Here is a 63317-nt window from a genome sequence, read left to right as displayed (position 1 = left end):
TTTTTTTTCAATTTTTTTTCTAAATGTCAGGAACATAATTCTTAGGCCTCTCTGTTTTTTTTTTTCTTTATGTCTTGATCAAATTTTTTTGTGGTGTGTAGAAAATGAGGGAAGACACTGCCCGTGCTTTTCACGGTCTGGTTTGCGTTTGTATAAATGTTCGGTTTAGCTATGATTTGCGGAATTCAGAAATGAATGGAGACTTTACGTCTCACATTTCTGCAGCTGCCTTCAATTTTGTTTGAGATGGAATTGTCGCGGGGATCTTTAACGTGCACAGCCTGCAGCACACTGGGCAAAGGTTTTATTGTTCCATTCGCAAGACTGCGCGCCTGTTGAATTTACAGCTTGACTAGATTTGCCTGGTAAGGAAATCTAGAGTGTTGGTCAGTTGGAAAACAGGTCTATCAGCTCTTCAATTATAGAATGAGACTCGCAGAAAATGAAAAAAATAGTTTCATTTTGCTGATAAATATGTTTTTGTCATTCGCAATCTTCTTTCTCTCTACCTTTAGAACTTTCCATGCCTATTTTTGAGTAATTTTTGTTCTAGATTTGGAATTTTGAAATTGCATTATCTTTAAGATTTGGCTAGAGTCTCCAGCCAGGACTCACTCCACCAATTCATTTGCCATCTCTTCCTATGTTAAAACACGAAATTCAACCTTCTATAACTTTTTCCAGAAATCTCGTTGAAAGTTTTCCAATATGTCGAATGAAATCCTGACCAATTCTCAATGTCTCCTAAGAAATTCAATATATGATGGCAAATTTTGAGCTACTAAAATTGAAAGTAGACTACTACCGGTTATACTCATCCGCTTGAGTTTGGCAGTTCTCAAAACGACTATTTTTAGAATTAGCCTTCCGCCTTTAGGTCTCTCATCATCTCATAAAATCTGAAAGATAATGCAATTTCAGACATCAAATTCCGAATCTAGACCAAAAATAGGCATGCAAAAACCCCAAAAGTACGAGAGAAAGAAGATTTCTAAAAATAGCCTGGACTACATTAAAAAAGATTTTGACATCATTCAATGGAGTTGTTTCCCTTAGACCGTAAATTACAGGGGGTTCTAGACTTGATTGTCCAATAGACAATAAAATTGTTCTTGTACCATAGACTCGAATATCAAACAAAACAAATGGTATAATGAAAACAACATGATGAAAACTTTCGGTTGTAAATCGGTTTAGAAAGGATAAGATTAAATTAAACCACTGTCTTGGCAATTTGGGGATTTGATTACATTCGTGTAAGATTCTACTAGGTCTACACGCAGTTTTTAAAGGTTGTTGTCCTTTTTTCAGCCTTAACTCCGAGCTCAAAGTTGAGAGGCGATGGAAGTGCCAAAACCTAAACAAACATGGCGGTTTTATTGTTTACATTCATTAACATGTGAAAATAAGTGAATTAAAGTTCATTCTTTACCAATTTTTTGTGTTGATTTTCAAGAGAATATGTTAAAGTGTGTCTTCTTTGCTTCAGTGAAAGATTTCAGTGCATTGGGAGGGTGAAATAAAAATAAACATGAAGTTCTACACAAGTCTACAGTCCAACTGATAGTGATACTGATAGACCTGGCAAGTCAAGTATCAAGGAAATGTGTTGAAATAGTAGTAGAAGTAGTAGGGAAGTAGTAGAAATGAATCCATGTCTAGGTCATGATGAACTCATTATTTTGATACCATCATTTCAGGGTAGAAATGAAATAACTCATCTGGAGGCTGTAAGAAAAGTTATAGAAGTAAGAAGTGTGTGACCATTCCGAGTCCACAATAACACTATTAAACACCTTAAGCTGATCAAACGATACTACTAATTTCTGTGGAAGATTCATAACAGCCATGCTTTATTCATATCATTCCTCTATCACAGCTTCTCTTGCTACCTGTCACATAACACCCATGCTTTATTCATATCATTCCTCTATCACACATTTCCCTTCTACCTGTCACATAACACCCATGCTTTATTCATATCATTCCTCTATCACAGCTTCTCTTGCTACCTGTCACATAACAGCCAGGGCAAGCAGCTCTTTCTGATTAGAACGGGGGTAACTCTTGTGAAGAAGTGTTTAAATCAGACCACAATATGATAATAAGATGTTCCTTAAGCAACATTACACAATATTGCTCATCTAGATGTGAATAATTGTATCGTTGCTTAAGGAATATGGGTGGTACTGAACAATGAGTGCGCATGTAGATACACTCCGGAGATAAGGACATATTGTGTCTTCTATTTATTTGCAAAAATTAATGAACTTGTTTTGTTATTTTTTCAACTGATAAAGACAGGCAATTGAAAGTGCAGTGTGCAATGAGGGAAATGTTGCCAAAATTCGACTTTAATGACCTCCCAGGCAGTCCCAAAGTAAGGGTGGGGTCTGTGAAGGCTGAACCCTAGCAAGTGAGAATTCTGCCCCAGTAAAACCTTCAGTTCAGCAGAGATTGATTCATTCACAGTGTCTTTCTACAAACTCAAAAAGATGTAGTTTTTGGCATCTTAAAATTGTCAGAAATGAGTTCTCTGGGCCTTTAATTCATCAAATTTTCAAAATCTGAGCCCCAGCATCAATTTATTCCTGGGGACGGGGCCGACTTAGGGTTAAACTGAGATTTTGTCAAATTAAATCAAGTTATTTTAATGTTTATTAATTGTTTTGTAAATATTAGACATTATTAAATTATATTTGTTTATCTGATATATACATGAATAAATACTATTTTTTATATACAATACTATATATAGCAGTGGTAGCTCCAGTAAGGTTAGGGGAGTGGGGCATTATGAAGAGTTGACAATCAACTGGAATTAATCAAGGATATCCTTTCTCTCTTCACTGAGCAACACATCAAATAAGATGAAACTGAATTCTACATCATCCTATGATTCTACTCCTGATTGAGCTAATTGACAAATAACGCCCTGCAGTATACAATAGAGTTATTTTCTAAGACATTGGAATAAGCCCATTCTGTTTCTCTTTCATCCTGTTAAGGAATCTTTAACACAGACGCACATAATGTGATTAACTCTAGTTTCTCCTGCTTTTTCTGTTCCATAAAAGCACCAAAATATTCCAGAACTGTTCTACCCTTACACTGAGCAGAAAGCCCTTACTAATTTAGCAGACAAGCAGGCTTTGTTATTCATTTCCATCCTTGAATGATCCAAGATGTCTACTTAGTTCACTTGACTCTATTGATTTTGTCTTCTTGGGAATCTTAACTTTCTCCAAACTTGTGATAAATTGTGATATAGATACGTATCTCCTCGTGATTACAATTATCCACTATATATATATCCTGATAATAATGAATTCTGATGTGGATAGGTTCATGTCTGCTTTCTGCTTAGTGAATTTTGGCTTGCTATATATCAGTATAGAACTATCCTCTGTGTGATAACAATTGTCCACTATATATATCCTGATATATCACTTAACTCAATATTCTTAATATAACAATAATAATAATAACTAATGAAGATAAAAGACTAACAATCAATCTGATGTTATCTACGTGTTTTATCTATATCTTCTATAATATTAGTGAGTTTCTGACGAGCTTTACGATTTAAATGATCCACTGTATTAATTAGAGCTAACAACTGTTTTGATGAATATTCCTGAAATGGAAAAAAGAGTATGTTAGGTTTAAATCAAAAATTTGTACAAGCAAGACAATTCTGTTAACTAATATCTCGTCTAAAGCAAGACAATTCTGTTAACTAATATCTCGTCTAAAGCAAGACAATTCTGTTAACTAATATCTCGTCTAAAGCAAGACAATATCTCGTCTAAAGCAAGCTCGTCTAAAGCAAGACAATTCTGTTAACTAATATCTCGTCTAAAGCATGACAATTCTCTAAAGCAAGACAATTCTGTTAACTAATATCTCGTCTAAAGCAAGACAATTCTGTTAACTAAAATCTCGTCTAAAGCAAGACAATTCTGTTAACTAAAATCTCGTCTAAAGCAAGACAATTCTGTTAACTGATATCATAAGTGATGAGACATACCTTATGATCTTGTATCCAGGATTCTAATTGACTCTCAGGTAAATAATAAGCTTTAATATACGTTTCTACGAATTCTCTTTCTGGTACAGGTCTGTAATAGATATATTATATATTATAGGTTGATGAAGATATAATATAAAGTCATTAAAAGTACATGCATTAAAGAACTAACCTTGTAAATCAAAAGTTGTTCTGACTGATACCTTCACAATGTCATTGACTGTATTGACTGGCCTACAATCCAATTCACAGCATCAAAATGTCCACAGTCAACAGTAAGATATTGTATGGTCACTCAAGTGAGTAATAGACGCTGAATTTTTTTCCCTATTTTGTTGATTTTGTATAAATGGGAAACTCCATTGAATTAGACAGACTTACTTGATTTCGACTATTTGATCAATTTTAATGAGAAATTGTTGAAAATCTAACTGCATCAAAGCTCTACCTTCATTACTACATTTCTTAGCATTGGAATAACTGAAAATAAATATTAAATACAGTGATATGATCAGTCAATCCTGATTTATATTTCAGTTTAATATATTTATTGGATGTTGTGTCTAGTGGTTTGAATGAGAAAATAAATACAGAGCCAGTGTGTTTCAAACAGTATATATATAAGATATTTGTAATAATGAATATTTGGTACAGAAAACACACACTAATACCATTGTTCTTGAAAAAGCATGATATATTTCAATAGCAATAGTTTTATCCCAAAAAGGCTCGGGAAAGTAGTGTATCATAGCTTCTTTTATTTTGCATCTCTTCAGGGTCAAAACAATGTCAAAAAACCTAAACCTACCCCTTTACAAAAACTCTGTTAGCTAGTCTAATACAATGTTAAAAACCTAAACCTACCCTTCTACAAAAACTCTGTTAGCTAGTCTAATACAATGTTAAAAACCTAAACCTACCCTTCTACAAAAACTCTGTTAGCTAGTCTAATACAATGTTAAAAACCTAAACCTACCCTTCTACAAAAACTCTGTTAGCTAGTCTAATACAATGTTAAAAACCTAAACCTACCCTTCTACAAAAACTCTGTTAGCTAGTCTAATACAATGTTAAAAACCTAAACCTACCCTTCTACAAAAACTCTGTTAGCTAGTCTAATACAATGTTAAAAACCTAAACCTACCCTTCTACAAAAACTCTGTTAGCTAGTCTAATACAATGTTAAAAACCTAAACCTACCCTTCTACAAAAACTCTGTTAGCTAGTCTAATACAATGTTAAAAACCTAAACCTACCCCTTTACAAAAACTCTGTTAGCTAGTCTAATACAATGTTAAAAACCTAAACCTACCCTTCTACAAAAACTCTGTTAGCTAGTCTAATACAATGTTAAAAACCTAAACCTACCCTTCTACAAAAACTCTGTTAGCTAGTCTAATACAATGTTAAAAACCTAAACCTACCCTTCTACAAAAACTCTGTTAGCTAGTCTAATACAATGTTAAAAACCTAAACCTACCCTTCTACAAAAACTCTGTTAGCTAGTCTAATACAATGTTCCCAGATCACATCTTTTACAACTTTTGGAATTGGTATTCTCATTTCAACTTCCATCATCTTATTGTTCAGGTTGATAAATTTCTGAAAATAAGACTGGTAAATAAAAAACAATTTCATCTGATGACAACACGTGTAAATTGTGTTGAAATGTTATATACTTTGTTATTAAAGAAATGTGTTATATAATATATTCCCTTATGTTTATATTATTTCTTATATTGTTTCTCCAAGGAAAGGCAACATACGCCCACTTTCAGCTGTCAGAAATGATAAGTAAGTCTTTAGTCCAACTCCACGGGCCCTGCATCCCTCAGGGGGCCTGCAGGAGAGGAGGGGGGAGGGGCCACTGCCCTCTGGTGTTCTGTTCAACTGACCTTTAATAAAGCATCTATATATGTATTATGTTGTGACATAATTTCTTTAATATCCCATTTCACCGTCCCCATCTGTTGTAATATAGAATCATAATCTATAGCTCGTATTGAAACATGTTTATATACCGGTCTCCTTAACTCTACTCCCATTTTTACTGTCTGAAATATTAAAACAGAAATTAAATCATGTTGTTACTCAGAGTTTCATGCTATGTGATCTTCAGACTTCATAGCACAGTCGGTTAAAGTGTTGGTTCTCTTCTTGACGTCATTTGCTTGGGTTTGGTGATAGATCAGTTGGTAGAAAAGATCCTTAAATGATCCTTGTAAAATATAGCTGTTTCTTTCTCTTCAACTGATCTATATTTGCCTGTGTCCCTATTGAAGTTGGGAAGTAGAGATCTTCAGACGACTAAGGTTTATATATGCAAGACACTTCAAGTCAATAATTCAATCTCCTTTCCTTTTATCATATAGTGAAGAAACTGACAAAAAAACTGAACCGACCTGAGCATAGAATTGTTGAAGAAAAGCTTTTTTATTGGCGGGAATCATACTTTCTAGATATGGTTGAAGAAATTCCAACTGATCTGCTAAAAATACTCTGAAAAATAGACAAAATATACAGAAAAAATAGTCAAACATTTGAAAGAAACAATCAATTTTGTAACTTATGTTGTTGAGGATTCTGTTTATTAGCTGTCTACCTCTAGACAAAGATTTTACACAGATATTAACCTACTTTCACAAGATCCTGTCTACAAGCTGGTACTTGACCAAATCTCTTGACATATATTTTCCCAGATTAAAACCCACAACCACTGTTCTTGATACCAAGCAAATGATGTCATGTATAGAATCCAACACTCTTACCATGTGGGCTATATCACACCCTCAAAATTATAATACCCGGATAACAATAATTGAAATTCATAACCATGATTCCAAAATACTTAACCCAGACAAAATAAACTTTTAAATCAATTTTAGTGATTGACCAATCAGATAACTAAAACATTTAATTCATCATAATTTAAGTTTTCAAGAAACAGTCTTTATAATTTATAGAAATTCTTACAGAGATTCAACAGCTACTGTTCTCTCAGCCAAACCAAATAAACCATTAGGATCATCTAAATTAACACAGGGTGAGATGGTGGCTGGGGGAATCTTCTCCTAGAATATATAGATATTAACAGAAGCTATTAAAGAGCGTTACTGTACTTAAAAAACACTATTTTGGTCAGTATTTACATGTATTATATTTGGAGAGAGTTGTGTTAAGTTTTTGTAACTGGTACTCAATGCTATTAACTCTGTCAAGTAACTGTATAATATATGTTTTGGTTATAAGAAATTTTAGGTCCAACTGGGAAATCAGAAAATATTCAAGGCAGATTCAAATATATACATCAGAAAACATTTAGAGAAATTATTAGTATATAAATATATTGAATACATACCCGATTATCTTCTGTTTCTGGTGTTTGGTTGCCAGGTTGTGTTGGTGTTGATATCATGTTGTCATGGATACGATATAACGTGATTCGCAGCCGATTGTTGATAGATTTATCCATACCCTGAAGAACAGAGATTATGACTATGTATAAGGCCAGGCTCTATATCTTTCAGGTTTTTATTCCAAAAACGCGAACTCATCTTTAGCATTCAATATAGGTATTTTCTATTTTGCAAGTAATCTTTATGCTATTGAAACATTAATGGAAGGAAAAGATATAAGGAGTTAATATAGAACTTTTTTTTCTCCACAAAATCTAATCTTGTCAGCTTCATGAAATTTATAAAACATTTAGGGAACATGCCAAAATCTAACAATAAAAAGTTTTACTTACATCTCCACCGAAGAAGGTAAAGATGGTATAAAGATAAAAATCAAAGAGTTGAGCTAGACACGTGATGACGTCAAATGATATCGGTCGTAAAACTGTCATCATCTTTAAATATTTACCTACAAATAAAATAAAATATATAACAATCGGGAATTAGACTCCGACTCAAAAATAATCTCAAAAATTAATTTATAATCACTGTTACTGATTGATAAAAAACCTCAGTTCAAGCACCACTGAGAGGAGTCCCCAATATCTCTTTCCAGTTTCTCAAAAGATCTTACCATGAGATTTTTATCTGATAACTGCATGTTTGTCATAAAATAGGAGTCTGGGTTGTGATTTTTAAACTAATTTATCAACCTACCCATAACCCTGAGTACATTTAGAGTTGTATTGGTGATAATTGGTGCCTGTTTGTGACCTGCACTTCGATTCTTAGAAATACCTCTTTTGATTTGACGGCTGTAATTATTAAAAAAACAACGAATATCAAGAGATAATCTTAAAATATGTCAAATTTCAATTTAAAAAGAGAAACAAATGGTGATTATTAAGATAGGTGAAATTGAGTTTTATATTTAGTAGCCTGAGACAAATCAGGGCCTACCCAGTTCCTCTGACGTGATATTCAGATGGGATATTAAAACTGGGTTTAGGGCCAGACATATCCTGTCCATTTTCATGGGACTGGTCAGAGCACCTCTCACCTTTGTTGATTGTTGGGCTATATGTAGGTAAAACAAACATCACTGATCCTTTTGTGAATAGACTTGAAATATTACCCACCAAATATCCAGATGTCAAAATTCCTTCGAATGTGAACAAAATAAAAGACGAACCTATTTTTGAGAGCCTCTCCTGTTAATTCGTCGATATAATCTTGTTTTAATTCATCTGGTACGTCATTATCACTATCACTATCTCCATAACCTTCTTCTTTCTCCTATAGGAAACAATGGAATGACTTAGAAAACAATGGAATGACTTAGAAAACAATGGAATGATGACTTAGAAAACAATGGAATGACTTAGAAAACAATGGAATGACTTAGAAAACAATGGAATGATGACTTAGAAAACAATGGAATGACTTAGAAAACAATGGAATGATGACTTAGAAAACAATGGAATGACTTAGAAAACAATGGAATGATGACTTAGAAAACAATGGAATGATGACTTAGAAAACAATGGAAACAATTGAAAAATATAGAAAAAACGCACCAGATACCTTACTACAGATCTTAGCTCTAAACTAACTTCAACAATCAATGAAATTTTAACCAGGCTTTCAACAACAAGGGAGACCACTCTTCACATCTTGATATATTCAGACCACAATATATCAATGTTACAAAAGCCTCCTTTTATTATTCAAAGACTCACCCCTGTTCCAACATAAACATCTTCATTTTCCTCTTCATCAGGTTGAACATCAAAGGGATTTCCCTGGTTCAGATAATCTTTAAAATATCCTAACTCTAGTGTATTATTTCTTACTGGTGTCGTATCGTCCACTGTCTTGACGTCTGATTGTCTTCCTGCCTGCCAGTCTCGCATAAATCTATACTCCTGTGAAAAATTCATTAATTCCATTAAATACAGATCTGGATATTTCTAAAATAACATTGGAACAATCTGCGTAAAATCGAGTTCTGTCAATATTTGAGTGTAAATGAAATATAATGTCATATACCCTGAACTCCAAGTAATATAAGTAAAAGTGTATGATGTTAACGTTATGTGATGTCACTTAGTAACGGCCGGTATACTGGCTGCTTGGGTAAATATTGTTGTAGTGTGTAGCCGGTATACTGGCTGCTCGGGTAAATATTGCGTTTGTGTGTGGCCGGTAAACCGCCCACTAGAATTGAAAGGATTAACAACAATGGTTCGTTCAAGTTGACATATTGAATTGTACATCTTTCATCTTTGATGTTTTTGCCTACATCCAAATAAAAAAAAAATATATCTAACCATTAGTTGTAATATATTAAAACTTGATTTAACAGGACAGAGTTCCCAACCTTCATTTTCTAAAAATACTCTTAATTCATCTAATCTAGCACTAAAATATAAACACAAACATATAAATAAATATTGTGAACTCTGATCTAAGTGAGTTTATTGATTTTATTCTAAGTGTCATCATACCTGAAATTATCTATCTTTTAAAAAAAAATATCTGAAAATAAGACTCAATATTTCTTTCACAGTTTTTGATGATATTTATGGGTCCAGGCGTTTTTAATTGTGTCACAACTGAACCTCTGATATCATAGTCTACATGTTTTAACCATATACTGTTTCATTCAAATGTTTTTTCTGTGTCAGCCCCTTTGACCTGCATCACTGACAAGAAAAGACCAGGTTGACCTGAAGTTATTATTATTCAAAACAGGATCCATCCCTGAACTGCTGGGCCAATGTAACAACTCTGACAAAACAAAAGAGACTAATAAAAACATTAAAACAGTCTTACCTGTGATGATTTTTAAAATAATTTAAACTTTGTTGTTTCAAAGAATCTTGTAGACCTTCTGATTTGCTGCCACAAAACTGTTCACCGATTTCTATTAATCTGAAAGGTCAAGGGTCAATTATGAATTCAAACTAACATATAGTATATCAAGTGTATATAAGAATATATAGGGAACTGTCATCACAAGCCTTAATCTGGTAATAATTATTTAAAAAGTGATTGTAAAGAGGTTTTCTAAACTTTATTTGTGTATTGGGGTGCTGAAGCATCAATTTACACCATTCCAATTATCAGTCAGATGTCTGTGGTTCCTGCAATTCTACTATATAAAACTAAATTTTGATGTATCACAGAAGGCCCTTTGCATAGGTGACGTCATAAAAAGCCTAGCTGTAGTGGAATTGCAGGAACCAAAAACGTTATCAATGTCCCCGAAACACATAAAATATTTACAATCCCTTTAACAAAATAAGATTATCAAATATGTGATTGTGAAAGCATTATTAAACTAGGTTGAACCCTGAGAAGATATAAACCGTACATGAACATACCTTCCAACAATATCCAGAACTCTGATAAATTCATCTAATTTAAAACCTGAAAGATCAGACCCTAGAATATATGTTTTAACTTTCTGTTGTACGTCTTGCCAGACTCGACCACGCCCATATTCCAGTTTCTGTGTTATATATCTTCGATTAAAAGTTTCTTCTACATTTTCACTGCTTGACTCTTCTAGAATAGAAAAATAAAATTGAATAAAGTTTCATAAGATGCAATTTGAAAATGTTATCCTTTCTTTTCTGGGAAAGATATTTGACAGTATATCAAAGCGGTAAGAAGCAGTCTTTTGTCTAAATCATCCCTCTCCTTACGTCTTATGTAGCATCATATTACTTGTACAATAAATAAATCAAGTATTAACATTACGAACTGAAAAACAAAACCCAAAATTCAAAACATATTGACAAAACATTATTAGTAGCAGTTAATGAACTTTTCACAGAATGAAGTATATCAATCATAAGTGAGTAAGTTTTTCATAATGAAAAGCGGTATCAGGTGTCTAGAACAGTAAGCATACCCTGCAGTCTTACCTGTAGTGTGTTTATTAAAGTCTTACCTCGTAGTGTGTTTATTAAAGTCTTACCTGTAGTGTGTTTATTAAAGTCTTACCTGTAGTGTGTTTATTAAAGTCTTACCTGTAGTGTGTTTATTAAAGTCTTACCTGTAGTGTGTTTATTAAAGTCTTACCTGTAGTGTGTTTATTAAAGTCTTACCTGTAGTGTGTTTATTAAAGTCTTACCTGTAGTGTGTTTATTAAAGTCTTACCTGTAGTGTGTTTATTAAAGTCTTACCTGTAGTGTGTTTATTAAAGTCTTACCTGTAGTGTGTTTATTAAAGTCTTACCTGTAGTGTGTTTATTAAAGATATCATTCTGTTCATGCCACTGTATAGTTTTATAATAACTTCTCATAACTTCCCATAATGCTTTACACAGATCTATTAAACACGGTATAAAACTATCTGTTGTTAAATTCTAAAAATAAACAAAATAAACAGTATTAGTTAAAGATTAGCCTAATTCTCATAGATTTATAAAACAAAGATTTCAGTTGTTAAATTTTAAAATATCAGAATAGAATAAGCATCTTTCAAAGATATAGAAATATTAAAACAGAACCTGAATCATGTTGTTACTCAGAGTTTCACGCTATGTCATCTCCAGACAACTATAGAACGATATAGAAATATTAAAACAGAACCTGAATCATGTTGTTACTCCGGGTTTCACGCTATGTGATCTCCAGACAACTATAGAATGATATACAAATATTAAAACAGAACCTGAAACATGTTGTTACTCAGAGTTTCACGCTATGTGATCTCCAGACAACTGTAGAATGATATAGAAATATTAAAACAGAACTTGAATCATGTTGTTACTCAGAGTTTCACGCTATGTGATCTCCAGACAACTATAGAACGATATAGAAATATTAAAACAGAACCTGAATCATGTTGTTACTCAGAGTTTCACGCTATGTGATCTCCAGACAACTATAGAATGATATAGAAATATTAAAACAGAACTTGAATCATGTTGTTACTCAGAGTTTCACGCTATGTGATCTCCAGACAACTGTAGAACGATATAGAAATATTAAAACAGAACTTGAATCATGTTGTTACTCAGAGTTTCACGCTATGTGATCTCCAGACAACTATAGAATGATATAGAAATATTAAAACAGAACCTGAAACATGTTGTTACTCAGAGTTTCACGCTATGTGATCTCCAGACAACTGTAGAATGATATAGAAATATTAAAACAGAACTTGAATCATGTTGTTACTCAGAGTTTCACACTAAAATGTTCAGCTCAAAATAGATTGTACTGGACATTTTCTGAAATTGTACAGGGCAATGTCCCTGTTGGGACTTTTAATTTCAAACCTTGAACAATACTTACCCTACATAAGTCTGGATATTGTCGTTTTTGAAAGTTGGTTTGAGATCCACCGGAACACAGTTCAACATAACCTAACACTATAATAAATGCTGTGTTATGTATAGCGCTCGCAAAATGCATATGTAACTGATCCATGGCAGTCTGAAAAGACAAAACGTAACTTTTACACAATTATCAATTATTACAGAACTTTTTGTGATAAGTTGTAAAAATAGTCTACCTAAAAATGGTCTCTTCTTGGAAAAACCTAATCATACGAGATTAAGGGAATAAAGTTGTCTAAGCTTATACACAATTCCTAGCATTTTTTAAAATTAAAGTCCAAAGTTACATTCCCTTGTAATTCAAAGTCAAACTGTTATTACTTCTAAGTCATAAAACCCTACACTGCAGTTATTGTTGATATTATGTGATAATCCAAATCTTAAACATTTATCTAAACAGAAAACCTTTCAGATTGGAAATTACAGTCTTGATTAGCTCCAAATTTTTACATTTTATTGTCAGGTGCTACAGTGAATCCTTGTGAAAAATTGCATTCATTTACCGATGAACTAAATTTCCTTGGTGATCTGCGATGATGTAATGACTTAATAATGACGTCATCTCCTGTGACAACTTGGGATGCAGTGTATGGATACACAACAACTTTCAACTAAAAATATATGTACCTGTGTTTTGCCCAATAAATTATAGGCTTTCTGTACTTTATCATAATGTTTGACATCAAAACCATTGCAAGTTTTAGACAAGGCTATATCTAACTGTTCTTCTATCATCTCTAATGTATCTTGTAACTTGGAGCTCAATTCACTGAAAATAACGTATTAAACGATTGAAATTAAAGTTAGTATTGAATCTAACTGTAACTTGTGGGACCAATGAAATAATGAGTAAGTATTTTCAAGACCTTGCCTCTGAAAGTTTTCCTCAGATGAAAAATATCATAGCAAAAAAGTCAACAATCATGACTGAATCTGAAGCTGTTATTACAGAAAACAAGTTAGAGGTCTCTCAGGTAACCCTCGTGGAAAAATATCAACTATAACAAATTAAACCTGGAGACTCATTCAAGTATTTGTCAATTTTCAAGGCTATTTTCTCTCTCTCTCTTTGTATCAGTAAGGTGTAGTTGATGTATATGATGTTATGTCACTATGAGTTAAATGTTTGACTATAGAACTTCTACAGTATGGACTGAGTTATAAAAAAGCAAAATATTGTGATTATGAAAGAATTAATTCCTATGTTACCTGATACATTTAAAATGGCGGAATGTACTGGCTGCTTTTTGACATTCTAAACATAATTGTATGGCACCACAATAATCTTCTTCCTAGATATAGATAAACACAACAAAATTTACAATATGAGATAGAAGTAGCAATCAAACCTAGCAATAGTTTTCAAGATCCATTTTCTTTCTTCACTTTGTTTGCAAACTGGAGAAGGAGGCTTTAAAGACGTCAAAATGGTGATTTTACTTCAGTGACACCACATTACCATGATTGTTTGCATTATGAGCCTCGTTCTGGATTCAATATGGACGACGCTTGAATAAGGTCTATTAAAGTTTAAAATTTAATCAGTTTAAACTACAGTTAAGAAAGTTTTGAGTTTTCTATAAAAAAGAAGAATACAAGCCTACCTCCATCATTTCTCTCAATCTTAAATCTGTTCTTTGCTGAAATAAACATTACATCAGTTAGATTTATCATTAATATCAAAATTTATTTCAATATACATCTTTCTTTAAATAATTCTTGAAAATTAATGGGAGAGGAAGAAAACTCTAGCCTCTCATTTCGGACAAACATCATAAAAAAATGATTCCTTTCCTTTCATGTATAAAATAAGCTCCTGTGCTTTTTAAATGTTGAATGATCTAGGAAGACTATCTTCTTGATGTTATCAACTTGTCAAGTATTATATATAGACACAGCTTTATAGAACAACAATCACTGGTTAAACTTTTATGCAACGTTTCGAAAAAAAATAAAACTTTAACCAGTGATTGTTGTTCCATAAAGCAGTGTCTATATATAATACTCACAATTACTATATGTCATTTAAAGACTTGACTTGTGATTTAAAGATTTCTATTTGGACAGGAACATGGTTGTATTCCTATTCTGATCATGGTGTTTAAAATCATCTTTTCATACCAGTAATAAAGTAATAAAACTAGCTCAGAGTGAAATCTGAATTAATTCTTACCAGTGTTTTAATGGTATGTAAAGATTTGAGTAAACCCAGTAACTGTTGTCGTTTTTTATAATTAGCTAATAAACCCAGGCTGGCAGAGGTGAAGATAGTTTTACCATGTAGCACCTCTCTACAGTAGAAAATTGGATAATATATAACCATAATGTTGTGTCAGTTGAGATAAAAGCTCATAATTTATTAAATCTACCAAATACTTGCTTGGGGTAAAAATTTATACAATCTTGTAATGATTTGTTACTCGTTAGTTAGGAAGAATCTGCAGTAAGAAATAAGATAAGTATTCTTAAAAAGATCTTAAAGAAATGTTCCAATGTCTTTTGACTTACTTTCTGCCTTTAGCACACACAACTCCAGCTGCCTGTAAGCATCGATCAAGTTCCATAACTCTCTGTAACTCGGCAGCATACGCTGGGTGATTTTGTAAGATGAGTTCTGACACTTTCCGCGATACCTGAAAATAATATTCAATAAAACAATGAATCATTACTTCTATTGCAACACAAAAAAAAAATTCTTTGGCACCAAAAACCGCAAAAACAACCTGTGAAATTGAAAGTTCAGTACTTACAGCTTGTAACTGTTTTCTAAGTTTGGTTCTATCATCATCAATCTCTGATAAACTCAACTTCTCAGGTAATTTCTTAAAAAAAAAAATATTATACACACATCATTAAAAAATAAATATTATACTTGAATCAGAAATAATAATAATCATCCATGGAGACAGAGATTCTATCAGATTTACTGCAGGTTCAGAATAATCATCCATGGAGACAGAGATTCTATCACATTTACTGCAGGTTCAGAATAATCATCCATGGAGACAGAGATTCTATCAGATTTACTGCAGGTTCAGAATAATCATCCATGGAGACAGAGATTCTATCAGATTTACTGCAGGTTCAGAATAATCATCCATGGAGACAGAGATTCTATCAGATTTACTGCAGGTTCAGAATAATCATCCATGGAGACAGAGATTCTATCAGATTTACTGCAGGTTCAGAATAATCATCCATGGAGACAGAGATTCTATCAGATTTACTGCAGGTTAAGAATAATCTTCCATGGAGACAGAGATTCTATCAGATTTACTGGAGGTTCAGAATAATCTTCCATGGAGACAGAGATTCTATCACATTTACTGCAGGTTCAGAATAATCATCCATGGAGACAGAGATTCTATCAGATTTACTGCAGGTTCAGAATAATCATCCATGGAGACAGAGATTCTCTCAGATTTACTGCAGGTTCAGAATAGGTGTGTATCATATTCACAATTACACAGTAAGCACATTCTTGGATGGGGAAGCTGTGTTAACAAACTCAGTCGAAAGTGCCAGCCTACAACAGACTGACTTTGATTATATCAGGCATATTTACCATTCTGCCTAGCTTTGAATAGAATACTTTTATAACCACAATCTAGCTTGATGAAGACAAAAGCTTCTTCAATGACAATGGTTGGGGTTAAGTGTATTCAATATCTGCAGCTTGGGTCCTTAGTGATGCCCCCCCCCCCCCCCCCCCCCCCCCTCCCCAGTTTAAAATATGTTATCATTGAGGTTTTATATGCCTAGTGCTGTTTGCCCCCCTTGATGTCCCCTTCCCAGCCTCTTTACCTACTGATTCATAGAAACAACACTTTTTCTCGAATATGTGGCCAAGATAACGTACCTCCAATTCATAATTACTAGCATCCCAAGATTCATCATTATAATAATCTTTCTCTACTGTTTCTATAATCTCTTCTTGTTCATGTGGATTACTTGGTACTTCAGGCTGGAAATATAAGAAGTTATTAATGAATTAGATAAGTTTTCATTTGCATTAAAGATATAACTTCTTTATATTTATTTGGATTTCTTGAAAAAATTAGTAAAGGGCCCAGTTTTCCACCCACATATTATTTTATTTGTTTTACATTGTGTTGTTTGTTGCAGGGGTAAATTGTTAAAATGCCCAGCCTAAATTATGTCCCATTAAAGATATTATTATTTCTCTTCTTAGTTTTTTCCTTGTGTCTGATAGCCATTAGCAAGTCTAAGTTATTTCCAAAACCATTTTAAATATCTATTTGATACAAAAGAATATTCCAGTAAGAGAATTCACAAACCTTAAATTTGGCTACAGCTGGCTCACTAACCAACAATTCTTGACTGATATTTTCTTCTATAGGTGATGTCAAACTATCCTGAAAAATAAACAAGTTGGTTAAATATAAGGATATAAGCTGACACTTGGATATTACTAGAATTAATTCAAATTCATTTTTAGACATCCAAGATGGAGCAGTGATTGAAATAATATTGAAATTTTATATAAATAAATTTATATCTAAATTAAGCCTTTAAGGCAACAAAAAATTGATAACAATGCTTTCTAATCTTTTTGGGCTTGAGCGAGTTAGCCCAGTTTTGACAACGGCTGTAGGATTATTTCAATTGTTAATCCATGATGAAAACAATGAAATAAATGGAGTTTTCCATCCTACTTTTATGCACCTTATAGGCTAATGAAATGAAGGCTGGCAATGGCATGCAGTGTACAATGAGGGAAGTGTTTTGAGTCTTATTGGATATTGAAAGCAATGACAACCTTTTAGGATAGCCAGAGGACTATTATGCTATAAGAAGGCCTTTAAGATAAGGGAACAGTTGATCTTTTGGGTGTACAATAACTGCAAATTGGACTATGTTTGACAAATTGGAATGGAATGGTATTGGTGATAAAAGAAAGCCGAAAAGGGGGGGGGGGGGGGGGGGCATAATCTCTATGAGGGACTCCTACACAGCGACATACAGTCAAAATAAGAATCCAACATAAGTTTCAATCTTAAATCAAAATGGAAGTTATTGTACCTGCTTGCTTATCAAGTTGCGCAGTTTCTGTTTGAAATCCATTTCAGTGCAATAATCTCATTTTTAGTGCGAATTAAAATTTTTAATCTAAATAGACGGCCATCTTGAAATGAACGCCCTCACACAAACAAAGGAAAGATAATCGAGATGAACAAGATTCTAAGAATGGACTTGTTCAATGAATAAGTTGTTGATGTTGCGAAATTTCTCAATGACAGTGGATCTCTAAATCAGAAATCCGCAGATCACAGCAGAACTCACAACATGGACACAGAGGAAAATGCAATTTCATTAAAAACACTGAAAAAACATGGATGGGGAGGTGAGCGGTTTAAAAGTTAAAATAGTAGGGGAGAAGCGGGGCAATTAGTCCACCATTTCTTATAGTGGTTTACTTAAAAACATGATTTTGTTCTCTCTCTAAATGTGAGATGACCACAACAATGATACTTTTCCAAATCGTTGTGCTAACTGATATACTTTAATTCATTTGAAGCAACTTTATTAAATAGGGCGAACCGGGACAACATGTCCACTTTTTAATTTTGACAGAGATGTACCCTTTGCTTAAAATAGCATTAAAGGTAATTTAATGGGAACCTTATACATATTTTGTTTTGTTCTATATCCAATAGTATTTTGATTTTTCAGATTTAGAATTACGGGGATATCAATTAGATGGAGTAAATTGGTTAATTGGTTGCTATAACAACAACCATGGTTGTATTTTGGGAGATGAAATGGGACTAGGGAAGACATGTCAGGTGAGCGTTTGATAATCTAGTTTAATTGTCTCCCATTCTTAAAGAATCTCAGTTATGAATTTTTGTTTCTGGTTCAACCAGTGGCCCAGCAAGGCAATTTTTTTTGCATGGGGGTTCATAGGAACCGAAGCTGTAAGTACACAAGGGTGGAGGGGGGCTGTGTGGGCCACTAGGCTCAACTAATTAATCTTGCAAAGGGAGGTGACTTATAACAGTTTTTGAACTCAAAAACTTTACTTCAGGTAACTCCCTTGTCAAGTCCTTTCTTGGAAAATAAAATCATCACTCAGATTTTCTTGCAGCTTTTGAATAGAGTGGTATAAGTTGAGTATATTTGAAATGATAACTTGTTATTTCAGACTATAGCTGTGCTGACTTATCTTAATAAAAAGCCAGTTACCTCCCCTAACCTAGTTGTATGTCCAAGAGCTGTACTGGAGAACTGGCAAGTGGAATTTAAAAGGTGAGAGCTTACGAGAGCTTGCAAGTATTTTTCGTCGGCGATGACGCAACAACAAACGAAGAAGTAAAATTTCATCATATTCTGAATCATTCGAAGGGTTGTCGACGTCCAACATTTTGTTTAAGTCACGTGAGAATGTCACGTGATCTAGTTATTTTTAGATTATGACTATGACTATGACTCGACACAGCCGTTTACGAAAGCTCTAAGCTTAGCGTGTGCGGGGGAAACCGACGAAAGCTGGAGCTCTCATGTGCGCTAGCCTTAACTTAAGTTCGCCTTCGACTCTTTCAAATTCAAAATAGTCAAAGATAATCACTAAAAAGGTTTCCTTTTGACTCTTTTAAAGTTGGTATTTAAAGATAATCACATTTAATAAATTTGGAATGATTTCAGATTTGCACCTAAGTTAAAGGTGGTTCCTCTGATAGGAGCTAAAGATGACAGGAAAACATTCTGTGATGATATTAAGAAGAAAAGTAAAAGTGGGGAATACCCCTTTGATGTTCTCATTACTACTTATGAGGTAAAATTTGTTTCATGTCGTTTTCTGAAGTTTTTGCCATGTTTTACTGTGTTATTGTTAATATAATGCACACCCCTTCAGTGACGTATTTAGGGGTATACCAGACCTATGATAGGTTTTATTTTAAAGTAAGAATTAAGTCGTCTAAATGCTCAAAATTCATCTAAGACCATCTAAAATCTGGAGAGACACCTCTCATTTTTTCCTGAAGGATAGAAAAGATGTGTCTATTTGTTGTGATGGTACAAATATTCCCCTTATTTCATGTTGTTTCTGTATTTTTTAGATTTGTTTAAAAGACCACAGTTTTTTACAGTCAGTACCATGGAATATATTGGTAGTTGATGAGGCTCATAGGCTGAAAAACCATGAATCTTTACTCTATAGAACACTAGAACAGGTTGGATTCCATTTTAGTTCATTTAGAATTTTAACAGGGGTGTTCTAAGAATCTTTTATGAGGGAGCTGAGTAAGGGACCATGGGCAATATTCCCCTATAGACATATGAGGGGGTGCCGGTCTGAATTCTGGCCCTGCCACCATAGAAATGCCACCGCTGGTTTCCCCCTGACAGTGATGGAGGTCAAGGCATATAAAATGGCAAAAATGTCAATTCAGATAGGAGAATGAATCAAGCCTTCTTTGTCACAGTCTATAAGTTAAAGGTCCCTAAACTGTTTGAAATCAATAAATATAAGGCAAATGTTGCTTGTGGCACGGTACCGCTGTAAACTGTTAATTTAATGGTGATTTCTTGATTTAAATACATGTAATCACCTCCAATCAACTAAAACTGTACTTACTAGTAAATATCATGAGTAATGTTTCTGACTCTCTATAGAACACTAGAACAGGTTGGATTCCATTTTAGTTCATTTAGAATTTTAACAGGGGTGTTCTAAGAATCTTTTATGAGGGAGCTGAGTAAGGGACCATGGGCAATATTCCCCTATAGACATATGAGGGGGTGCCGGTCTGAACTCTCGTTAACCATATTACAGTGATAGTGGCTCCTATCAGTGATGCTGTTTGGAGGGTCTGGATAAAATAGGCCAATAAATCAAAGATTGTGCATGTTAAAGATCCTTCCACAGTTTGAAATAAATAAACAGTTGACTAATACTGCTGTCCTGGCAAAATTTCTCTCATTTCATCTCAAAGTGTTCGATGTAGAAATAAGGGTGTTAACTCAATTTCATTTCAACGTACAACACCATACTACTTGTATATCTCCCTATTAAATCTGTTTATATTACAGTGGGATATAGGACAGAGTTTTCTACTAACTGGAACACCAGTACAGAACAACTTGATGGAGCTGTACGCTTTACTCAGTTTTGTTGATGATAAAAAATTCTCTCCATCTCAACTGGATCATTTTGTTGCTAAATTTTCTTCTGAAGACAATAAAAGTAAGTTGACGTGGAGAGTTTTCTTTCCATTTTGGATTCTTAGCTGTTTTAAAAATCTAAATCTCAACTATAAGCAGCTGCTACTAAGCCACAATAAATCTAAGTCCTCAGATGTGATGAAGGGATGTAATTTCATCAGGATTAAGGGTGAGACCAGTCAGCAAGCACTGGCACAAGCATCAGAATTTTTCTTACCTTGAGGATGGGCATACATCTCTTTTTATGTTGGTTGAGAGTGACTCTTAGATGGAAAATTTTTTTTTAAAACTATAGATTAAAAAATGGGTTTGGTTTAACTCCCATAAAAAGTGACACCAGATGTTTTGCTTTACCTGTGAAGATATAAACCCAGAGGAACTGGGTAGAGCCAGTATATTTGTTTAACGATTGCCTCACCATTATAGTTGATTTTATATCAGAATATTTTTATTTTTAGAATTAGAAGAATTACATGATCTGTTAAAGCCGTATTTATTACGAAGAACTAAAGCTGGAGTTTTAAAAGATCTGCCCAATAAATCAGAAGTCGTTTTATATCATGGGTTATCTCCCTTACAGAAGAAGTTATATAAAGCTTTATTAACGAAAGATTTAGGTAAATTTCATTGTTCTGTTTTTGTAAAGAAATATATAGAACAAAACAGAAGTTTTAAATAACAATCACTGCATTCATTTAGCATGTTTTTTGACAAAATTTATATTTTTTTTTGTCAACACTTTCGCAAAAATTTGTCAGAGTTATTGTTATCTATAAATTTTGTTATGATCTAGTCTTTACAATCAATTACTGCCTAAAACAATACAGGAAAATATAAAGCTAATCAAATCAAATAAACAATATAATTTACCTTCAGTCTGACTTGTAGAGGTTTAATCTTTTTATTAACGAATTGTTATTTTCTGAACTATAGTTACATAAATCTGTAGAATTTGTGACTTTTGTGTTGTTGTATTAAATGGACGTAGCAGATAAATCTGTAAATTTGAAGTGTTATTTTTTATCTGTTTTACCATGACAGCTTACATGAGAAATAACATGATAAGGTTTTTTTTTTTATAGAGGTATTTGAGAATTCCAATCCTAACGCGAAATCTACAAGTTTAATGAATATTTTGATGCAGTTAAGGAAATGTGTCAATCATCCCTATCTGTTTGATGGTGAGTATAGGGTAAAACATTACAGGGTACAGGGTGTGGGGATATGACTTAATGTGCTCAGGCGCTCAGTAGGAAAGGTTGCTGGAGATTTGTGATTCAAAGTCTACAAAGGCTGCAATAGGTCAGTTGTCTGCAGGTCGCACAAAGTAAAACATTGAGTAAAAACATGATTCACAAAGATCTTTTCTACCAGCTGATTATTGGACAAACCTCTTCACTTTGATTTTACAAGGATAACAAATTAGGTTCTCAAGGATCCTGTCTACCACCAGTTTCTAATCTAAACCTCTTGGCATTTATTTTTCAAGGATAATGTGTTGTTTTTTAGGTGTGGAACCAGAGCCATTTGAACTGGGAGACCATTTGATTGAGTCTAGTGGAAAGCTAGTCTTGATCGACAAATTGTTAGGTCACATGAAGAGGAATGGTCATAGAGTGTTGATGTTTTCTCAGATGACCCATATGTTAGATATTCTACAGGATTTTCTTAGTTATAAAGGTGTGTTGACTCTTTATTTTTAAACCTGACTCTTAAGGAATATCGTTGACCTCTGTATGTTGTGAATGCAAAATAAACGACCTTTCTAATCAGATTTTGTTGAAATTCTTTTTTTGTTTTCATTATAATATGTGCTTAAAACCATTCAACTGTGTTGCCATGGTAATGACGGAGGTCAAGTGATAAAATGTCATGTAAAGACTACTAAAACATTTAGTCTATTATTGGGTAACACTGACGTTATTCAAGGTATTATTCACATTATTGATAATGAATCAACCAGGTTTATTTACAATCAGTGATCTATTGTCAATTCAACTCTCTTCAAGTTCTGCCTGTTTCTGAATCACTACTGCCTTCTATGGAATAATTGATGGAATGCTGCTCTACCCAAAACATTTTTTGAATTGCTGAGAAGACTTTTACAATATAAGTAATGATATTTTATGTATGTGTATTTCAGGCTATACGTATGAAAGATTAGATGGGTCTGTACGAGGGGAAGAGAGATTTTTATCAATACAGAAATTTAACCAGAGTGATGAAACATTCGTTTTTCTTCTTAGTACCAAAGCAGGTAGGAACAGATTTTATTATTTGGGTGAAAATCCAAGGAAGGGTAAAATGTTGATGTGTTTTTATTGAAATGTTGATGCTTTCCAAATTTTATTAAAGCTTGTTTTTGAGTCATTGGATTTTTTTTTTCAATTTCTATATATTGTTTAGTTACCCAGCTATAAATGGGTCTGGATAATCCAGGAAAGATGTAGATGAAATGTAGTTGTTTTGTTTCATAGAATTCAGATATATTGAACTATATTTTGTAGGTGGACAAGGTATTAACCTAACGTCAGCTGATACTGTAATATTTGTAGACAGTGATTTCAATCCACAGAATGATTTACAGGCTGCTGCTAGAGCTCATAGAATCGGTCAAATGAAGTAGGTTTTTGCTTTAAATCTTTTGAAAATCAAAGATGTAAAATGTAAGAAGGAATAGAGACTCAAGGATAAAATGATATCAGTTTTGAATTTAACATGATTGATATTTAAGATCTCAAACTGGACAGTTGTCCACCCACCCTAAGTAAGTCTGCCCCCTATTTGAACCCGAAATCTCAGGAGGCTGGCACCATCACTGGTCTTTCTATTTGTCCATTTTTTTAATACATTTACAAATTGATCACTATTCTATTATAGAGCTGTAAAGATTATAAGATTAATTGGCAGACATAGTGTAGAGGAAATTATTTTAAAACGAGCAGAAGATAAACTCAAATTAACAGAGAAAGTTATAGAGAGTGGACAGTTTGCTCTCGGAAACCAACGTTTATTTGCTTCTAACAGATCAGAGGTGGTTTTATTTTCTTATTAGAATGAGTAAATATTGAACTGACACTGCGGTTTGATTGTAGACTTCTTTACATGTGTTAATTGCTCACTAAACTCCTACTGAACAGAGCATTTGATTGGTTGAATTATATGTTAAATCTGAACCTTCTTGAACATTAGAATGTCTTCAGATTCGAATGCATCAAGTTATCGAAATGGTTATAACTGTGTGTTTCAAGTAAAGCCTTGATGTTTTAGTCTGTACTTCAATCAAATCACATAATAACATGATAAGATTGTTGGATTTTAAAATGTTTTTTCACCTCCCTTATTTCTAGCTACAAGATGTATTAAAATTTGGGGCTGAGAAACTATTTAATGAAGATAATGATGATGATAATGAAGATGATTTTAAGAAGATTCTGGGACCAACAGTTGATGGACAATGGACTCTGAATGAAGAAGATGATGATGATGAGAAGGTACTGATAATGTTTTATTTTTCCCTTGATAACACTGTCTGTATGAGCATGTGAAACATTGAGTTAACCCTTTAAACCATAGCAAGCAGGAAACCGGCAGGTAGGTAGGTAAATGACAAGTTAACGTTCGCTTACAGCGGATGCTGATATCGCAAACTAGGTAGTTGTTGGTAGTCGTAGTAGTTGGTAGTTGGATTGGTTCAAATTGGATGATTCTGTGTTGTTAGTATGGTTGTTGATTCTTCTTGTAAGATCTGGTCGGGTCGAATGACATGGCGGTGAAACTCGACCCTGGATGGTGTGGGAAACCGGCAACATAATTACGCAATATATACCCGAGAAGCTGGGAAAGTAACCGTTACCAACTGACATCACATAACGTTAACGTCATAAACTTTATGTTATATTACTTTAGAGTTCAGGGTATATGATGTTTTATTTCATTACTCAAGATGAAAATGGCTAACAAATGTTAGAAATAGTATATCGATATATCTTGTGTTTCTTTATCTATTACTATTTCTATGTTATAAACTTTATTGATAATGTTGTTGAGTTAACTCCCTTAGTTATATGAAGCAGATAGTTTCTGTGATTTAGCTAGTTAAACATTTGTTTGCTAATCTGAAGGTTCAGTCCTTGTGAAGTTTGAGATCATCAGTTTTGGATTTTCAACCCAGTTTCCCCCTTTAAAGTATACAAAAGTAGGGTGTAAAACTCAATGAATTTGATTTATTTTGTTATAGATAGAGTCTATAAGTGATGATAATAATATAGCACCACAGAGTATGTACATGTTTGAAGGGACTGATTATTCTAATGAACCATCAGCAGAAGATAAAAAAACTTTTGATGCCTTGATAGAAGGTATGTACATCTCCATTATAGGGGCTGACATGGAAAAAGCGTCTAGTCGTTCGGATGGGACAATAAACTGAGGCCCTGTGTGCAACAGGCTGTGCATGTGAAAGATCCCTCAACAGTTGGATATCGAAAGAGAGCGAGCTTATGCAACTGTCCTGACAAAATTTCCCTCATTGCACCCTGCATGGTGTTGCCCGTCTTATTATTCCATTAGGTGCAGAAGAGTAGGACATAAAACTACATTTCATTTCATTTCTGTTAGCCTATACAAAAGGTAGTGGGATAGCTCTTTCTGTATTAAGTTTGTTTGCTCTCAGCTTGGAGATTTAGTGCCATGGTTATTTAAAGTTTGGTTTCAAACAAACTTCGGAACTCTAAAGTTATATAAATTATTATAACCCGTGCTTTCTATGAGTTATATTCTCATTCACCGTAACACTAAATTCGATGGTGAAAATATTGAGATCACTGTCTTCTTTTAATCTGATACATGCTGAATTGTTAAATTTAATTCTACTGATATTATTCCAGCTGAACGTAAAATTCTAGAAAATAAAATGACTGGTGAACGAGCCACGAGAAAAAAAAATTCCACGTTGATTACAGCTCTACCAGAATTTACACGGAAACCAAGAAAACAATTAACTCCAGAACAATTGGAGGAGAGGAGGAAAAAGGTAGGATTTTGGATTGGAAATGATGAAGTCCGTAATAAAAAGACACACTACACAACAATGATGCAATCTGAGATTTGTGGCCAATTCAAATAACGGATCATATAAAACATATAAAAATTATATTAATAAAAGTGTCTAAATATAAATATAAGAATTAAACGTTGATCTCACTAGCATTATTGGTGTGTATGACTCTGTAATTTATTCCGTTTGTCACATGAACAAATGCGTTTACACACCAATAATGCTAGTAAGACCATTGGAGCTTGGAATTTCTTAAGCTTGGCCAATTATGAGATGAAATCCACAGAAAAATCATAATCTTATTTTAAATAACCACAAGAGTAAATTAGTTATTTATGTTAACAAAGGTAAATTGTTTTATTTGTATTCAGAGGAAAGAGGCAGCTGAAAAAAGAGCTAAACAGGCTGAAGAACAAGAAATAAAAAGAGCTCAAGAATTAAGGAAAATCAAGTAAGTGTTTTTAGTTTAAGATTATTTCAACCAGATAAACGTTAAAATAAATCTGCTACTTGGTGTCAGTTTGAGACAGCTGTAATTTCCGGCTGTAATTTCCCGGACTAAGTTAATTATTCTGATACTTCATTCACATCCTATGCTATAAGTCAGAGATCTATACTGTTTTGGACCATAAATAACAGCTTTGATTTGAATTCCCAATTTCAGGGTAGCTTTAATGCCTCAATGACAAATGGATTGATCTGTATTGTAGTTTGAATGTTTATTTCAGACAAGATCTATGGGAATCGTACAACTATAAAACATGTAATATAGAAATAGATGAGTGATGATGATGATGATGATGATGATGATGATGATGATGATGATGATGTCGACCCTGTTGGATTAAGATATGTTATTGGTGACGTCACTCATCCAGTTGATACGAACTGTCCAACTAACATTGTAGTACACTGTGCAGGTTGGTCTTTATACTAGCTATTAGGGGGTGAAAGCTGACACTGGGCTGACTCTTGAAGAAAGCACTGGCACAGGCATCAGAATTTTTTTTACCTTGCAACCTTAAGGTAAGTAGTTGCAAAGAGCCTTATGTGATACAAGCATATTTTGCAAATTTAAAGGAATTGGAGGAACCATAGACATCTCATTGAAATTTGGAATGGGACAAATTGATAGCATCATCATAGCATAAAAATTTTAGAAAAACTCTTAACAAGCCCTTCAAGCTGTAATTTTATTATTTTTATCAGGCAGGATTGTTTCAAAGAAGAAATGAAATATAAAATGTTTTGTTGTTTATTTTTAGATGATTCAGGGAGATGGGGAAGGGGAGGATTATTTTCAGCCCTCGCAGCTCGGTCTCCCACCCCTGAGAAACAATATAAACTAGCCAGTAAATGTCAGGGTAAGGTATTAGTTTGTTATATTGGGCAGTGGGTAGTGTAATAAGCTGCGTTAATATTCAAAATTTTGTCTTGTTTTGCCAGGTTAAGGGTCCTCACACCATAGTGATTACCACTATAAAATTTATAAATATTATCTTGTAGTTAGAAAGAAAAAAAAAACTATATACAAAAAAAATAAAAACTTAGGATCACAAAGGATCCTTTTCTACCTGTTATAAATGATATATATGTATTTATCTCAACCTATCTCTATATTTTACAGATCTAGCTCTAGGAGATTGTCATCTGATTAATATAGATGATATAGAAGGTAGAGAAGAGGGAGAAGATTTGGTAAATATTATGATAAGAGATTGACACCTATTTCTAACACAAGCTGTCTTGATTGGAGATTTTTGTCGGCGATTAGAGTAAAATCTTGCGTGTGCCCCTACATCCACAAAAAGATAATGGCGTCCCTGACGGGATTTATAATATCAAACATGTTTGATATTTGACGATAGTTTTATCGTCTGCATGACAGCAAAGTAGTTGATATTAGCTATGTGGACTCTCTGAAAGGGACGCTAAGTTGAAACCCATTCACAGAATGGCATTATGTGTTCTAGAAGACTGAACTTGCTAGCATAGACACTCAGTCAAAATATTTTCTCTTATCTTAAAATAAAGTTCTTTTTTCTTCTAATCTTGAAGATTTTATGAATATTCTTCTTCTATGTTTTTCTATTTTCAGTTGGGATTGATAATAGCTCAACATCGAGATAAACGTAATAATCTCTCTGGTATAAAACTCTCAGCTTTACGTCTCGGGCTGGAGAAAATATACGTTGTAGCTAAGGCTAAAAAAGGTAGGCTGAAAGATTATATGATCTTGATTTTGATGCCGGATTGTGTTTTAGAGGGGGTGGTTTGGTATGTATTTAATAATGATTTGGTGAAGACTTCTCAAATTTGCATCTTCAGATAAGATGCCTGTTGACAGAAGATATTGTTTAGAAGAGTTTCACTGTATTCTTGAAACTACAATTAGATTGAAGACAAAAAAAGAAATTGTAAATCAACCTGTATTAGTTGACCAATGATATAAGATTGTTGTAATATTTCAGCCAGTGTTCATCTACCACGTATTGGCCATGATACACCAAGTTTTAATTGGTATGGAACAGAACGACTGATTAAAAAAATACTGACATCTAGAGGCATACAAACTTTCATGTATCCTTTTTTCACATCAATCTATACTTGTACTTTCTTTCTTATGAAGGTGTTTAACTTGAGGTAACCTCCAATCTGAGGTACAGGATGTGCTTCGAGTGGGACAGGCCAAGGCTGTGTCTATTATAGATACTACAACAGATGGAAATCAAAAAAGAGAATTTAATAAGGGTGCATTTACCAATTTCTAAAGGGAAATAAAATGGTACAAATAGAAGGTATAAGTGTCTCCTGACGTCTCCTTGACAACGCTAGTACTTATGTTATTAATTATAAACACTTGTATAAAATTTTATTCCTGAATGTATAAAAGATATTACTACCCCAGAAAACAGGCGTTTAAACGAAAACAAACCAATCTGGGGAACGAAGAAAACCAGAAAAATAAAGGTGAGTTAGCAACTTTGTTTTGAAAAAAAAACAAGTACTAAGGACAAAACGAAACCCAAAATCCAAAACAACATTTTAGCGAAACATTAGTAGCAGCTAATGAACTTTTCACAGAAGGAAGTATATCAATCATAAGTGAGTTAGTATTTCATAATGAAAAGTGGTATCAGGTGTCTAGAAGAGTAAGTATATATGGTCTTCTTGCTGTCTCCCATTTTCTTGCTAATTAATTTGTGATCAGTTATAGGGATGCTCAATTGGTATACATTTAAGTTGAAATCTTGTGTTCCACAGGGTTAGAATTCCTTGTCCTTTAGCATGAATCATCTCAGGGGTGAAAGACGCAACCAGGATTTCTTTTTGTCAAAATGTTCTATGGTTAAGAATTTGAATAGTTTTAAATGAAAATTGTGCATCTTCTTTGATTTTTCTTTTTGCAGTTTTGAAAATATCCCAAGATCTGAGCTCAAGTGAGGAGGAAGAGTGCAAACCAAGTACATCCAGTCATAATGCAGAAAGCAAACCAAGTACATCCAATCACAGTGCAGAAAGCAATTCAAAAACAACCAATCATCATCAATCAAATTTGAAACCATCCAATCAGGAGTTGTCTAGTATATTTGAAGATCAAGTTGTATATTTACATGGTTTTACAGAAGATAAAATCAAACATTATAAACGATACATCATAGCATATCCTTTTATAAGATTAAACACTGCAGAGTCCAACCTCATTTTAAAAGGTTAAACTCTTGCTATTTTTGCAATAAAAAAAGGGCGAGGTATTTTGGGGTGAAAGGTGACTCTTGGAAGCACTTGCACTGTTATCAGAATTTTTCTGATCTTTCTTACCTAATCGCTTAGCAGACGACAAACCAACTCGCTATCGATTGAGCTATTCTATTACCACAATAAAGCCGCCAGTGTATGGTGCTATATTATCAATACAGTAGAAAATAGTGGAATCATGACCGCATCGTGTCCAGACCCCTACCTTGTGTGCTCACTTCTTCTACTTTTATTTGTATCGATTATTCTGCACCAGACACTGTGTCTCGTCTATTTGCTGCAGTGTTCCAAGAATAGGAGTTTATCTTTTTATTGTCCTTGACCTTGAAACTTTTGATGGTGATGTTGGTAGTAAGATCACAGATTATACAACTCGTATTGTAGTAGAGGATAATATTTCAACACAGGTCAGTACAGTTTACCCCATTTCACACTGCCTGGCTTGTCTTATATAGCTCAATATAGTTAAGAATGATCAGATTTAATTTTTAAAAATCAAGATGCACTTAAGATAAGATTTCAATTTTTCATTGAATGAGTTTTGACAATTTTTTCTCTCAAAATGTTAGAGAATATAATCTAAATATTTCTTAGGTTGTTTGACTTCAAGTTATAAATTTTATGTTATTATTTCAGGAATTATTAAACCTAAGAAAAGAAAGTAAAAGTGTTGCTATGGTTACCTGTCAGTGGCTAGATGATTGTATTAATAAGAGAAAGTTACTGAAAGTGGCGGATTATCTAGTAAAAACAGATTCACCTTGATTTACATTATCATATTTAGTATAATATTTTATAGAACTGGAATAAATGGTCAAATAAAGTAAAAACCCTTGGGATCCTTTCAATAGGCAGCTACATCATAACTGATCTTGATTTATACTCTCAGAAACACTGGCACAGGCATCAGAATTTTTCCTACTCTGTTTAGTGTAATAATCAATATTGCAAATCAATCATTTGAACAACCACACTTATCAATAAAGAGATGAGACTGTGGTTTACTTTATCCAAATAGCCTCAAAAGATGGAATTGAGTTAACTAATCAGTATAATGTTTTTTTGTATTATAATTAATAACGTTCACAAAGGGTGCTTGTCAATTTAGAGATTTTTCCTCAAAGTTTGTTGTTTAAAATATTTGAATTTTGCACATAATCAACAGTAGATCTTAATATTACTGAGACAGACAAATCATCCCACCAATAGACACATAGTTCACATAGCGTTTTCCATCCACTTTATTTTGCTAACGGTCATTGTCCCTGGATTACGCTGTTTTAACTTAATTTAGAGGTTATTCCTCAAAGTTTGCTTTACATTTATTTGATATTGAAAATATTTTAATTTCATGTCAAGTAGATCTGAATATTTTCACAGATTCCATAAGACAATTAGCCAAAAAAAAAACCCACACAGTTTTCTTTTGTACATGATTAGTCCCTGAATTATATTATTTTAACTGTGATATTAGTAATATTGTTATTATTTCATTATAAACTGTATGTTTTCATCTTTTGTATTTTAAAATAGTTTGTTATATTATTGTATTTGTTTGAAAATAAATATTTAAAATGATTTAATTTCACCTAATGATTGTAATTGTTTTGTGTTATAGCTGGCAGCTAAGATGAAATACCTTGCATTTAAGGGACAGGTTCGCCATCCATTTGACCAATCATACCTTAGTCTCAGAAACGGGAATGTTTTTAGCTGTGCTAATCAGTTATAGTGTTCACAGCTCACCGTTGAAATTTGAGCCTTCAAATCCATGTGTGTGGAGAATTATCTGCGTTTGAATGTTAAAATAACAACAAATGGAAAGTGAAATTCATATTGTTGAAGGATTTATGGGATTGTTATACTTTTGAAGACTATTAACATATATTCAAGACTCAAATCATCCCACGAAAATACTAAACTGACACAACAAAGCCACAATTACTTACAATATATGAAATTATAAACAGTGAAACTTGGTAAGGTAACTTTTCCTCAATAACATTAAAAGAAACACTGACTGGAATAGTCTTTCTGTATGAGAGAACTATTGGCTTAATGACAGGAGGTTAGAATGTTCAGAGAGATGAGATTAGATTGGTGAGTTGAACAGAAGATCATCAATGGATAAACTATAAAGAAGATAGAACAGGGTGAACAGATTTGAGTTGATTGTTAGTATTTGTGACTATGTGTTCAGTGAGTTGATTGTTAGTATTTGTGACTATGTGTTCAGTGAGTTGATTGTTAGTATTTGTGACTATGTTGTGACTATGTGTTCAGTGTTTAATTTTGTGCTGAAACGCTTAAAAATATGAACTGTTTTACAATATGTACTGTAAGGACATTTTATGAATTTGATGGCTTTAAGTGCTTGATTGATTTAACTGTAGCCTTTAGTCCAAAAATCATTGACAGAGTTGCGTCCCTTCAATGTATATTAAAATCATAGTCTGGAAAATCGAAACTACAACAAAACAAAACTGAGTTACCTGTTCTTGAACTGAACAATGTTATGAAACAGAAAAGTGTTTTGTAAGTCAAAGCGAAGAGTTAATTCGAAGAGAAAAGCCTTGATATTCGTTTTTCTTTTCTTGTCCAGCGGTGCATCACTCTTCCAAGATGTCCAGTATCTTGTTTCGATTGTTGCCACCCGCTAGGATTACAGTTTCGAGCATTGTAAGTATCCATGACCATGAACATTGAACAAGCTGCTATCATAAATGAAATGTCACAGAGTCAGTGTCAGTCTTTTTTGGATATGATCTTGATAATGGTTGGGTTGCTTATGCAAAAACGAAATGCATATAGATCTACAAGTGGCCGTACTTTTAATTCAGACACAGGTCTTGGCAAGAGGTTGTGGTAACCAAAGGCAAAGGGTTGGGAGAGGGATTAGATTGGAACTTTACAGTTTGTTTTTACCATATTTCAAGTGTCAAAACTTGTCTTGTACTTGTAGTTCTATCTCCAGCCCAGTTGGTGTGCGTTCTTTGCTCGAGTTTTTTCTTGGTTTTCTATTAAAATCTGTTTTAGCCGTTTTCTTGATTTTAGACTCGCCAAATCCCAAATGTTGCCAGATTATCAACAGGAGGAATTTATACACCAGAGAATACAGAGCCACCTATACCAGAATATCGTGAAAGATCTGGCGAAACTACAGAGTTAAAACGAGCCAGATTACTGTATCAGAGTAGGAAACGAGGAATGACAGAAAATGGACTTCTCTTGAGGTATACACTATCCAGGGATAAAAGCTCACAGAGACTAACTTATCTTAAGCTTCTTTTTTGAGGCTGTAATCAATTCTCCAACATATTTTCTTTCTATATCAGTAGAATTAAGTTAGTAGAGTTCTGTTGCTACTACTTTAGAGTATATTTGTTTAAATCATTTTCAGCCTTGGAGAGTTCCACTGTTGTACCCACAATCACTAAGACTCTTTCTTTTGCTCACAAACTGAAATGGATAAAGCTCTCCAGATATTTGCTTTGCCAGCAAGTTAAGCTCAATATGTGTTATTTCTAGAGAAATCTTTATCAACATCAATTCTGATATTTTGTGTCTTTCAATATCAATCTAACCATAAGTAACTTTTTTTTTAAAAATATTTTCAGTTCATTCGCTGCCAAGTTTTTAGATAATTTGAATGAAGATCAGTTAACACTGTATGATAGATTAATAAATAAACCAACCAATGATTGGGAGATCTACTACTGGATAACAGGTCAGTCTGTTATATTATACTATATTCTTGATATTAAAATAGGCTTTAACTCATATTTGGTCCTTGGTCAGAATTAGGTCCATCAAAGTGACCGACAGCTTATGGGTAATAAATCTGATTGTTGGCATGAAGACTACAAGATTACAAAATTGAAATAGATTATCAATGGCAGACTACCAATCAATAATCGATTAATAATGGAAATAATTCAATTGAGAAACCCTGTAAATTAATTTAAAACATGCCAAAATTATTTCGGTTGTTTTACCTAGCCCTAGCTTTAACAATGTTCTTTAAGGGTTGAATGTTTAAAGCACCGAAGGGACTGACAGAGGACAGTTGAAATAAATTAAGTACAAGACTGTAAAAACTATAATATATTTACATAAACACAGATAATACTAGCTTGTAATAAGTTCTATTGAATATTTTTGTTTTCCAGGAAACAAGCCGACCCCAGAAGAATATAATCATCAGATTATGGACATGTTGAAAGATCATGCTAAAAATAAAGACCATGATCTTAGACTTACTCAACCAGACCTTTATACATGAACATCCAGTCTCGATCAATTCTAAAATAACTATTTGCAGCCCTTTTGGAAATGTTGACTGATCGCTACATCTTGTTTCTTGTTAGATTGCCAGTGAAATCTCATGTACAGACTTTGTATTTGAAAGGAAAATCAAGTTTTAAGATTTAGATGAATTGTCTTAGGTAACCAATGCCATTGTGAGAGACAAAATTCCCAGTTTTTGTTGTGTGGAGACATCTATTCAATCTTTGTGTAAATAAATGATATATATATTAACATTAAAGCAGTAGTTCCCAACCTATTTCAGCCTTCACACCTCCATAATTTTGTATCATCCACATTTTCAGCATGTGATGGTGTGAGGTGCTCTCTCAATTCAAAATGAATTCTCCTCCCACACCTCCAGGGGGTGAAAACACGCTAGGTTGGGAACCGGGGCATTAAAGTATTAATATACACTGTCTATTACTTATATCACAGAGCTGCTCGATAGGTTCAGGATTCATATTCCACTTCTGTACCATTACTGAGGGCAGTATAGAAACAGATGGTACCTGTTTAGAACTATCCAATTGAGCCAATATTGGCAGTCAGATCCATATTTGATGGCACAGATTCAATTCTTAGTAGCTTTTATAAAGCATGACCCATCTCCAGCCCTTGTTGCACAAAATAGTAAAGAAAGCACGACACATTGAGTATTAATGTAATTTTATTAGAAAATTCTCTTCAAATCTTGGTGTATTGTACAGTAGTGAGTGAACATACATGAGATGAAAGCTTTTCTACTACTAGCTATTATATAGGAAACTGATTTCAAATAATTAAAACTATGCTTTTTATTAACAAAAACACAAGCCAATGATAAATAACATATTGACAATATTCAGTTAGGTTTTTCATATTCACAGTAGAGCATTTAGGAGATGTCAACAGTGGCCAATATTATTTAAAACATTATATAACATGAAAATTCCCACGTTCAAATTTTACGATATTGTCAGATTCTGTGGATAATTGGTGTTGACGTTCTGTACGAGGAATGTTAATCTATATTGAACAAAATACAAAAATATAACATCTAATAAAACAGTACAAATACAATAGATATTTCACTGGGATAATCTTGCTGGAGCTCTGAAAAAGCAATAAATGTTCCAATATTTTGCCGCTTTACAAACTAAAGCAGTACTACTTTTATCAATCACTGACAAACACCAGTCATATATATACATCAACTTACAAAAATAATAAAGAAAATAGATCAGTTGTCTGAAGAACACATAGCGTGAAACTCTGAGTAACAACATGATTCAGGTTCTGTTTTAATATTTCTATATCATTCTACAGTTGTCTGGAGATCACATAGCGTGAAACTCTGAGTAACAACATGATTCAGGTTCTGTTTTAATATTTCTATATAATAATACATACAAGCCTCGATAATAGACAGCACTAATACTATTATAATTTACTAACAAAAATATTTATACGAAATAATAACTATACTTTAGTGAAATGCAACAAAATAAAACCATTTTTATGATGGAAATAGAACCTAATGTGATTGACAAGCTACAAAATAGTTTTATATGCTAATATCACGATGCTTGTCTCTATATTTCTGATCTTTATAAATATTTTCACCTAAAATATTAGGCCCTACTTTTCATGAGAGTATTTTGTGCAAAGAAAATATCCCGCCTTTTTGATTGTAAGATTCCTGTAAATAGAAGGTTTGATGCCTGGAACATCCTGACTAAAATATCTTTTAGTTTTCACACGTCTGATTGGATAAAACAAATACAATATTAACCTATCAGAAACCATGTATCACTTCGTAAAGTTCGGATATTTCAGGCCTCAAGCCTACTCTCTTATAGAAACACTGGCCTAGAGGCCCAGACCAATTTTTATTTTTGTTTTACAGATCCTACCTCAATATTTAAGAAAAAATCTGTAAAACAAGAAAAGTAATTGGTATGGCCATATGAAAAAATACATTAATTTGAATTTACAGAGTAAGCTAATCCAACTCGATTATTTCCAAGATCGAATTCGGAGTAAAACGGTCCAAGGAAAACGTCTCCAAGGATCCATAAAGGACCAGCTGGTGGTGGAATATCCAGTCCGATAAATCCACTCAAACAAATCTGCTGTCCAGCCTGACTAATCTGAAATAAAAATTAAAATAAATATCAGAGTTTATGGTATTTTTCTTTTGAAAACTGGACTATTTGAAATGAGTTATAATCATAATAAATGTCTCGATGATGATGAAAGCTGGTAGATTAAATATTTTAGTCACTCTGTCTTCTTACTTTCATAAAAACATGGTTCCTCACTCTAATGATATTCATAAAATAAAAAAAATTGGCTTCACATTCTATTTCAAAATGATAATTCTTGTTAATTATTAAATTATTATTAAATTGTACACAGAGGAACAGGTCATGCTATAAAGACCTTTAATCAAGCAATAATATAAAAATATAACATATATAGAGACTAAGAAACATCCAAAATAAAAAAGGTTACAAGAAAAGAACATGCTAAAAACCTTATTCACGCGTCCGCCATATTGAATCCAGAACGAGGCTCATAACGCCAACCTTGAAAAGGTAACGTTATGTCACTGCATGACGTCTTTAAAGCCTCCATCTCCAAACTCAATAAACTGATCATATTTTACATCATTAAATTTGGAATTGATTCAGCTATTTAATGATACTTTCAGATGAATTTTACTCTCACACATTTCCTAGAAAGGGCAGTTTTCCTAGCTGTTTAGCGAGTGTTTAATGAATAGGCTATTCATTCATTTGACGTTGGCATCTTATCAATGGATGCCGTAATTTGTGTTATGAACTTTGCTTTCAGTGTCTCAAAAACGAGGCGTGAATAAGGTCTATAGTCAAAACCCTCTACATTGAGAGTAAAAATAGAAATAATGCCATAACCAAAGAGCCTAAAGAAACCAGAAAGATTTATTCTATGTTAAAGATAAGCAATAAAAAGAAAATAATTTATTTGAGGTAAGAAAAAAGTTCCCCATAATCAAAAATGTTAAAAGGAATAAAGAAAAGAAATTTATGTACCCCCCAAAAAAAAAAAGATAGTGGACCACAGCCATGCTGCATGTGGATGGTAAATATTCAAGATTTTGGGGCAAGGGCAATAACTCTGCTTCTAACGGTCCAGAATAGCTCAAATTCGATTCTATGAATATGTCTACACATCAAAAAATCTAGTTTTTAGAGCACATAGAGAGATGTGGGCGTATAAAAATTGTTCAAGTCATCCGATTGGTTGATTAAACAAAATTCATTTTAAATTTAGCGTTATAGACCAATCAGATGACTATATTTTGAAACCTTGATCTGAAAAAATTTTGAAAAAAGCGTTAAAGAAAATATAAAGGTCAACATGCATTGAAACTTAGCTAGTTAAAAATAAGAAACAGACTATAGAAAGAAAACATGCATTGAAACTTAGCTAGTTAAAAATAAGAAACAGACTATAGAAAGAAAACATGCATTGAAACTTAGCTAGTTAAAAATAAGAAACAGACTATAGAAAGAAAACATGCATTGAAACTTAGCTAGTTTAAATTAAGAAACAGACTATAGAAAGAAAACATGCATTGAAACTTAGCTAGTTTAAATTAAGAAACAGACTATAGAAAGAAAACATGCATTGAAACTTAGCTAGTTTAAATTAAGAAACAGACTATAGAAAGAAAACATGCATTGAAATTAAGAAATAACTTATAACCTAATGTTTATGTTTCCGTGCTGTAGAAGTGGAGTTAGCAAACCCAACTCGACTCTTTCCCAGATCAAACTCTGTATAATACGGCCCTAAAAATACATCTCCTAAGATCCACAAGGGTCCAAGGGGTTTAGGGACATCTAGGCCTATAAACCCACTGAGACAGATTTTAACACTGGCTTGACTGATCTGAAAATAACAAGTGGGGATGGAAGTTAGGTGACAAGGTGACATGGGCAGGTGAAAAAAACGGGGAGGGAGACAAGTTCTTGATCGATCTGAAATTAAATAGCATAATGTGCAGGTGATGAAACAAGGGAGTGTTCTGTGGCAATTCTACAGAGAAGCCCTCCGAATTGAGGCTTGCCCAGCTTTGGCCCCACTATTATTTTTAGCCCCCTTGACTATTCTCTGGCCCTGTCTTGACTAATCCATAGAAAAGCCACTGGGAGGGTTCTTTGCCAGATAAAGTTAAGTTTGGATTGTATGTCTAAAAGTCTAGGAAGCAAAGCAAGGAAATCATGAAGTTTCAATAATTTTAGTCCTCAAGATATTTCCCATACCAAAAAACTTCAGATGGCTGTGTTAAACATTCATTCAATCTGAAATAGTCTGGCAATTGCAGGCAGGGTTGTAATTCTAATACAAATTGTGGGTAATGGTCAGTAGAGGTTTTAGGGGCCATAATTAAAATTATCAAGCTACATACCACAAGCACGTAATCTTTTCCTTGTAATGTAAATGGTTTTCCTCCTAACATGAAGGTAATTGGTGGCAGACTGGAGATTTTATTACAATCCACCATATACTGAAAATACATATTAAATAAAAAATTTTAAAAGTCCTTACAGTAATAATTCTATTATACTAAAAGAGAAGGCAATCAAATTTGAAGATATATCATTCAAAATAACTGGTAACTTTGATAATATATGCATAAAAGACCATGACAGAGCTGTTCGTTTTTCATCAGCAGTTACTTCAAATAAATTATAGGATATGTATGAATCTTAATTCTACAATTAATGTATTGAGCACTTTTTAAACAATGAAAATATTATATTATTGAATAATCAACTATACATCCCATTACATATTTAATAATTGGCATGCATAGCTGGACTCTGGAATAGAAGACCTGTCTTTCTGTTTATTACATATATATTATTTGAATACGAATTTTGGTATTCAAAATCTAGCTGTTTCTGTACTGTAGCAATTAATTTCTTGAAACAAGTTTAGAATCGAGTTTAAGAATTTTTCCCTACCTCTCCCTTAGCTAATGGAGTAGCTCCAATCATGGTCTGTAACTTGGCAATCTCGTCGGAAGGTCCGGCTAGAAGTGAGGTACCAGTATCAGCTATAGCTTGACAACCTCCTGAACAGAAAGAACTGGCCTTGCCATCTACATTAATACTGAAATTGATATGATAAAATTAAAATTTACAATTAGAAATGTTAATCAGAAAATTTAACAATCACATACCTATCAAGGTACCTATGTCATTTACTTGCTGATTATTGATTCTAAAAATAAAACATCATAAAATCTAATTAAAATTTTAATCTGGGTCATGTGTAAAAGTCTAATGACCTTCAATTAGTGATCTTTCCTCATAATTCCAGTCGACCCAGCTGTTAATTAGGGTACTGATAAGATAATCCAGGAAAGATCAATGTTAAGATTTTTGACCAAAGCCCAGCTGGTAGACAGTTAAAAATTGTTTCTTTCTTTTTTACATCACTATTATTTGCGTATTCTTTGGAATACTGTAAAAGCCTTGCAGCTAAAAAACACGCACTTAGTCTTGAAATTTTCTATCAAACAGATTTAAAGAGAATTTGAAAATCTTACCCGTCCATCTTAAATTGCCAGTATCCCTTTCTAGTAACTGGTAAATAACTAAAACTACCATTATAATGATTGGGATCACTTCCACCAAATATCAACTCACCTCCTTCTTTACCTTCTGGATTTCTACAAAATAAAATACAAATTTTATTACAAAACTAGAACGGTTATTTCTTGAACCTCAGGATTTCGATACAATAAAACTTTTGTACGAAGCTATGTAGTGTACAATGGGGCATCCTCTAATAAACTTATTCCAAACTTCTTATTCTTATTACCCTCTTAATTAAAACCTGGATGTCATGTGAATTATTCTATTGAGATTATTTGATTATTTCAGCAGATCTTAAGAATTGGAGAAAAAGGAAAATCAAGTAAAATAACGATCACCAACCTGTCAAGATAAACAGAGAAAACTGGGTCAGGAATTAGACTTTGATTGACCATGTTATAGAAGACTGGAGTAACCTGGTCTACTGAGATCGTGTCAAAACCTAATCCCAGAATGCCATCAAATTTAGCAGCAACGAAGGTAATACCGGGTTGAGTGACAGCCTCGGCGAAGGTCTGATGTTTGACGGTTATTTCACCAATCTACAAAACAAAATGTACAGGAACTCAAAAGATGTTTTGTGACCGTAGAACTTTGGATTGGAAGGGGTCCCTGACAGATTTTTCTTCAATCCTGTATATTTCCACAAATTTTTCCCAATAGTTTTAGGCCTTGGGGGCATCCACTGAGAACAAGGGAAAATAAAATGGAGAGAACAAAACACTGTTGAACTTTTAAATTGCCATCAAATTAATTCCTTGAAAATGAGTTTTATGTCAACTTGCCTGATCCTAATTGAGCAAAAGGTTAATTTTTAACAATACATGACAACTCTGACTAAAACACACTCGGACAACTTTTCATAACACACTCGGACAACTTTTCATAACACACTCAGGCCACTTTTTTGAGACTCTGACCAATGACTATACAAACTCGAACCAGGTTTCATTACAGACTCTGACCACTTTTGAGACTCTGAGTGTGTGATGAAAAGTGGTACCAGTTTATGAAATATATTTAAAAAAGAGTGGTCCAAGTGTGTTTTGGTCCGACAGGTTAATGTTGTGGTTGAGTTAAGGAAGATTTGATTTGGGCCATTATAGAATGATCTAATACTCACTGTAACATCATCAGTACTCAGAAAACCAGTTAAAGATCCAGTACCATATTGGATGGCGAATTTAGTGCCGTTAGCCTTGTAGGTGGAGGATTTGGAGCTGTCATATTTATTGTGTAACACTGGAAAATAATAAAGAAGATATTTATATTTAACATGTGAATATTCAGGCCTTTTCTTGCTTTTTTCAATTTTACCAGACTACTTCTAGACTCTACATATACCCACATTCTTTATTCAAAGATTTAATTATAATTTTTAAAATCATATTTATAGGAACTGAAACATGTGCCTCTAAATCTGCCTCTATACCTGTCTCTATTCCAGCTTCTGATAGCCATTTTGAATTGAATATAGTTTTATGTTCTACTTTTCTGCACCATGTGGGCTATGAAGACAGGCAACTCCATGAAGGGTGCAATGAAGGAATTTTTGCCAGGGCATCAGCATAAGAATGCTGTTTGTCGATTTTCAACTGTTGAGGTACTTACCCCAAAATCTGATATCAAATAAATAATATATACTTACAACAAGCTATGTCAGTTAACTTGCATTTTTTAGACGGCACCCACAGATTAGATGATCCAGTATCAAAAACAACTTTAAAAGATTGTTTCGGAGTTCCAATACCAATAGCCCCGTAATATTGGGCCTGAAAATATACAAAATAAAAGATTAACTGCTTTCGTTCATAAAGGACTGGATAAAGACTTAAAGAACAACCCAAACATCTTCATTCTTGACAGGTTGTAAATAAATATTTGACATCTAGACTTTGAGTTATAGGGATTGTAAAGAGGTTTTTCTTAATTTTGAATATATCAGGGTTATTAATGGCTTCTATTTGCACCCTTCCAGCTTCCCGTCAGATGTTTGTGGTTCCTGTAATTATAGAAATACTCGACTCGACCCAAATTTCAACATGCCTACAACAGTAAGAAGTTAGTGTGGCTCTATATGCCGCACATGACTGAAGGGGCTGCTCAAAAAACCGATGGTCAATATCCTCTATCGGACATCAAGTGTACGTACACTGTTAGTGGGTCTAGTTTTAAAACTCCTAGACATCTACGTGTCTAAACTGAAAAACATTACAAAATATATAGTAAGATCTACATTAAGATTGGAACGACATTTCTACATAGAATAGAATAATCTACTTATTCCCAGCACAACAGGACATTCAAATAAATCTGGGCGAATCTACTTACATCTAAGTAGTTAGTCAAGGGTTCAGGGTCTGGTTTGGGGTCTCCTATGTTCATGTTAACAACTCCATTTTTAAACTGTAGAGGTTGATGATTATATCGACCATGTAATTTATCAATTGAAATATGTAAATCTTTTAATGTTCTTCGAACGGTCTTGAATTTATGAAGAGGAAGTCTAAAATAGAAAAAAGTTATAATATCATATATGATGTTATATGACTGTTAAATTTAAAATTTGGGACTAATATTAAAGCACAAATAGAAATGAAAAAAATTGGCACAGGAAGTTATGGCAGTTGGAAATTGATAAAGAGCAGGCTAATGCTGCTGTCCTGGCAATTTCCACCATTGCACATACTGTATGGCGTTGCCCGTTTAAGGTCACTTATTTTTGAAATTGCGACTAATATTAATTCAGGGAACAAAAGGAACCGGGCATTAGAGGGGCTACGAGCACCTGAATTATGAGTCTGTAAAATTAAAAATATCCCCAGCCCATCTCCCCTGAATACCAGTCAACCCGTCTACATGTCAACTCTTCAACAAAATATTATTGGTTAACCCTTCTACAAAAGTCAACTCGTCCACCCACTGTTTTCATTTGTTTCCTCATGCTCTGTTTATGCATATTAAATATAAGAAATTTCACTGATATTACAAATTTTAATTTTTGACTTGTCACATGACATGGCTCAAATGGATTCAGTTTGTCTCTGTTCAAAGATTGTCCTAGTTAAATTCTTTCAAGTTCTGACACCATTGTCAACTAGATATTGTAGATTGTTATAGGTCAAGCAACCATAATAAAACCCAAGCAATAATCATACTACATAGACATTGCAAATTCAATGCTCTGAAGTAATAATTGTTGCGGATCATTTGCAATCTTTTGATGTTTGTCATAAAAAATCAAATTATGATTTTTTGAAATAAAGACAAAACACATTAATACAATGGCAATGCAGATCAACAAATGTTCAAAACTGTCAAAAGTACAAACCTGATCAAGGCGTCTGAGACGCAGACAAACAGCAAAACAAGACTAAAATTCAACAACTTCATCTTGAAGGACGGTATTTTATGAAAAGACTGAACACAAATCAAGTTAGTTTGAACTTTTGGTTTATCGTGTGACGCCCTGGGAACATGGATTAATAATGATAATGTGAAGTTTGAACGTGAGTTTATTATTAATACATAGTTAGGGCCTGATACACCGGTCACGTGATCAGTCATATGACTTCAATATCACGTGATTGAGTCAGAATTTTAATCCGGATTAAATTTTAATTCGGATTAGGTCCTCCTATATACTAAATGCTATATACTTATATTTGGCCTAGTTCATTTCATTTCCTTAATTATCATAGACTAATGGGTCGAATAAGTTCAATGATAGCTTCATATACTTTAGTTTAAGTCTACATTAGAGTTAGCATTTATTATACCTAGGCCTATAGGCCTACATTATATTGCAATTTGGGAATTAGGGACTTAATGATTTTTCAAAAAAAGTGTGAATGAAGGCAGAAACAATTGTAAAACTTGCTACATGTAATATATAATATTAGTGACTACAGGTTTTAAATAGGCTTGATTCCCTACCCTTCTAATTGTCTTTTGATAGAGTATGTTTCAGGTCAGGGTTATAACTATAATGGTGTTTTAATTTCTATGCTGTATATTTTAGGGGTGTGGAGAGCTGATAAGCATGTTTCCTATGATACAGAGTTGGTATGAATGACTGAAGTCACATCTCAGTCAAATGATCTTGAAACAACAGTGTCTTGTGCTTTCATCATTTGATCTATCTTGTTATCATAAGATAATATGATTAAGAATATGAACTATTTGCTCTTATAATATTCATCTTGACTATTACTGGCCTTTATCAAGTGACAGTGGTATTATTAGGAATCATTGGTGAGGGGGGGAGGGGCTGAGTTTAAAGGGAGGTTAACAGGAAGTTCTTCCCCTATTTATAACGATGAGAAGTTTGAAACCTCTATCCTGGGGAGGAAGTAAGGGGGGTTGTGTGGTAGGGAAGGAGGGCTGGGATATGGATCTTACCCTCCCCACTGTCAAGTGGTAGGGGGGTCACTATGCCCATTTCAACATATTAAGTAATAGATATAAGTATTTATCAATTGTCTTGAAGTGTCTTTTTATCTAATCTTGATATATTCTGTCTATCATTTTAATACAAAGTTCAATATACTTGTTGAGTGAGGGGGGAGTATTGGGCTTTGTCTCGTATCATGAATACAGGTTTTGACATGGTCTTATTATGACGAATGGGGGCGTGGTTTCAACTTGATGGGGCCTTAGAAACACCACTGTTAACAATTAAATAAGAAGAAATTTATTATCTAAATAAATAATTTTATTATATTTATAAATATGGTGATTTATACAATAAATACAAATAAATACAAATAAATACAAATACCAGAAACAATCATTTTGCAAAATTAAACATAATATCATTTGATACAAAAATTAAATAGGAGAAACTTTTAGTTAATTCTGACCAAACTTTTGTTCTGTATTTTTATTAACTTTTAGATTTACTCAACATTCTGAATGATTCACCAATTTACAAAATAAACAAAACAAAATTTTTATTTTAACTAGATTGTGTAATTAATACAGCAGATGGATAAATTTAAAAACTTAACACAAAATTAAACTCATTTTTTGTGAAAAGGGGGTCCTGATAAAAAGTCAAGATGTAGATCTATAAACTAATTAATATCACAAGTCGACAAATGTTGCAATAAAACTCAATTTAACACAAATCAAACTATATTTTTATTTATTTGTGAAAAGGTCTGGATGTTTAAGCTAATTAATAAAATAAATGATGAATTAATAATAAAAATATCACAGAGATAAGATAAGGTCAACCATCATTTACTTAAAGGGATTGTAAAGATTGTATGTGTATCTGGGACACTGATAGCATCCATTTTCAGTCAGACGTCTGTGGTTCCTGCAATGAGGTCACTTATTGCAAAATATGCTTTATCACATTAGGCCCTATGAAATTTGTGATGTCATTGAACACTGATTTTTAGTGGAATTGCAGGAACCACAGACATCTGATTGAAAATTGGTGCAAATTGATGTTCGATACACATACAAATTTTAGAAAACCTTTTTACAATCCCTTTAACTTGTAAAATAAACTTATTGTAGTAGATCTACAATTTATATTTCCATAAACACAAGATTTCAACATGACATTTTCACAAGGCACCAACAAAAACATAATCTTAATAACAATAAGGAAACATTGAGCTAGACATTGCTTCTATTCAAGATTATTTCTAAAACACTGTAGCTTTAGTGAGCTTTATAGACACAATAACAAACATAAAAGTCTTTAAAATAAGGCAGGATATCACAGTCAAATTACATCAGGGAATAAAAGGCACCAACTTACAGCAAATAAGCGAATATCCACAGGGTTCAACAAATAATTCAACAAGCGTCTTCACAAAGATGTGGTGTTTCTATGTAGGGGGGAGGCCCTCCCCAAAAATTTAAACTGGCCATGGTTTTAGCTCCCAAGTTTGATTATGAATTGAATTTTAAATGCCTGGTGCTGTGAGCCCCCTGGTTAACTCAGTGGCCCATTCACCTAATGATTCTAGAAACGCCACTAATTAAGTAAACTACATTAGGAATGATTTGACCAAATCAGAATAAGGCCCAACATGTCATAATCATAATAATTTTCTTTCATTGTTCTACAAGTCCAAGTCAATTCTCAAAACTTTTCTACACAAGTTGTGGGAAAGGCATCATCTAAAATTTTCTTCATTTTCTTCTTGGCATCTTGTTGCTGTTTTTTCAGTCTTCGAATCTCTTCTGTTAGGAACGTTTCATTAAACATGACCTTGGCCTTGACACTGGCCTCCTGACGACCTTGAAACAATAGGCGTCTGCGATGAAATTCGTACAGCAGTAAAAGTTGGTCGTCTGTTAAATTTTCTACTCTCTGAAATAGAAAAGGAAGAAACGACTTAGGTTCACAAACTATCCTTTCTGCCAGCTGGTTCAAGGCCAAACCTTTTGGCATTGATCTTTCTTTGATTATCTGTACCCATTTACAGCTGGGTCGACTGGAATAATGAGTGAAAATGACTTATTCAAGGTCTCCAGACTTTCACACGCTTATTGAGATCAGAACCCACAGCCACCATTTGCTCGCTGTAACCAAGCAAATGTAGAGAACTAACGATGTAACTTGCTGTTCTGTAGAATAACGAGGAATGTTAAATTTTCCATTCTCTGTAAACAGACAAGGCTAAATACATTTTTAGGTCACTTCTTATCAGAATTGAAGAAATAACACCAATCAGGTCCAGCACAGCTACAGAAGGTTAAACTTACATCAGGCATATTTTTCGCTGTTTTTCTGTTTAAATCTTTATAACTTTTTAACATTTCACTTTTAATCTGAGCATATAAATCTTGAGGATCTTTCCTTGTGGATTTCTTCGACTAAAAAAATAAAAACATGCAAATGTAGATTTCAATTAATTCCTTGTCCTCATCCCATATTTCCCACAAAAAATACCAAATAAACCAGGATTTTCTGTCCGAGAGTTTTAAAACTTATTATCCAGGCAAACAGAGTATGAAACAGGTATTAAGTAAGATTATAAACTTACTGTTTTACTCCTATCAGATGACTGGTTACTATCTATTGGTATCTCATCTTCAAAATGTATATTTCTAGATCTTGGTGAGACATCTTCATTGTAATATAGGTTCCTCTATAAAATATCAAATTATTTAACAAAAATTGAATCCACATTCACCTGATTGGGTTTTTACTACTACAATTTTTACCCTGATGTTTAATTGTGGTATGATATATAACCAAACTAGGAAGGCAAGGTATGCCAGGCCCATAGTGAGGGGGTCCAGGGGAAAATTTTGAAAGATGACTTGTTGAGATGGCATAGTTCAGCCCCTCCTTAAAAACATTTGGCCAGGAGGAGATATGAGACACATGTTAGGCTACATTTTCTACTTTAATACCTCAGGTTTAGACTTTTTATTTTTAATATCATCATTATCATCTTCATTATCTAGTTCACTTTGACTATCACCATGACTACTATCACCATCAGAGTTCCCATCACCACTTCCAGGGCGCTAGTAACAGAGCAAAAGGTTATATAAATGAAAGCACCAAACCAAGAAGCAGACAGGTAGGTAAAAAAGGAGTTGGCTGAATAAGGAGCATATATAAAACAAATGATGCTGTAACCCTTTAAACACCGAGTGTAAATACAATAAAACATCATATATCCTTAACCCTTTAAACACCGAGTGTAAATAAAATAAACATCATTGCGTATATATTATGTGTCCGCTCGAGTTGAAAGGGTTAATTATGCCTTAATTATAGCCAGCTTAAAGTGTTGCATTATAGAATGGTCTACAATCAGTTTTTGCTAACAAAAGTTTAAGGGAAATATCAAGCAATCATACCAAAGCCTAGACAAGAAATTAGAAAATGTCATAAAGAGAGTCAGCATATGAAAAATTTTAACACTTTTCAAGAGTTTGGAGTCAGAATTGAAAAAAATTGGAGCTAGAAATGGCTAAGAAAATGGTAAATAAAGTACAGAAAAGAGAAGAAGCTCCATAACAACAAATTAAACAGTTTAACAAAGTTTACTCACTCTTTTGGAATTTGAACTTGAAGGTGATCTTTGTGAATCATCCTAAAATTAAGAGAAAACTCAAATCCACATGTGATCCTGACATCCAATCAGAAAGGAGGTGGCATCATGTAAAGCATGCAATGAATACCAGTGATGAAAAGGGTGGACAAGCCTCAATTCAACACCGGAGAGGCGGCTTTTTTTGGAAATAAATACAAACTGATTTAGCTCTGAATCTAGGGATAATAAAAGAGTCTAACTAACCTGACGTGAAGAGACTACAGTAGAACCATGAGATACATCACTAACACTATCTTCATCTGAATTATCTCCCTTCTATTAATATTAATATATAAACACCAGTTAGACAGTTAATCATTGCTTGTCACTTTGGTAAAAAAATTTTGCCAGGACAGCGGCATTAGCCTGATCTTTTTCGATTTCCAACTGTCGGGGGATCTTTAACGTGCACAGCCTGTAGCACACGGGGCCTCGGTTTATTATAGAAAATTAGAATAGTATAAAACTAACACAAATTCTATTCAACATCAAGCCTACCTTGGTTTTAGAGACTCTTGACTTTCTGCCATCTTTGTCTATTTTCTGTAACAAATAAAAAATTATACATGAATATGTATTGAAAAAAATAGTCAAAATTCGTGATGAACTTCGTCTAATATCTTGACTGTGATAGACATTTTTTTTTACACGGAATGCAGCGTTGCGACATACAAATGATTTTGATAGATTCTTGGCACGTGATTGATTTGTACAGTTTGAAACTATATTTACCTCTTGTCTAGGTGTGGAGGGTTTACTACTGCCATCTTCACTATCAGAGTAAAAACTATCTTCTGAATACTGAAACAGATTTAAAATAGATTTAAATAGAAGTGTCACATCCCTACCAGGGGCTAGGTTGAGGGGGGTTGGGGAAGGGGCGAGTAAAATTGTCAAGGGAGACTATGCAAACCAGGCATTTAAAAACTTATTAAGAAATGGGTTGAGCTGTATCAAGTGATGAGGTAAATATTTAATGCGATAAAAAACCTACCTGATCTTCATTATCTGAGTTATTTTTATCAGAATTTTGAGATCTGTCTCCATCTTCTGAATCCTGTACAGAGAAGATATACATAACTTTTCAGAATTTTTCACATATTTGAATCCAAACTTGAATAGAATACAGAAGTCAATCATGGAAATAAGATTGAGGTCACTATACGGGAATTATACGTGATAATACCTACAATATCAGTATGGAAGATTTTAATATTGCCCTTGAAGTGAAAAAACTAGACGTCAACAGTGCAATTGTAACAAACCAGATGCCAACTGAGAATATTGAGGGGACAAGATCCTTTTTAAAGTGCAGTAACAAATTAAACAGTAGAACATAGATTTGCCTTTGACCCATAAAGTTCAGTTTTTTACAAAGAAATATGGAAACAAACTTACAGAATATTGTTTCCTGGGTGTAGAAATTCTACTGCTTGTATCTGACCTAGGACTTCTCTGAAATAAAACCAAAATGTTAGTTAGTTTTAACAAATTACTTATTGTCAAAAGTTTAATTGCAAAATTGTAAGCTCCATTTTATTGCTAATGTTAAAATTACATAAGAAAAGAAGCAACAAAATGTTGGATATTGGAGTAACCAAGTAACAGATTTTAACATCAACATTATGTTTCACACAGCAGACACCATTTTTGTTTTTTTACCACAATAACTACCCAAAGCTTAAGTGGAATGTCCGTTTTCATATTTAATAGAAAATTTGAATGGCTCAACTTTACCTTCTCCTTTCTCCTTGTTGACTGTTCATATTTATCATCATCAGTCAGTTGCCGTGGTGATGACCTATCACTAAGGTCATCTATTAAATCATTTCTGCCAACTTTTGGAAATGCAGACGTCTGGTATGTGTCCTCTTTCTTTCTGTCATTCCGTCTGGATGGTTTTTCTTTACAATCTTTTTTAACTGGAGTTGATTCTCTACTTCTGCTTCTTGATGAAGATTCACGTCTGCTTTTACTACGAGAGTTATCCCCCCTCGATCTCCTTGGTGATGACCTTTCTGAATTATCACTATCTCTATGCCTTGATTTTTTGGAATGTTTTTTACGTGAGCCGTTGCGTTGAGTGCTGGACTGTTGATAAGAATCTTCCTCTTTCTCGCTATGTGGTGATTGATGTTTACGTTGTTGTGGTGATGAATCACGTTCGTCTGATTGGTGCCGTTTTTTCGAAGATTTTGCTCGTTGTGATTTAGATCTGTCATCTTCAGACTGAAAATATATTTGAAATTTCAATTCAAAATTTAGTCCTACCAATTTGTACACAAAAGCCGATCAAAGGAGCAAATTCGAACCCTTGTGCACTTTGGCTGTATTCCTTTGGGTACAATCCAATCATATGGCTGCATTGACAAACTTCCATGATACAAGAATGGTGGCCATGAAGTTCATGAATTGTGAAAATGACCTACCTCATGATGTGCTGGTAGATGAATCTTGCCCTTTGACCCCTGTTCTATTAATAGACTGACCACTGGTTCGTGACCCTGTTGGAGAGCAACAGCTAAGGGAGTAAAACCATTCTGAAAAAGACAATGAGGAAATATAATCTCTTCATTCTTCAAGACCAAAGTTCTTTTTAGTCAAATCTAGTCTTAGATACCTATAAAATATAACTTTTGGACACGTCTTCTGTCAGAAAAACCATACAGCCTGCATTGAGGGACATTTCTTCATGTCCAAAAGTGACATAATCAAACTTTTTTCCATAACTAGCTGCCGAACATCGTCTAAAAAAAGAGTTATGTACCTTAGTTGGTATATGTTGATTAGCACCATGATTCAGTAAATAACGAACTATTTCTTCGTGACCTTCTTGAGACGCCATATACAGTGGAGTGAATCCTTCCTGGAAACAACGCTAACATTTATACAAATATCATAATATAAACTTTATTTGTGAGGAAGAGCTCTGTTCCATATTATTCTATTGAATGTCTGTTTGATTCTATGACACAACCCTTACTCTTATTTGTAGTTAAAACTTGCTAAGAAATACCAAGTAAGCAGAATTAGTTATGTGGACTCTCCGAAAGAGATGTAGATTTGTCAAATATAAATACCAAGTAAGCAGAATTAGTTATATGGACTCTCTGAAAGAGATGTAGACTTGACAAATATAAATACCAAGTAAGCAGAATTAGTTATGTGGACTCTCCGAAAGAGATGTAATCTTGACAAATCTAAATACCAAGTAAGCAGAATTAGTTATGTGGACTCTCCGAAAGAGATGTAATCTTGACAAATCTAAATACCAAGTAAGCAGAATTAGTTATGTGGACTATCTGAAAGGGATACAGACTCCACACTAATTGACATCAGGCGTTCCAGTGAAAACATACTTGAGATTGGGTGTTGAGTTTAGCGAAATTAGCAATCAGCAATTTGACCACATTGAGATGACCTGCCAAACTAGCCATGCTTAAAGCTGTGTTCCCTCTCTGAAAATAAAAAATTTTCAACAGCTATAATAAAGTTTGAGCCAGATCAGAATAGATATAGTTGCTTAAATATTTGATTTACCGGCTGGTAAAGGACAGACTTTTTAAATCAAACAGTCAGATGCGCCATCTTTTTGACAAATTGAAGCTTAGTCTCAGAAACGGGAATTATTTTAGCTAAGCTAATCAGTAATAGTGATAAGAGCTCACCGTCAAAATTTGAGCCTTCAAATCCATGTGTATCCAGAATTATCCGTGTTTAAAGTTAACATGGCGACTCGTCTTTTCTTGTTACTCTTCAAAATAGGAAAGTGAAATTCCTAGTTTGAAGTATATTTACCTTAGTTACAGCGTGAATATCAGCACCTCTTTCTAACAAAGTTTCTACAATATCTACGTGTCCTTTTTTACTGGCTAAGTGTAGAGCTGTTAAACCATTCTAGAATAAAATATACATGAAGCTTTAGATCTGGTTTTCAGGGGCTTGTTATCTAAAATCTAACACATACCTTATACATGCATATTCAGGATACGAGAGATCTGATTGGACCAATCAAATTGTTAAAGTTTGTTTCAAGAGTGACACAATGTTGCCTTTTTTTGTTTGTGTTATGAGCCTCATTCTGGATTCAATATGGCTGATGCATGATTAAAGTCTATTCCCAGCCTTATGCCTGAACTATGTGATACATACCAGGCTTACTCCTAGAGATGTCCCTGCAACTATTGTACTCTTTCAACACTGTATACAATACAGTTTTATCTTACTTCTTATTTTCGGCTTCAGAAAGTAAATTTTCAAAAACATGAAAAAACACAAAAAGATTTGGAATTCACCTTATTACTTCTGTTCGTATCTTCTAATTTATTGATATATTTAATAACCTCTTTCAGATTCCCTGTCTCTGCTGCTTGTAGTAGTTGTACAATATCTTCATTCTGTAATACAAATACAAATAGTTATATATTTAAACCAAGTTAACAATAATCAGTTTGAATCTAAAATTGTATTCCGAATTGAAAGTCATCTTCACTCATAATGCCAGTCGAACCAGCTGTAAATAGGGATTGATAATCTGGGAAAGATCAATGCCAAGAGGTTTGGCCAAGGACCAGCTGGTAGAAAGAATCCTTAACTGTGAACCTAAGTTGTTATCTTTGTAAAATATAATTCTTTCTATTCAGTAATATCAAGACTAGACAAAGATAGGTAACCCCTCTTACCCGCATCACTGGGTTGAAAAATCCAAAGGTATAAGCCCAACCTAAGCTGGGATTGAACCCTGGACTTCCGTATTAGCGAGCAAGGAGCTAACTCACTGAGCCACCGTGGCTCACCTCAATCGACCTTAATGGAAAATCAAAATTGACTTGAAAAAACAAAAATATATTTATTCTCAATACTTACTTCTTCACTGTCTTTATCATATTCAGACTGAAAACAAAAATAAATTCTCATCAACAAACATTTCATGACTGATAATGGAAAACCATTCGTATTTGATAAAAAAAAATAACAGCTTTAATTTGCTATCTTTATTAATTCCTCATGATTATCATTCGTCAACAATCGATTAGCAGTCATTGAAAGTCAAATGATGCTACTAATCATTTCCCAATTGAAAGTCAAACGACGTGGACGAATAATTTAAAAGGCAATCACGCTGTTTTTTGTTTGTTTTGTGTTGATTAAGAAAAAATAAATTTGAATGTCATAGTCAACAAAACAATTATAAAATTAATTTACCGGGTAAAAATCTTTTAATCATTTGACATGTTTTTTTTAAGCCACATTAAATATGGTGTAATCGATTATACCTATCTCCGATTATTTTAATTATTATTTTCTGTCGATTGCCCATCACTAATTAAAATTGCTAACTTACTGAGTATAAAGGAGGTGTTTGTCTATATCGTGTTGGACTAGTCTGAGATTCAGGGTTGTCTTTATTTTCTTGAAATGGTTCCTGAAAATTAAACAGAAACTATAAAAATACAGGATCGCATTCTCTCTTTTGTTCTAGTGAGATTAAAGTTAGGTGTCTTATCAATATTTGTTATAAAGACAGAACGACAAGACCTGTTCAGGTATTCTACAGCTCTCTTTTCTCAAGGATTTTTTCTTCAACTCAATAAAAACTACAACTGTATTGTATACAGTGTTAAAAGGGTACAATAGTTGCAGAGGCATATCTAGAAAATGCCTGAGGGTGGTGTGCTCTCATGAGGTGAGGCCCAAAGCTACCAAAGACCCATAGAAGCCGACAGATTTCAGATTGCAGATGAATTTTGAGCATTTAGAGGGTTTAATTTTCAATTAAAAATAAGATCTTTCACAGGCCTGAAGAGACTAAATATACCACTGAATAGTTGATAAATCATACAAACCTGATAAAATGTCAGAGCTTCACCCTCTGGTGGTTGTATGCCAGCATCAAGGGGAGGGAACTCTGGTTGTATAAGATAATTAGGTTCCGGTATATGATGATAACGTACTGCTGGGGGTTCTGGTGGTAATTCTTCATAGGGATTGAATCTGGCCATACGACTATGGACAACAGGTTGCTAGAAAAAAACATGACTTTCTTTTTAATCATACTGTAGAGCTACTGTATTTTATTAGCAACATAACATTACATTAATGGTAAATCCTGAGATCACATAAGCTAATTTCTAATAAGTCAGTTCAGAACTATCCGTGGGCATGCCCAACACGCTTGATCCCTTCTTCCGCCTCAGGAAGTCTATAGCCAACGATGGAAAAAGGATATAATATAACAGGGTTAACTACATTGAGAGTTATCTATTTATCATTTAGAACATTGTTGAAATCCAAGTTTTCTCTGTTCTCTGCGTATGTCTGACGATTGTTAATTTGTAGTTTGTATTTAACTGCCATGTTAAATCGACGTTGTTTATTCTGATACTTCCGTACTGGCTCATTGACTCATCGTTTATATATATATATAAATAAGTTAGTAAGTATTCATCAATTAATACCTGTATAACTGGAGCCTCTCTAGTAGGTTATCATATTCAAATATACTCACCGAATAAATGCTGGTATTCATTCTGTCTGATTGGTGGAGATTATTTAAACTTGGTGGATACGGACTCATATAGTCACCAACATATCTGAAAAACAAAGATAACTTTGATAGTGCATTAAGATTTATCACTAGGGTAATCTTTTTGTCTTTTAATCAGGGTCCATACTATGAACACTAATTTCAGTGGCAATTTGGCTCATAATGACATAATCCAAACAAGGATAATGTTTTTTTCAAAAGTACAGGTAACCTACTCAGCATTTTAGTCAGGTACCAAATGCATACGTAGCCTACAGTACATACGCGATAAAAATTTAAAATTTGATAAACAAACAAAATATTACAAAATATAACAATGTTTACATGTTGTTAGGTCGCCATCTTATTCTATTGTCGTTATTTCAATTTACGACAATCAAAAACAAAATCTGTCAACCAGTCTCGGGTCAGTCTCGATCAATTAGTCTCGATCAATTAGTCTCGATCATTCAGACCACAGGCCCTTGAAGTTCAGTCAATATTAATAAAATATGGAGAATGGGGAGAAAATAGTGTCAACGTATAAAAAAAAGAGAAGGCGTCCAATGGCATAACAAGCACAAACATAAACAAAACTGTTTATCTGTTGGTGAAAGACTTCTGCTTTACTTTTTTGGTTTTTTTGAAAATACTTACTTATGACTCCGGTTTACTTTTTATTAGAAATCAATCAATTAGTACTCGCCAAGGAGCACTTTTGTCTTGTTTGGGAAAATAGTCAACTTCCATGAGCAAAAGTTCCAAAACGCCATAACACTTATAGTCTCCTGTGAAAGTAACATAGATGTATACTCTTTTTAGCAGTTGAGTTGTTAATAATGCCTACCTGAGATCTGTATGGCTAGGAGCACTATTAGGATGGCCAGGAAGCCCATTGTGACCTGTCAGCCTTGTTTGCTGCATCTCCATAGGATTCGGATAAAACGATGGAAGATGGTGATGACGTCCTTGATACGGATGTGGCCCGAACTGAGGATCGTTCTGGTATTGATATCCAGGAACGGATGACGGATCGGTATAGTTCAAGAGATCTTGAGCGTTGGGTACATGGTACATGGAATGTCCTTGGTTAGGGCTTGGAGAACTTCGCTGTCTTGGAGTTGGAACTGAATACTGACTACTTGTCATCAAAGGAACTGGAACTTCTCCCGGTAAATGATGCGGTTGAGATGCTTGCACTGTTGGTTCTGCGTCTACAGTTATGGACGGACCGGACTTGGTCGTAGTGTTCGGTAAGATTGATATCTCTTCTACTTTGTCCATTTGCGCTCCGACATCGCAACTCGTCTGCGTCTTCATGTCTTTCATTTCCGGATCGGAATAAGGAATAGGTCTTGCTGCTTTAGTTTCCTCTTCAGCGGCTACTATCGACTCAAGATCAGACGTCTGCGTGTCCGCCGTAACTGTGGACACGTCGGGGCCAACTGCGATTGAAGTAGTAGGAATGCTTTCGCCCATGAAGAGCTGGTTTGAATAGCCTATCGGAGCTGTGTTTGATAAATTGATACGGGCAGCTTGCAGCGGCTGATGAACCACTGGATGAATTGCCTGGTTTGGATATTCTACGGGAGTCGTGTTTTGTGGATTAATATGCGCGGCTTGCAGCGGCTGATGAACCACTGGATGAATTGCCTGGTTTGGATATTCTATGGGAGCCGTGCTTTGTGGATTAATATGCGCGGCTTGCAGTGGCTGTTGAACTACTGGATGACTAGTCTGGTTTGGTCCAGCTCGCAGAGAGTCGCCGTAGTAATACGCATTTGTGTCAGTCGGATAGTCCACGAATTCTCTCCCTTGATGAAAACTTTGGCCATTTATAGGAATCTGGTCAGAAGGAGCTAGATTCGTTTCTGAGTCAAACCGAATAGATGTCATTGCGTGACTAGAAGGGACGCCCCCTGGATGGTAATATGACCCTGGATCGCTGTATTCACGGCCAAACTCATTGGTAGGATAAGTACTCCCTGGTGTGTCTACTTCCAATTCTTCTACTATGGAACACTGGGGTGAATAACAGGGATCGAACTCGACTCCGCTAGAAAATCGACTCCTAATGGGTGTCTTCTTTGTTCTTGGAGATTCCGAGACTTTGTGCTGTTTTTCAAGTCTGTAACCCTTCGGATGTCTAGATGTCGGAGAGATATCAGTGGCAGGAACGACAGAATCAAAAAATATTTGATTCGTGTGTCCTTCAAAATGGCGTTTTTCTTGCGATTTCGGCACCAGAATGGTAAATTCTTCCGAGGCATCTGTATGTTCGCTGCCATCAAAAGATGGATCGTTTCGTTTCTTAGTCAAATAATAGTAATCCTTTGGATTTGAACGAGTTGATTTTCTGGATTTCGATTCCTTTCGTTTCCGCGGTGATTCATCCCGACCGACAGACGATCTACTACCGCGCTCTTTCTTTGCCGAGTCTCTACTTGATGTCCGTCGTTTAGGTCTAGGTGCACGTTCATGAGTCTGTACTTCTGTAGAATGGAACACTTCATCGTGCAAACTTATCTCGTCTGTGGATTGTCTTTTCGGGCTGGGCATCTCGGCATTCTGTCCAGTAGGTATATTAGTCTGGCGTTCAGCATTTTGTTGAGGAACCGTTTTCTTGTGAGTACTTTCTCGCACAGATTGTCTTTTAGACATGGAGTTGTTATTACCCATGGAAGTTCCTGGAGATTCCCGATTCCGGATCGGAACTTTCCTATCAGTCCGGGGAGAATACTCTTCCGGAAGAATTTGACTGTTTTTAGATGATCTTCCAGAAATGATGTCACCCTTTTCCATATCCACAGCCAAATTGTGATCTTCGAGTGATTCTCCTCTCTGAAACGAAAAATAATCAAAGGTTAAGTCCTACTTTATTGCCTCAGACCAGTTTGGACTAACGGGGTAGATAATGACATGCAGTCTGCAATGGGGAGAAATTCAGGACAGCGGCTATAAAACTAAAGAAGAAGATATTTGTTAACTCCTAAAAGTCCCAATGACAGCAGAAAACAATCTATATTTGTTTATACCAATGAGGAAAAATAAAATCGAACTCAACCAATGGGAAAAAATAGAAAGGACAGCGATATTAGCTTTTCCTTTTTGAAAACTGAAGGATAAGATATTTGTTAACTAATAATATGCTAAATACACATCGTCAGAAGAAGACTCCTAACATCAAGAAAATCTCCTTAGGTTATTTTTATCTTGAGTTGACAAACATGAGACAAATAAGGTTTATATCAAATCAGAATATTTGTCATACACTATACTGATAAATCTCAAAAATATTTTGAAATTGATTAATTTACCTGTGTGATATAGTATATTAATATTCTCCATAATGCCCAGTGAGTGTATATATATTACTAGGTATACAGGTGTTAAGATATATATATATATATATAGTATTGTATGGGGACAAAACAATTGATATTGATTAAAATGGTATTTTACTAGCCGTTGTTGTATGGAGAAAAACAAATAGGAAGTTAGAAAACCGAGGCAGCAGGAGTAAATGTATATCAATGACAAATATATATGACAAATGACAACATCTATCTTGATCATTCAAAGGGACAATGTCAATATTTGCTTCAGCAACTGATACAGCCGAGTTTTAGCTTTCCATAATAGTTTTCAGAGTTACCAGAGGTACAATATTCCTACAAATTTGATCCTTCAAATCCATATTTGTCTGAAATCACCCCCGCTTGAAATTCAAAATGACGACTCGTCTTTTCTTGAGACTCTGCTATATATGGAAAAGACATATAGTGAAATAGACAGATTCCTAGTTTGAGATACTTTTGAGGGAATCATATGATTTTTGTACATTTCTGATCTGGTTGTATCTCACGCTATTGACCTATATAGTAGTAACGGGTGTCGTGCGCGAAGCAAACCATGCTTACTCTTTTCGAAACACCTGATGGTGTCCACTACTATACTACCTTTACTCCCGATTTTGCCATTCTATGGACGGTATTTTTGATTGACGGAATTGTCTTGTTTGTATGGATTTTTATTTCTAGTATTTCTGGAGAGTATTTACTAATATTCAATAGTGGTTTTACCTACCTTCTGGTTCATATTAGACTGACTTTTACAAGCGTTAGTCATATAACACTTGATAAGGATGATAATCAGGATCAGTACCAGACAGCAGGGCAGCACTATTGATACTATAAATAGCACTGTGGTCTGGTCTTCCGGTTCTGTTGGCGGTGCTGGGTCTCCTGCCTTCAGTGATCGAACTGGTCCAAGTGCCTGAAATATATTGTAGATGTTTGCAATCCCATTCTCATAGATTGGGTTCTACTTCAGTAGGGACACAGGCTGAAAATAGGCCAGTTGTCTGAAGATCGTATAGCGTGAAACTCTGAGTAACAACAACATGTTTTTTCAAGTTCTGATGTAATATTTCTAAATTGAGTTATATAGATATACTGTACGTAGATAATTAATGATAGATTACTTGGTGCCACCATAATACGACAGATATTGGTTTTTACATACAGGACAATACAATGTAGTTCCAAGATAGTATTAGCGCAAAGACCCACCAGAATCTGCTGAATTAACAAAGAGAATTATTGGCAATAGGTAATATGAAGTAACAACAAAACTTACAGAATATCCCAGTATAGCACTCTTATCAGCATTGTTAAACTTATTAAAGATAGGAACCGCAGTATCAGCTGAAACTATTTGTCCATTTTCTACCACATAGAATTCAGACCTCACTTCTTGTGTTTTTGATGGATCTCTCTTAATGTTAGTCACCTTAAAGAAAACAAATCAAGAATAGAATAGAAAGAGAAGCAATGGCAGCTAATTATTCGAAGACTACATGGAACATTAGTAATATCCAAAACCCTCCAACATCCGTAGTATTTATTCATTCTTGATCTCTCCTGTTTAATCAGGTTTATGAGCATATTTAGATAATTTTCGTTTCGTGCTTTGTTTTTGATGACTCCACTTACCATCAATGTCGAGAATTGGAACTTCTGGTGAAAAGAACGAATTTTAATCAGAGTTCGGACACTCTGTCCCCGATCTTTTGATTGGAACTATTTTCCGTGTAAATGGAAAGTGCCAGTTAACACATCGTATCACGAATACGGGTTTTGACACTATCTTATTAACCCCGAGGAAGTATAACGAATGGGGGCGTGGTTTGGACACGAAGCAGTCAACAAGTTCCTATTGGTGGATATTCAAGATCTGATCTTGATGCTCATCGGTATTGTATGGCCTAATTTATTATCCTTGTATAATATAGATATTGTAATACAGTACTTACAGCTACCCCTTGTGAATTTTGAACATCTCGTTTAAAGAAAACTTTCAATTGTCCTAGGGATCGTTTCTTTCTGTTACCAAGTTTTGACGCTTCCTGAAACACCTCCATCAGACCTATTGGATATCAGAGTTAAAATCAGTAATATCAGTATGTAGTAATAGAATATTATTGAAGAGTGTATCATATCAAACCAAACAATTCCAGTGACCAAAAAATCTCGTCAATAGCATGACAAAATCGGGAGCTATAATATACAGTAGTGGACTCCTCCAAAGAGAAGTACCATCAGGTGTTTCGAAAAGAGTAAGCATGTATCATTGAAGAAAACATCAAATCAGTGAATGGACTAAAATTGCTATCTCGATCTGGCATTATATGTAGAATAAAACAATGCATATTTTAGTCGTGGATAAGGAACTTTGTAATACGACAAAAATATATCAGATGTAACTGGCAAAGTAATTACAAATGGACAGAAGCTACATTGTGACCCGAGAGGTCCCACGTGACTCAAATGCAACGGTTTCCCGGTTCTAAATAAGAACAAACCACAAAGTTAAAATGATATCACTGAAAAAATAACATGTCAAGGGAAGTAACTCACCTGTTTCCAACCCTCTCTTAAAAGCTTCATCATTGACATCTTCCGCCAGTTTGACTGAAATTTCTATAACCATCATGTCGTCCTCAGTAGGAGTGTATACCGGAGGCAGATTGGTTGTATCCTCCGGAGTCGTGGTGGTGACAGTGACAGAGCTACTGGGACCTAAAGTACTGATTGGGTTGATTGGAGTGCTGGACACAGTTGGATTTGGATTCAAGGTGCTCGCTGGGTTAATTGGCGTGCTAGGAAAGCTCTTTGTGGTAGCAGAGATTGTAGTAATCGGAAATAAGGCGCTTACTGTAATTGTCGGCGTACTAGAAGCAGTAGGTTCGGAAATTTTCGTAGTCGTAACCTCGGAACTATCCGGTGCATTACTTGAAGTCACAATACTTGAACTTATATCCGAACTGGTGGTTAGAGTAGGCGTTGGAAGTAATGTGGCTGAGCTTTCTATTGGACTGGAAGTGGCCTCTAAATCAGAGCTGTCGACCTGACTGGCATTTATACTAGCTTCGGGAACTGAAGACGATAGAGAGATAGTCGTTGAAGAATCATCTACTTCACTGGAACTTTCTAGATCTTGGCCTACTGAGGTTTCACTGGATGGCATGGGCATTGTGTTTGCTTCTGTTGAGTTAAGCATTGAACTTTCAGAACTAATAGCATCAGAAACATTTGAAGGAAAGATAAACGTACTCTGGTCCGACTGTGTCATAATACTGTCCGGTTTAAAAGAGGTTTCGATCGACGGCTCGATTTCAAAATATGAACTTGTAGCACTTGTCTCAACGGTTTCAGAACTTATAAGATCTTGACTGGAATCCATAGAAATAGTGGGCTCAATGGTCAGACCTTCTGATACTATAGTGTCAACTGCAGTTATCTCGGAACTATTAAGAACACCAATTGTCATCGGAGCTGTAGATGTGTTAAAGTTATCTAATGATGTTGCCATTCCAGTCAGAGGATTGTCAAAAGAGCTTTGATCGTCTATAGAAGATAAATCCAACATCGATGTTTCAATGGGTGCCGTCGCAGAGGAGTCATTGCTGTATATTGAGCTGTCTTGGATCTCGCTCACAATTAAGGTACTGGACGATAGAATCTTGGTGGAATCATCAATAGATATCACCTCTGTGGTTGAAGTCATGTTCATCTGGTAATCTGTAGACGCTTCAGCATCTGATGCGGAACTGTTAAAGTCGTCAGCTACGGAAGAAGAATCACCAGCTAACAGACTGGTAGGCGTGGTTAGGGTGAATGGTAAAGATAGATTATCAGACGGTGTATCAAATGAGCTCTCTCCCATTTGTAGCATGGAGCTTGATACATCAATGAATAAGTCTGTAATAGAGGAGGGCTCTATCGTGGAATTCAGTATGGTCGTCTCTGATTGGGATGCTTCGGCGGTATAGATGTTCATATACGAAGAGTTGTAGATGCCCGTTTCCAATGTAGGTGATGTAGAAGCTATTAAATCAATTGTTGTCATTGTAAAATTTACTACCAGAGTTTCAGATGGTTCCACCTCACTACTAAGAGAAATATTAATTGATAAGGTTTCCGTGCTTTCTGTACTATTTATAGTATCGTTACTGAAGAAGACTTCCGTTGAGCTCTCAATGGCGGGTGAAGACGTTGTTGATGCACTGATAAGTTCAGTAAAGGGGAGCTCAATCGTGGAATTTTCCATCATAGTTTGAGTTGGGTTTACTTCACTAGTTAGAGTATCGTTACTGAAAGAGACTTCCGTGCTGCCAATATATGGTGTAGTGGACGAAGCTGTTGCATTGATCAGTTCCGTAAAGGGGAGTGTGGAATTTTCTATCATAGTTTGAGTTGGGTTTACTTCACTAGTTAGAGTATTGTTACTGAAAAAGACTTCCGTGCTGCCAATATATGGTGTAGTGGACAAAGCTGTTGCATTGATCAGTTCCGTAAAGGGGAGTGTGGAATTTTCTATCACAGTTTCAGTTTGTCCTACTTCAGTAGTATGGTTAACAAGTATGCTAGACGTTGGGCTTTCTAATAATGATATATCATTTATCATATCTGTGTTAGATGAATCAATAGTGGCGTTGTCCAAGGCTGTTTGCGTTACTTTGGTGAAGGACTCGTTGCTCAAAGTCATACTTCCTAGAAATAGTATAGAGGATATGGTTGAAGCGTTAAATAAATCTGAAAAGGATTCCGTCTCCAACGTGGCATTATCCACGGACGTTTGTGTGACATCAATCATTTCAGTATTATCTAACTGCAGTGTGGATGACGGTAGCGAACCATTTACTACGTCTGTAAAGGAAGGCTCGATCGAGAAAGACAGAGTTGTCGTTGCTGTTACCGGTGCGTCGCTTTGGACCGTATCATTGACGGTAGCAATATAAGTTGTGGAAGCAGTGGTCGAAGTTATGTCCAAAGTGCTACGCATCGATGACCCTACGTCTGTGATGGAGGTTTCATTTTCTTTACCAGAGATCGACTTCATATCCGAATCACTGACATCATATCCAGATGTTTCAAAAGAGATTGTTGCTTCTATAGCAGTAAAGTCGGTCTGGTCCACAATACTAGTTTGATTTACTGTCTGAAGGATTAAAGATTCTGTCAAATTGTCTCTAATGGATGCCATAATTGTCTCGTCTAATGCCGAATTCGTTGAATTGTCCTCCACGCCAGTAACCGTTGCCCTCACTGTTTCGTCTAACGATGGTCTTGATGGTTCAACCAAGTTGCTACTCATTGTACTAGTCACAAAATCCAAGTCGGTAGATAAATCATTAGTTATATTGCTGTCCCTTGAAGGTCGAACACTTGGAGAACGATCTGTTTCAGTTGCGGTTAGGTTGTCCAGTCCCGTTGATACTCCTTCAATGGACATAGTGGTCATTGAATCCATATTACTGCGATCAGTTGGAAAGATGACCGAATCTTCTATGGATGTTGCAAAGCTATCGGGCGACCCTGCTTCAAATGATGTTGAGGTGGTTAATGGTATCGATAAACCAGATTCACCGATCCCATTTGAGGAGCGAATGGTGTTATCACTTATGATTCCTGTTGCAATACCGTTTGACATT

General features: G+C 34.4%; 6 protein-coding genes across 6 annotated transcripts; 3 read left to right on the top strand and 3 right to left on the bottom strand.

Annotated features, from left to right (window-relative positions):
- Window positions 1–3523: 3523 nt before the first annotated feature.
- Window positions 3524–16739, bottom strand: LOTGIDRAFT_140484 (hypothetical protein; the record flags this gene model as incomplete). Its single annotated transcript, XM_009050281.1, has 24 exons — window positions 3524–3637; window positions 4031–4121; window positions 4412–4510; window positions 5511–5632; window positions 5926–6084; window positions 6433–6529; window positions 7004–7101; window positions 7389–7525; window positions 7775–7894; window positions 8143–8240; window positions 8618–8718; window positions 9165–9350; window positions 9756–9846; window positions 10261–10359; window positions 10812–10995; window positions 11671–11800; window positions 12735–12875; window positions 13406–13547; window positions 13988–14070; window positions 14383–14418; window positions 14952–15069; window positions 15287–15411; window positions 15529–15600; window positions 16638–16739. Coding segments are annotated over 24 exons (2745 nt in total), but the record flags the coding sequence as incomplete, so codon positions are not given.
- Window positions 16740–17973: 1234 nt separating this feature from the next.
- On the top strand, window positions 17974–26479 carry LOTGIDRAFT_238503 (hypothetical protein; the record flags this gene model as incomplete). The annotated part of the gene is made up of 16 exons (XM_009050280.1): window positions 17974–18143; window positions 18473–18585; window positions 18945–19048; window positions 19445–19574; window positions 19861–19974; window positions 20834–20987; window positions 21424–21582; window positions 22048–22146; window positions 22475–22645; window positions 23109–23222; window positions 23473–23587; window positions 23846–23999; window positions 24316–24459; window positions 25206–25326; window positions 25855–26000; window positions 26396–26479. Exons 1-16 carry the CDS (start codon window positions 18086–18088, stop codon window positions 26477–26479), a joined length of 1980 nt encoding a protein of 659 aa, XP_009048528.1. The 5' UTR covers window positions 17974–18085.
- Window positions 26480–26802: 323 nt separating this feature from the next.
- Window positions 26803–30548, top strand: LOTGIDRAFT_173098 (hypothetical protein; the record flags this gene model as incomplete). Its single annotated transcript, XM_009050279.1, has 9 exons — window positions 26803–26944; window positions 27290–27388; window positions 27652–27722; window positions 28123–28237; window positions 28496–28667; window positions 28918–28994; window positions 29435–29737; window positions 30168–30190; window positions 30420–30548. The coding sequence occupies 9 exons, from the start codon at window positions 26803–26805 to the stop codon at window positions 30546–30548; spliced, it is 1131 nt and encodes a 376-aa protein (XP_009048527.1).
- A 1727-nt stretch (window positions 30549–32275) lies between these two features.
- Window positions 32276–34344, top strand: LOTGIDRAFT_238502 (hypothetical protein). The gene is made up of 4 exons (XM_009050278.1): window positions 32276–32462; window positions 32838–33016; window positions 33401–33510; window positions 33953–34344. The coding sequence occupies exons 1-4, from the start codon at window positions 32406–32408 to the stop codon at window positions 34063–34065; spliced, it is 459 nt and encodes a 152-aa protein (XP_009048526.1). The 5' UTR covers window positions 32276–32405; the 3' UTR covers window positions 34066–34344.
- A 398-nt stretch (window positions 34345–34742) lies between these two features.
- Window positions 34743–43192, bottom strand: LOTGIDRAFT_173095 (hypothetical protein). The gene is made up of 10 exons (XM_009050277.1): window positions 43053–43192; window positions 42053–42227; window positions 41370–41493; window positions 40845–40963; window positions 40064–40263; window positions 39673–39795; window positions 39086–39233; window positions 38527–38625; window positions 35401–36220; window positions 34743–35318 (listed from the first exon to the last, which is right to left on the bottom strand). The coding sequence occupies exons 1-9, from the start codon at window positions 43112–43114 to the stop codon at window positions 36050–36052; spliced, it is 1221 nt and encodes a 406-aa protein (XP_009048525.1). The 5' UTR covers window positions 43115–43192; the 3' UTR covers window positions 34743–35318; window positions 35401–36049.
- A 6567-nt stretch (window positions 43193–49759) lies between these two features.
- LOTGIDRAFT_200699 (hypothetical protein) lies at window positions 49760–52193 on the bottom strand (the record flags this gene model as incomplete). The annotated part of the gene is made up of 6 exons (XM_009050276.1): window positions 52092–52193; window positions 51595–51693; window positions 51156–51254; window positions 50564–50662; window positions 50226–50336; window positions 49760–50025 (listed from the first exon to the last, which is right to left on the bottom strand). Coding segments are annotated over exons 3-6 (552 nt in total), but the record flags the coding sequence as incomplete, so codon positions are not given.
- Between the last annotated feature and the right edge of the window lie 11124 nt (window positions 52194–63317).

The sequence above is a fragment of the Lottia gigantea genome (assembly GCF_000327385.1).
Source record: "Lottia gigantea unplaced genomic scaffold LOTGIsca_148, whole genome shotgun sequence".
In the NCBI taxonomy this organism is placed as follows: Eukaryota; Metazoa; Mollusca; class Gastropoda; family Lottiidae; genus Lottia; species Lottia gigantea.
Note: the sequence above shows the minus strand (reverse complement) of the source record. Positions and strands in the feature narration are given on the sequence as shown.

Bases quoted from the DNA above. Each gene is read 5' to 3' on its own strand.
- LOTGIDRAFT_238502 (XM_009050278.1), top strand. From the start codon at position 32,406: ATGTCCAGTATCTTGTTTCGATTGTTGCCACCCGCTAGGATTACAGTT. The intron at 33,017-33,400 runs GTATACACTATC...AAATATTTTCAG, and splicing joins GAAAATGGACTTCTCTTGAG to TTCATTCGCTGCCAAGTTTT. The intron at 33,511-33,952 runs GTCAGTCTGTTA...TTTGTTTTCCAG, and splicing joins GATCTACTACTGGATAACAG to GAAACAAGCCGACCCCAGAA.
- LOTGIDRAFT_173095 (XM_009050277.1), bottom strand. From the start codon at position 43,114: ATGAAGTTGTTGAATTTTAGTCTTGTTTTGCTGTTTGTCTGCGTCTCA. The intron at 40,964-41,369 runs GTAAGTATATAT...ATTATTTTCCAG, and splicing joins GTTAACTGACATAGCTTGTT to TGTTACACAATAAATATGAC. The intron at 39,234-39,672 runs GTAAGATTTTCA...TATCAATTTCAG, and splicing joins TGGCAATTTAAGATGGACGG to TATTAATGTAGATGGCAAGG.